Here is a 71270-nt window from a genome sequence, read left to right as displayed (position 1 = left end):
CACCACAAAACAACAGTAGAAACAATAAACTCCACAGATAAAGAGACAGCAGGAAAAACTGCCAGGCACTAAACACAATAGACTTCACAGCGAGTTAAGAGTGATCGTAAAGAACCGACGGAAACAATTAGTCTGTAAAACACTCGCTGGCGGTGTTTGTGTGGCGCCGACACCGTGAACACAAACAGACTTTACGCTTTTTACACGTTAAGAGCGGCCGTAAAGTGCCGCCAGTGGTTAAAGGTTTGCCGGAGAAATTAGGTCCGAAGGTAACATCCGTAAAAAACACAATACTTCTGCACGGCAAGGAAACAATAAACAACAAACAATCAAACAATGGGTAAATAAAGACCCTAAATAAAAAGTAAATGAATATGCAATAAAAAATGATACAGAACTAAATAATGAGAAAACTAAAAACAATAAAGAAAACGGCAATTAAAGATAATGTTTAAAGCGAACGTGCGATAATTCCTTAGTCAATTATTTATGAAGTGATGCTGAAAAAAAAGACAAACGAATAAAATAAAGAAAACAAATAAACATAAAATAAAAAATCAAACCGGGAATTTAGATGATGTTTAAAGGGAACACGTGTGGTAATACCTAAGACAATTATTTATGAAGTGATGAGTAAAAAAAAGTGATTAAGTAAATAAAAAGACAAACGTATATATTAGAGAAAACATTAAAAGAGCAAGGCTAATTCAGTACAATACGCTTTAAAAAGGTTATGAGAGTGGGCGTAACACAAGGTGATTTGCTTCTGCGTCTGCACCACACACACTCACCCAAAACACAGAGGAAAGAAAAAAAAGAAAGGAAAAAAATGTACACCGGGTTATTATAGTGTTAACATAGAGGGCTCTTTTTTTTTTTTTTAAGTGGCCTTTTTTTTTATTTCATGGGTCTTTTTTTTTTTTTTTTTGGTTTGTTTTCAGTGGGCTTTTTGTTTTCAGTGGGCTTTTTTTCAGTGGGCTTTTTTGTTTTCAGTGGGCTTTTTTGTTTACAGTGGGCTTTTTGTTTACAGTGGGCTTTTTTTCAGTGGTCTTTTTTTTTTTGAGTGGGCTTTTTTGTTTTCAGTGGGCTTTTTTGTTTTCATTTGGGCTTTTTTTTCAGTGGGCTTTTTTTTCAGTGGGCTTTTTTGTTTTCAGTGGGCTTTTTTGTTTTCATTTGGGCTTTTTTGTTTTCAGTGTGCTTTTTTTTCAGTGGTCTTGTTTTTTTCCAGTGGGCATTCTTGTTTCCAGTGGTCTTGTTTGTTTTCAGTGGGCTTATTTGTTTTCAGTGGGCTTTTTGTTTACAGTGGGCTTTTTGTTTACAGTGGGCTTTTTTTCAGTGGGCTTTTTTTCAGTGGGCTTTTTTTGTTTTCAGTGGGTTTTTTAGTTTACAGTGGGCTTTTTGTTTTCAGTGGGCTTTTTTGTGTTCAGTGGGCTTTTTTGTTTTCAGTGTTTTTTTTGTGTTCTGTGGGCTTTTTTGTTTTCAGTGGACTTTTTTTTTTCAGTGGGCTTTTTTGTTTTCAGTGGGCTTTTTTTATTTTCAGTGGGCTTTTTTTGTTTTCAGTGGGCTTTTTTTGTTTTCAGTGGTCTTTTTTGTGTTCAGTGGACTTTTTTGTGTTCAGTGGGCTTTTTTTGTTTTTAGTGGACTTTTTGGTTTCACGGGGCTTTCATTGTACTCAGTGGGCATTTTTTACGTGGGATTTTAGTTTTCAGTGGACTTTTTTGTTTTCATTTATTTTTTACCCTTGACTACCCTTGACTTACCATATACTATCACGGGTGGAACTGGCAGCAAATTAACAACCAAAGTAGGAGAGGAATCTTAGAAGTCAAGGCAGACAGCCGACCTATTTTGAGACCGGTGGCCTGCATCTACACAATGTGTGTGTGTGTGTGTGGGGGGGGGGGGGGGGGGAGGCGAGCGCGGTGAAAATTATTTTTTTTTTGGGGGAGTTGTTGAAAAGTAACGGAAGTAATTACGGCGCTAAGTGTGTGTCAGGAAAATAGCGCCAGAAAAATAAAAGTGAGTTGGTGAAAGTTTCAGAGACACAACATATAAAAAGCGATGCGCGTTTCCCTTTGTAGCATACAGATAAAAGACCAAGAATATAATGGAACGTTTTGGAAGACCTCACTACACCGAAAAAACAAACAAACCTATGAGCCCTATGAGAAAAAGTTTGAAGTTGACGAAGGTATATAAAAAAAAAGCATAAAAGTGATACGTTTCTTACTTGCCAAAAAAAAAAGAAGACAAAAATATATAATGGAACGCCTTGGAAAATTTCACCGAACCAACAAACAAACAAGGAAATCCATGAATCTTCGGAATAAAATTTGAAGTTGGTGGAGGTTTACGAAAGATAATCAAAGCAATACACTTTACTGTTGAATTTAAAAAAAAAAGACGAAAGAATATAATATAAAGTTTGGGACGACTTTTGTACACGAAGAGAAACAAACACACACCAACAGTGGGGAATAAAGATTGTGTTTGAAAAGGAAAGGTGATAATACCTTAGTCAATTAATAAGTAAGAAAAGAATAAAGAAGAACCGAAACAAGAAAGAAAAGAAGGAAGAAGTAAAGATAAAAAAAAAGAAAATTGCAGATAATAAATTACAAAGAGCAAAACAGCAATCAAACACTAGTTAGTAAGTTAGACAGGTAACCAAAATTTTTTTTTACAACAAAGGAGGCAGCTCAAGGGCACACAAAAAAGAAAACAATAATAAAAAAAAGCCCACTACTTGCTGCTCCTAAAAAAGAAACAAAAGAGGTGGCCGAAAGCAAGATCAAATACGGGAGGAGAGGTGTCCTGATACCCTCCTCTTGAAAGAGTTCAAGTCGTAGGCAGGAGGAAATACAGATGAAGGAAGATTGTTCCAGAGTTTACCAGCGTGAGGGATGAAAGAGTGAAGATGCTGGTTAACTCTTGCATAAGGGGTTTGGACAGTATAGGGATGAGCATGAGTAGAAAGTCGAGTGCAGCGGGGCCGGGGGAGGCATGCAGTTAGCAAGTTCAGAAGAGCAGTCAGCGTGGAAATATCGATAGAAGATAGAAAGAGAGGCAACACTGCGGCGGAATTTAAGAGGTAGAAGACTATCAGTATGAGGAGGAGAGCTGATGAGACGAAGAGCCTTAGCCTCCACTCTGTCCAGAAGAGCTGTGTGAGTGGAGCCCCCCCACACATGAGATGCATACTCCATACGAGGGCGGACAAGGCCCCTGTATATGGACAGCAACTGTGCAGGGGAGAAGAACTGGCGGAGACGGTACAGAACGCCCAGCCTCAAGGAAGCTGATTTAGTAAGAGATGAGATATGAAGTTTCCAGTTGAGATTTTGAGTTAAGGATAGACCGAGGATGTTTAGTGTTGAGGAAGGTGATAGCTGGGTGTTGTCAAAGAATAGGGGATAGTTGTTTGGAAGATTGTGTTGAGTGGGTAGGTGGAGAAACTGCGTTTTTGAGGCGTTGAAGGACACCAGGTTCTTCTTGCCCCAATCAGAAATAATAGTAAGGACTGAGGCTAAGCGTTCTGCAGCCTCCAGCCTCGAGTCGTTAAGTTCCTGTAGGGTGGGTCTTCTGTTAAAAGAAGTTGAGTAATGCAGAGTGGAATCATCGGTGTAGGAATGGATAGGATAGTTCGTTTTGGAAAGAAGATCATCAATGAACAACAGAAAAAGAGGGGAGATAGGACAGAACCCTGTGGGACACCACTGTTAATAGATTTAGGGGAAGAACAGTGACCGTCTACCACGGCAGAAATAGAACGGTCAGAAAGGAAACTGGAGATAAAGGTACAGAGAGAAGGATAGAAACCGTAGGAGGGTAGTTTGGAAAGCAAAGATTTGTGCCAGACCCTATCAAAAGCTTTTGATATGTCCAGCGCAATAGCAAAAGTTTCACCGAAACGGCTAAGAGAGGATGACCAAGAGTCAGTTAAGAAGGCTAGGAGATCACCAGTAGAATGCCCCTTGCGGAACCCATACTGGCGATCAGATAGAAGGTCAGAAGTGGAAAGGTGCTTTTGAATCTTCCGGTTAAGGATTGATTCAAAAGCTTTAGGTAGACAAGAAAGAAAAGCTATAGGACGGTATTTTGATGGGTTGGAGCGGTCACCCTTCTTAGGCACAGGCTGTATGAAGGCATACTTCCAGCAAGAAGGAAAGGTAGATGTTGACAGGCAGAGGCGAAAGAGTTTGACCAGGCAGGGTGACAGCACGGAGGCACAGTTTTTAAGGACAATAGGAGGCACTCCATCAGGTCCATAAGCCTTCTGAGGATTGAGGCCAGAGAGGGCATAGAAAACATCATTTTGAAGAATCTTTATAACAGGCATAAAGGAGTCAGAGGGGGGATGTGTAGGAGGAATATGCGCAGAATCGTCCAGAGAGGAGTTTTTGGAAAAAGTTTGAGAGAAGAGTTCAGCCTTAGAGATAGATGAGACGGCAGTGTTGCCGTCAGGACTGAGGAGTGGAGGGAAAGATGAAAAAGTTAAGTTGGAGGAGATGTTTTTGGCTAGATGCCAGAAGTCACGGGAAGAGTTAGAGAAAGCAAGGTTTTGGCATTTTCTATTAATGAAAGAATATTTGGGTAGTCGGAGAATAGATTTGCCACGATTTCGGGCAGAAATGTAAAGTTCATAAGTGGCACAAACGACGAGACAACAACTCCGTGACAGCTTCTACAATAAAAACTAAAAGTGCTTCGTTAGCACGGGAAACACACGAGCAAACAACTGTCGACGAGAGATATATATAAAAAGTTATCAGTGACCGGCTCGTAAAAAAAAGATGGCAAATGAAATTTAACGTTGACAAATGTAAAGTGTTGCACATCGGAAAAATAACAATCGCGTTCGGTACGTAATGAATGGCCAACAACTTTCTGCAGTAAGTAATGAAAAGGATCTTGGAATCACTATAACAAGCGATTTAAAGCCTGGTCAGCATTGTTCAGAGGTAGTTAAAACTGCAAGCAAATTGGTTGGCTTCATCGGACGAGTCTTTAATAATAAATCGGAAAAAGTAATATTAAAACTGTATAATTCGTTGGTTCGACCCCGTCTAGAGTACTATGTACAGTTTTGGTCTCCCTACTACAGAAAAGACATAGAAAAGTTGGAACGGGTCCAACGAAGAGTAACAAAGATGATTCCTAGGTTGATAAATTTATCATATGAACAAAGGCTTAAAGAAGTAAGTTTATTCAGTCTATCAAAACGAAGAATGCGAGGCAATATAATAGGGGTGTTTAAAATGTTTAAAGGATTCAGTGATATTAATGCGGAAGATTACTTTACAATTGATCGATCCAATAGAACAAGAAGAAATCACAATTTCAAGATAAGTGGTAAAAGACTCTCGTCGCACGAAGCTAAACACTTCTTCTTCAATCGAGTTGTTAATGTTTGGAACTCTCTACCCTGTGATGTCGTTGATAGTACAACAGTTACGGCCTTCAAGAACAGATTAGACAAGTGTTTTGAATCCAACCAGCAACTAAGATATTACTCATTGTCGTAATAACGTTAAGTTCTTTCGAATACTGGTGTCCTTGTCCGCTTTTATCGCCCGGTTAGTGGTAGCAGTAATGGTAGTTCTTTCCTCTTTCCTACATAATTTCCATCCAGTTTTTCCATGCTGCATGGTTCTTTTTCCTTTTCCTGCCAGCTTTGGCTGGAGGGATGGGGGGGGTGGTGAGGAGCCTTCGCCTTTGCTGTCCTTCATCTTCCACCTTTGATTAGATAGTTAGTGTAGCTTGTCATAAACTGCCTCATAAGGACCAGCAGGTCTGCTGTTGTTTGTTCTTTCTTTGTGTTCTTTGTGTTCCCCTTTCCTCCATCCCTTCTCCCATGCTCCTTCATCACCACTTCTTGCTACTTTCCTTTTTCACTCCTATTTTTTTTATTCATTACTTAATTATTATCTCTCCCTTACTTCCTTCCTCACTCCTTTTCACTCTTATTTCCTTCCTTCCTTCCTTCCTTCCTTCCTTCCTTCTATACTCGCCTCACACTTCCCTACTCCCTTTCTTTCTTACTTCCTTTTTTCCTCAGTGTCTCCTTTTCCTAGTTTCTTCCTCCCTTTTCCTTTTCCTCCATTTTCAGCTTGTATCTCTCTCCATTATTGCCGTTCTTTCTTATCCTTCTCAGTCCCCTTGTCCCCCTCTCTTATTATCCATCACTTAACGTTCACTTTCTCTCTCTTCCCGACACTTTTTTTCTCCCCCCAATCACACATTTTTTATTAACTTTCACAAAATTTTCTCTCTTTCTCTTCTTCCAATAACAGCCCTTTTCCCTTCCTTTCTTTCTCTTCCTCCTCGCATTTACACTTCCCTTGATCACCTTCCTTTCAGTTTCCTCCACTTCTTCTCTCCTTCCACTTCCAGCTTCACTTGTTTTTCCTTCCCTTTCCATTATCTCTTCCGCCGGTGACGTCACGGCCGTAACCTCGACAAATATCAGTGTTATTATTCATATATTTCGCACAATACTTAAGATGTTGGGAGTAAACAATTACGGAATGGAGAAAATGCTCACTTCTTACCCCAAAGCGCCATTATGTTAAACGTATCGGGCTGCCATTACGACTGTTTCCCAAGGCCGCGGAGAAGCTTGGCCAAGTTGTCACGGGTGACTTTACCATTCATGACGCTGAAGGCGTGTACAGCCATCACTAGGGTCACAAAACAGTCCGTGAATACGCCGGCAACTTCAACGAGAGGCTTTTCAAACAGGCGAACCGAGGCCAAGATTCTACCAAGCCAATCAGATCCCGCAGCTAACATCTCTTTCCTTCATCCAGCCAATCAGCTCCCATAGCTAACATTACCCTCCTTCCATCCAGTTAATCAGCTCCGTAGCTAACATCACCCTCCTTCCATCCAGCCAATCAGCTCCCGTAGCTAACATTACGCTCCTTCCATCCAGCCAATCAGTTCCCGTAGCTAACATCAACCTCCTTCCATCCAGCCAATCAGATCCCGAAGCTAACATTACCCTCCTTCCATCCAGCCAATCATTTCCGTAGCTAACATCACCCTCCTTCCATCCAGCCAATCAGATCCTGTAGCTAACATTACCCTCCTTCCATCCAGCCAATCAGATCCTGTAATATTACCTTCCTTCCATCCAGCCAATCAGCTCCCGTAGCTAACATTACCCTCCTTCCATCCAGCCAATCAGCTCCTGTAGCTAACATTACCCTCCTTCCATCCAGCCAATCAGATCCCGTAGCTAACATTACCCTCCTTCCATCCAGCCAATCAGATCCCGTAGCTAACATCACCCTCCCACCACCCAGCCACTCAGCTCCCGTAGCGATCTTCCCTACAAAAGGTGCAACTAGCTCTAGATTTCGCCCCATGCAATGTCAACTCCGAGCTCCCTAAAACGGCATATCTCAAACCGAGGTGATGTGGTAAATCTCGACCCTATGTGGGGTAAGAGAAAGGAAAAGGGTGACTCCATCTCAAGAAATCAAAATCCCGTGCCTGATCCCCCACCCACGCCCACCCCAATCCAAGAAACAGAAATTCCCGAGCATCAAGCACGGGCAGAACTCATCGCCCAAGAGGCTGTGCTGCAGCACGCTGGAAGGCCAGCACCAACACATGCACGCGCAGCACACCACTCTCGGGCACCACACCGTGACGCACGGCGCCTCGATGGCCACCACCAGACACTACCACGGCCTCCTGGGGCTGGCGCGCGGTGCCACGGAGAGGGCGATAAGGAGGCAGTGCCGGAGCCTCGCCCTCGCCGCCCACCCTGACAAGAACCCGCAGGACGTGGCGGCGGCCACGGCAATGCTCCAGCAGCTGCAGCTGGAGGTGCAGACTTTCTGCGACACCGACTCAAGGGCCACCACCACGACGGTGGCCCTCACCTACACGGACGTGGTGGCAAGGGCCAAGGAGGAACAAGGAGAAAAGAGCAAGGTGGAGGAAGGGAGGGAGGAGGAAGAGGGGGAACAGAAGGAGAGTGGAGGCTGCTTAGAAGTGGAAGAGGTATTAGCTGAGACAGACACGGAAAGGAGGGAGGAAGGAGGGGAAGAGAAAAAGGAAGAAGAAGCTGACGTGCAGCTGACGGGCACAGAGAGGGAGCCGCCCTATCCGCTGGGCTGGGAGGAGCCGGTGGCCCGGCTCAGGTGTGCTGAACACCTCGTCTACTTCAGCAACTGTGAGGAGTGCCTCGGCGGTATGACTGCCCAGGAGCGGCAAAGGCGCCTGCAGGAGCGGCGGGACCGTATCAGCGAGCGACGTGTCGAGCGGCGGGAACGACTGCAGCAGCTCAACGGCGATGGCAAGACGAAGAAGCGTAAGGGACGCAGGGCCCGGCGGCTACAGGCCAAGGCGGAGGAGGAGCTTTCTCGGCGGCCTCGCAAGATCAGGTTCAACCTGAAGGACGTCCCCAAACCCGTCATGTACTGTGAGTTCCTGTACCGCCTCTACCAGTCCAGGAAAGGCGGCATGGTGCAGCAGTGGCGCAACCGCCTCGCCGCCCTCAACAACAGCGAGGCGGCGTGGCGGCAGGAGTTGGAAGCCCTGGCGGCCAAGCGAGGCTGGCGGGCCGAGGGCCTCGAGTACACGGAGCGGAGTGTGCAGGAGGAGGAGTGGGGAGCAGAGGCCAAGGACGAACATGGAGAGAAGGGAGGGAGGGAGTGCTTGGAAGGAAAGGGTGAGGAGGGGGTGGAAGAAGGGAAGGAGGAGGACCAGGGTGACGAAGGGAGGTGGAGGAAGAGAGGTGGTGAAGGAACAGGGGGAAGGGAAGGTGACGGGAGTGATGAAGGGTAAGGAGGAACAGTGTGAGGAATGAAGGAGGAGAAAGAGAGGGACGAGAAGGAGGAGGGAGAGGAAGGGAAGGTGAAGGGAGTGATGAAGGGATAAGGAGGAAGAGGCAGAGGAGAGGAAGGTGAAGGGAGGGATAAAGGGATAAGGAGGAACAGGGAGAAGAGAGGAAGGTGAAGGGAGGGATGAAGGGTAAGAAGGAAGAGGCAGAGGAGAGGAAGGTGAAGGGAGGGATAAAGGGTAAGGAGGAAGAGGCAAAGGATTTGAAGGAGGAGGAAGAGAGGGAAGAAAAGGAAGAGAGGAAGGGAAGGTGAAGGAGAGAGGGAGGAAGTGGGGGCACCGTCGTCGTCTGGGCCCGGGCGATTTGAGGCCCGGGAGGTGAGTGTTTGTTTTCCAGCGACAGACGCAACACGAGCACCGGCAGCAGCAGCGGCGCGTCAGGGGGGCAGGCGGGGGCGCGGCGTGGGGCGGAGTTACGAGGCTTTTCTTTACTTTTCGTTTTGTCCTACAAATAAAAAAAAATCCACAAAAATCCGAAAACAAAAAAAATCTAAAAAAAAAAATCAACAACACCAAAACAAAACCAAAAAAAAATAGAAAAAAGTAAAAAAAAAAATACTAAAACAAAAAAATGAAAAAAATCAACAACACCAAAACAAAACAAAAAATTAAAAAAAAGAAAAAAATAAAAAAATAAAAAAACTGAAAAATAGCAAAAATAAAATAAAACTATAAAAAAAGGAAAAGAAGGCGGAGGAAGAGGAAGAGGAAAGGGAACGTGGAGGAACAGAGGGAGGAGCAGGAACAGGGAGAGGAAGGGAAGGAAGAGGAAGGAAGGAGAAGATAGAACAGGGAGAGGAAGGGAAGGCGGAGAAGGAGAGGGAGGAGGAGGAGGAGGAGGAGGAGGAGGAGGAGGAACAAGAGAGTGAAGGCTGTGTAGGAGGAAGAAGAGTGGAAAGAGGAAGAGGAGGGAAGAGGAGAGGAAGAGGAGGAGGAGGAGGAAGAAGATAGAGAAAGAGGAAAAGGAAGCGAATGACGAGGAGAGCGGAAAACGAAGAATCTTGTTTTATTTTGTTTTTCTGTCTGTGTTTCGTGTGTGCGCGCGCGTGTGTGTGTGTGTGTGTGTGTGTGTGTGTGTGTGTGTGTGTGTGTGTGTGTGTGTGTGTGTGTGAGGGAAGGGAGGATGCTGACCCTGGCTTAAATGTCAGAGTGGGATGCTGACCCTGGCTTAAATGTTAGGGTGGGATGCTGACCCTGGCTTAAATGATAGGGTGGGATGCTGACCCTTGCTTAGATGTTAGGGTGGGATGCTGACCCTGGCTTAAATGTTAGGGTGGGATGCTGACCCTTGCTTATATGTGAGGGTGGGATGCTGACCCTGCTTAGGAGTGCGGCGTGGGATGCTGACCTGGTTAGATGTTCGTGGTGTGCGCGCGCGTGTGTGTGTGTGTGTGTGTGTGTGTGTGTGTGTGTGTGTGTGTGTGTGTGTGTGTGTGTGTGTGTGTGTGAGGGAGTGGGATGCTGACCCTTGCTTAAATGTCAGAGTGGGATGCTGACCCTGGCTTAAATGTTAGGGTGGGATGCTGACCCTGGCTTAAATGATAGGGTGGGATGCTGACCTTGCCTTAGATGTTAGGGTGTGATGCTGACCCTGGCGTAGAGGTTAGGGGGATGCTGACCCTGGCTTAAATGTCAGGTGGGATGCTGACCCTGACTTAAATGTCAGGGTGGGATGCTGACCCTGGCTTAAATGTCAGTGTGGGATGCTGACCCTGGCTTAAATATTAGGTGGGATGCTGACCCTGCTTAGATGTTAGGGGATGCTGGCGGGAGTGCGGCGTGGGGCGGAGTTACGAGGCTTTTCTTTACTTTTCGTTTTATCCAAAAAAAAAAAATTCAAAATAAATCCGAAAACAAAAAATCTAAAAAAAATCAACGCCAAAACAAAACCAAAAAAACTAGAAAGAAGTAAAACAGAAAAAACACTAAAACAAAAAAATGAAAAAAAATCAACAACACCAAAAAACAAAACAGAAAATAGAAAACAGTAAACGAAAAAAAAAAAAACAGAAAAATGAAAAATAACAAAAATAAAATAAAACTATATAAAAAGGAAAAGAATGCGCAGGAAGAGGAAGAGGAAGGGCAAGGGAATGTGGAGGAACAGAGGGAGGAGCAGGGACAGGGAGAGGAAGGGAAGGTGAAGGAAGAGGAAGGAGAAGATAGAACAGGGAGAGGAAGGGAAGGCGGAGAAGGAGAGGGAGGAGGAGGAGGAGGAGGAACGGGAAGAGAGTGAAGGCTGTGTAGGAGTGGAAGAGGGAATAGCTGTGAAAGAGGAAGAGTGGAGGGAAGAGGGAGAGGAAGAGAAGGAGGAGGAGGAGGAAGAAGAGGTAGAGAAAGAGGAAAAGGAAGAGAATGAGGAGGAGAGAGGAAGCTTGTTTTCTTTTGTTTCTCTTTCTGTTATTCGCGTGTGTGTGTGTGTGTGTGTGTGTGTGTGTGTGTGTGTGTGTGTGTGTGAGGGAAGGGAGTGGGATGCTGACCCTGGCTTAAATGTCAGAGTGGGATGCTGACCCTGGCTTAAATGTTAGGGTGGGATGCTGACCCTGGCATAAATGATAGGGTGGGATGCTGACCCTGCCTTAGATGTTAGGTGTGATGCTGACCTGGCGTAAAGGTTAGGTGGGATGCTGACCCTGGCTTAAATGTCAGGGTGGGATGCTGACCCTGGCTTAAATGTCAGGGTGGGATGCTGACCCTGGCTTAAATGTCAGGGTGGGATGCTGACCCTGGCTTAAATGTTAGGGTGGGATGCTGACCCTTGATTAGATGTTAGGGTGGGATGCTGGCGGGAGTGCGGCGTGGGCGGAGTTATGAGGTTCCTTTACTTTTCGTTTTATCAAAAAAAAAAAAATCAAAATAAATCCGAAAACAAAAAATCTAAAAAAAAATCAACGCCAAAACAAAACCAAAAAAACTAGAAAGAAGTAAAACAGAAAAAACACTAAAACAAAAAAATGAAAAAAAATCAACAACACAAAAAAACAAAACCGAAAATAGAAAAAAGTAAAAGAAAACAAAACAAAAAACATAAAAATGAAAAAATAACAAAAATAAAATAAAACTATATAAAAAAGGAAAAAAATGCGCAGGAAGAGGAAGAGGAAGGGAAAGGGAACGTGGAGGAACAGAGGGAGGAGCAGGGACAGGGAGAGGAAGGGAAGGTGAAGGAAGAGGAAGGAGAAGATAGAACAGGGAGAGGAAGGGAAGGCGGAGAAGGAGAGGGAGGAGGAGGAGGAGGAGGAACGGGAAGAGAGTGAAGGCTGTGTAGGAGTGGAAGAGGGAATAGCTGTGAAAGAGGAAGAGTGGAGGGAAGAGGGAGAGGAAGAGAAGGAGGAGGAGGAGGAAGAAGAGGTAGAGAAAGAGGAAAAGGAAGAGAATGAGGAGGAGAAGGGAATCTTGTTTTCTTTTGTTTCTCTTTCTGTTATTCGTGTGTGTGTGTGTGTGTGTGTGTGTGTGTGTGTGTGTGTGTGTGTGTGTGTGTGTGTGTGTGTGTGTGTGTGAGGGGGTGGGATGCTGACCCTGGCTTAAATGTCAGAGTGGGATGCTGACCCTGGCTTAAATGTTAGGGTGGGATGCTGACCCTGGCATAAATGATAGGGTGGGATGCTGACCCTGCCTTAGATGTTAGGGTGTGATGCTGACCCTGGCGTAAAAGTTAGGGTGGGATGCTGACCCTGGCTTAAATGTCAGGGTGGGATGCTGACCCTGGCTTAAATGTCAGGGTGGGATGCTGACCCTGGCTTAAATGTCAGGGTGGGATGCTGACCCTGGCTTAAATGTTAGGGTGGGATGCTGACCCTTGCTTAGATGTTAGGGTGGGATGCTGACCCTGGCTTAAATGTTAGGGTGGGATGCTGACCCTTGCTTAGATGTTAGGGTGGGATGCTGGCGGGAGTGCGGCGTGGGGCGGAGTTACGAGGCTTTTCTTTACTTTTCGTTTTATCCAAAAAAAAAAATTCAAAATAAATCCGAAAACAAAAAATCTAAAAAATATCAACGCCAAAACAAAACCAAAAAAACTAGAAAAAAGTAAAACAGAAAAAACACTAAAACAAAAAAATGAAAAAAAATCAACAACACCAAACAACAAAACAAAAAATAGAAAAAAGTAAAACAAAACAAAACAAAACCGAAAAATGAAAAATAACAAAAATAAAATAAAACTATATAAAAAAGGAAAAGAATGCGCAGGAAGAGGAAGAGGAAGGGAAAGGGAACGTGGAGGAACAGAGGGAGGAGCAGGGACAGGGAGAGGAAGGGAAGGTGAAGGAAGAGGAAGGAGAAGATAGAACAGGGAGAGGAAGGGAAGGCGGAGAAGGAGAGGGAGGAGGAGGAGGAGGAGGAGGAGGAGGAGGAGGAGGAGGAGGAACGGGAAGAGAGTGAAGGCTGTGTAGGAGTGGAAGAGGGAATAGCTGTGAAAGAGGAAGAGTGGAGGGAAGAGGGAGAGGAAGAGAAGGAGGAGGAGGAGGAAGAAGAGGTAGAGAAAGAGGAAAAGGAAGAGAATGAGGAGGAGAGAGGAAAACGAAGAAGCTTGTTTTATTTTGTTTCTCTTTCTGTTATTCGTGTGTGCGCGCGCGCGTGCGCGTGTGTGTGTGTGTGTGTGTGTGTGTGTGTGTGTGTGTGTGTGTGTGTGTGAGGGAAGGGAGTGGGATGCTGACCCTGGCTTAAATGTCAGAGTGGGATGCTGACCCTGGCTTAAATGTTAGGGTGGGATGCTGACCCTGGCTTAAATGATAGGGTGGGATGCTGACCTTGCCTTAGATGTTAGGGTGTGATGCTGACCCTGGCTTAAATGTCAGGGTGGGATGCTGACCCTGGCTTAAATGTCAGGGTGGGATGCTGACCCTGGCTTAAATGTTAGGGTGGGATGCTGACCCTTGCTTAGATGTTAGGGTGGGATGCTGACCCTGGCTTAAATGTTAGGGTGGGATGCTGACCCTTGCTTAGATGTTAGGTGGGATGCTGGCGGGAGTGCGTGGGCGGAGTTACGAGGCTTTTCTTTACTTTTCGTTTTATCCAAAAAAAAAAAATTCAAAATAAATCCGAAAACAAAAAATCTAAAAAAAATCAACGCCAAAACAAAACCAAAAAAACTAGAATGAAGTAAAACAGAAAAAACACTAAAACAAAAAAATGAAAAAAAATCAACAACACCAAAAAACAAAACAAAAAATAGAAAAAAGTAAAACAAAACAAAACAAAAAACAGAAAAATGAAAAATAACAAAAATAAAATAAAACTATATAAAAAAGGAGAAGAATGCGCAGCAAGAGGAAGAGGAAGGGAAAGGGAACGTGGAGGAACAGAGGGAGGAGCAGGGACAGGGAGAGGAAGGGAAGGTGAAGGAAGAGGAAGGAGAAGATGGAACAGGGAGAGGAAGGGAAGGCGGAGAAGGAGAGGGAGGAGAAGGAGGAGGAGGAGGAGGAACGGGAAGAGAGTGAAGGCTGTGTAGGAGTGGAAGAGGGAATAGCTGTGAAAGAGGAAGAGTGGAGGGAAGAGGGAGAGGAAGAGAAGGAGGAGGAGGAGGAAGAAGAGGTAGAGAAAGAGGAAAAGGAAGAGAATGAGGAGGAGAGAGGAAGCTTGTTTTCTTTTGTTTCTCTTTCTGTTATTCGCGTGTGCGCGCGTGTGTGTGTGTGTGTGTGTGTGTGTGTGTGTGTGTGTGTGTGTGTGTGTGTGTGTGTGTGTATGTGTGTGTGAGTGTGTGAGGGAAGGGAGTGGGATGCTGACCCTGGCTTAAATGTCAGAGTGGGATGCTGACCCTGGCTTAAATGTTAGGGTGGGATGCTGACCCTGGCATAAATGATAGGGTGGGATGCTGACCCTGCCTTAGATGTTAGGGTGTGATGCTGACCCTGGCGTAAAGGTTAGGATGGGATGCTGACCCTGGCTTAAATGTCAGGGTGGGATGCTGACCCTGGCTTAAATGTCAGGGTGGGATGCTGACCCTGGCTTAAATGTCAGGGTGGGATGCTGACCCTGGCTTAAATGTTAGGGTGGGATGCTGACCCTTGCTTAGATGTTAGGGTGGGATGCTGACCCTGGCTTAAATGTTAGGGTGGGATGCTGACCCTTGCTTAGATGTTAGGGTGGGATGCTGGCGGGAGTGCGGCGTGGGGCGGAGTTACGAGGCTTTTCTTTACTTTTCGTTTTATCCAAAAAAAAAAAAATTCAAAATAAATCCGAAAACAAAAAATCTAAAAAAAATCAACGCCAAAACAAAACCAAAAAAACTAGAATGAAGTAAAACAGAAAAAACACTAAAACAAAAAAATGAAAAAAAATCAACAACACCAAAAAACAAAACAAAAAATAGAAAAAAGTTAAACAAAACAAAACAAAAAACGGAAAAATGAAAAATAACAAAAATAAAATAAAACTATATAAAAAAGGAAAAGAATGCGCAGGAAGAGGAAGAGGAAGGGAAAGGGAACGTGGAGGAACAGAGGGAGGAGCAGGGACAGGGAGAGGAAGGGAAGGTGAAGGAAGAGGAAGGAGAAAATAGAACAGGGAGAGGAAGGGAAGGCGGAGAAGGAGAGGGAGGAGGAGGAGGAGGAGGAGGAGGAGGAGGAACGGGAAGAGAGTGAAGGCTGTGTAGGAGTGGAAGAGGGAATAGCTGTGAAAGAGGAAGAGTGGAGGGAAGAGGGAGAGGAAGAGAAGGAGGAGGAGGAGGAAGAAGAGGTAGAGAAAGAGGAAAAGGAAGAGAATGAGGAGGAGAGAGGAAAACGAAGAAGCTTGTTTTCTTTTGTTTCTCTTTCTGTTATTCGTGTGTGCGCGCGCGCGTGTGTGTGTGTGTGTGTGTGTGTGTGTGTGTGTGTGTGTGTGTGTGTGTGTGTGTGTGTGTGTGTGAGGGAAGGGAGTGGGATGCTGACCCTGGCTTAAATGTCAGAGTGGGATGCTGACCCTGGCTTAAATGATAGGGTGGGATGCTGACCTTGCCTTAGATGTTAGGGTGTGATGCTGACCCTGGCGTAAAGGTTAGGGTGGGATGCTGACCCTGGCTTAAATGTCAGGGTGGGATGCTGACCCTGGCTTAAATGTCAGGGTGGGATGCTGACCAAGGCTTAAATGTTAGGGTGGGATGCTGACCAAGGCTTAGATGTTAGGGTGGGATGCTGACCCTGGCTTAAATGTTAGGGTGGGATACTGACACTTGCTTAGATGTTAGGGTGGGATGCTGGCGGGAGTGCGGCGTGGGGCGGAGTTACGAGGCTTTTCTTTACTTTTCGTTTTATCCAAAAAAAAAAAAAATAAATAAATCCGAAAACAAAAAATCAAAAAAAAATCAACGCCAAAACACAAACAAAAAAATGAAAAAAAATCAACAACACCAAAAAACAAAACAAAAAATAGAAAAAAGTAAAACAAAACAAAACAAAAAACAGAAAAATGAAAAATAACAAAAATAAAATAAAACTATATAAAAAAGGAAAGAATGCGCAGGAAGAGGAAGGAAGGAAAGGGAACGTGGAGGAACTGAGGGAGGAGCAGGGAGAGGGAGAGTACGGGAAGGTGAAGGCAGAGGAAGGAGAAGATAGAACAGGGAGAGGAAGGGAAAGCGGAAGGAGAGGGAGGAGGAGGAGGAGGAGGAGGAGGAGGAGGAGGAGGAGGAATGGAAGAGAGTGAAGGCTGTGTAGGAGTGGAAGAGGGAAGCTGTGAAAGAGGAAGAGTGGAGGGAAGAGGGAAGAGAAGGAGGAGGAGGAGGAAGAAGAGGTAGAGAAAGAGGAAAAGGAAGAGAATGAGGAGGAGAGAGGAAAACGAAGAAGCTTGTTTTCTTTTGTTTATCTTTCTGTTATTCGTGTGTGCGCGCGCGGGCGCGCGCGTGTGTGTGTGTGTGTGTGTGTGTGTGTGTGTGTGTGTGTGTGTGTGTGTGTGAGGGAAGGGAGTGGGATGCTGACCCTGGCTTAAATGTCAGAGTGGGATGCTGACCCTGGCTTAAATGTTAGGGTGGGATGCTGACCCTGGCTTAAATGATAGGGTGGGATGGTGACCTTGCCTTAGATGTTAGGGTGTGATGCTGACCCTGGCGTAAAGGTTAGGGTGTGATGCTGACCCTGGCTTAAATGTCAGGGTGGGATGCTGACCCTGGCTTAAATGTCAGGGTGGGATGCTGACCCTGGCTTAAATGTTAGGGTGGGATGCTGACCCTTGCTTAGATGTTAGGGTGGGATGCTGACCCTGGCTTAAATGTTAGGGTGGGATGCTGACCCTTGCTTAGATGTTAGGGTGGGATGCTGGCGGGAGAGCGGCGTGGGGCGGAGTTACGAGGCTTTTCTTTACTTTTCGTTTTATCCAAAAAAAAAAATTCAAAATAAATCCGAAAACAAAAAATTAAAAAAAAATCAACGCCAAAACAAAACCAAAAAAACTAGAAAAAAGTAAAACAGAAAAAACACTAAAACAAAAAAATGAAAAAAAATCAACACCAAAAAACAAAACAAAAAATAGAAAAAAGTAAAACAAAACAAAACAAAAAACAGAAAAATGAAAAATAACAAAAATAAAATAAAACTATATTAAAAAGGAAAAGAATGCGCAGGAAGAGGAAGAGGAAGGGAAAGGGAACGTGGAGGAAAAGAGGGAGGAACAGGGACAGGGAGAGGAAGGGAAGGTGAAGGAAGAGGAAGGAGAAGATAGAACAGGGAGAGGAAGGGAAGGCGGAGAAGGAGAGGGAGGAGGAGGAGGAGGAGGAGGAGGAGGAACGGGAAGAGAGTGAAGGCTGTGTAGGAGTGGAAGAGGGAATAGCTGTGAAAGAGGAAGAGTGGAGGGAAGAGGGAGAGGAAGAGAAGGAGGAGGAGGAGGAAGAAGAGGAAGAGAAAGAGGAAAAGGAAGAGAATGAGGAGGAGAGAGGAAAACGAAGAAGCTTGTTTTCTTTTGTTTTTCTTTCTGTTATTCGTGTGCGTGTGTGTGTGTGTGTGTGTGTGTGTGTGTGTGTGTGTGTGTGTGAGGGAAGCGAGGATTGAGGTGCCGGACGGAAACATTTTTTCTTTCTTTCTTTCTGTTATGAGAGAGAGAGAGAGAGAGAGAGAGAGAGAGAGAGAGAGAGAGAGAGAGAGAGAGAGAGAGAGAGAGAGAGAGAGAGAGAGAGAGAGAGAGAGAGAGAGAGAGAGAGAGAGAGAGAGAGAGAGAGCAATTGGGTGATCGGGCGTGCGGGCGGGCGAGCGAGCGAGCAAGCCAGCTAACGATCTAATGAACGAACGACCGAACGAACGACAAACGACCGAACGAACAAACGAACGAGCGACCGACCGACCACACGAACGAACGAACGAACGAGCAAGCGAACGACCAAAAGACCGACCGATCGAACGAACGAGCGACCAAACGAAAGAACCATCAAACCGAACGAACGAACGAACGAACGGCCGGCCGAACGAACAAACGACCGAACGACGAACCGAGCGAACGACCAACAGACCGAATGATGGAACACCCATCCGAATGATCCAATAACCGACCGACCGAACGACCGACCGATCGAACGAACGCTCGACCGGCCGACCGAACGAACGAAAGAAAGTCCAACCGACCGACCGGCCAAACGATGGACCAACCAAACGACCGAATGACCGACAGAACGACCGACCGAACAAACGACCGATAGAATGACCAAACGACCAACTGACCAACCAACCGACTGACCGACCGACCGCACGAATGAAGGAAGATTAGAGGGATGAGCAAGAGGAAGAAGAGGAGGAGAAGGTAGAGGAAGAGAGGAATTAAAAGGAACAGAGAGAGGAAGGGAAGATAGAGGAAGAGTGTGTGTGTGTGTGTGTGTGTGTGTGTGTGTGTGTGTGTGTGTGTGTGTGTGTGTGTGTGTGTGAGTTTGTGTGTGTGTGAGATGCTGACCCTGGCTTAAATGTCAGAGTGGGATGCTGACCCTGGCTTATATGTCAGAGTGGGATGCTGACCCTGGCTTAAAAGTCAGGTTGGGATGCTGTCCCTGGCTTAAATGTCAGGTTGGGATGCTGACCCTGGTTTAAATGTCATGGTGGGATGCTGACCCTGGCTTAAATGTCAGAGTGGGATGCTGAACCTGGCTTAAATGTCAGGTTGGGACGCTGACCCGGGCTTAAATGTCAGGGTGGGATGCTGACCCTGGCTTAAATGTCATGGTGGGATGCTGACCCTGGCTTAAATATCAGGGTGGGATGCTGACCCTGGCTTAAATGTTAGGGTGGGATGCTGACCCTGGCTTAAATGTCAGTGTGGGATGCTGACCCTGGCTTAAAGGTTAGGGTGGGATGCTGACCCTGGCTTAAATGTGAGGGTGGGATGCTGACCCTGGCTTAAATGTCAGGGTGGGATGCTGACCCTGGCTTAAATGTCAGGGTGGGATGCTGACCCTGGCTTAAATGTTAGGGTGGGATGCTGACCCTTGCTTAAATGTCAGGGTGGGATGCTGACCCTGGCTTAAATGTCAGGGAGGGATGCTGACCCTGGCTTAAATGTCAGGGTGGGATGCAGACCCTGCCTTAAATGTAAGGGTGGGATGCTGAACATGGCTTACATGTTAGGGTGGGATGCTGAACTTGGCTTGAATGGCAGGGAGGGATGCTGACCCTGGCTTAAATGTCAGGGTGGGATGCTGTCCCTGGCTTAAATGTTAGGGTGGGATCCTGACCCTGGCTTAAATGTCAGGGTGGGATGCTGACCCTGGCTTAAATGTAAGGGTGGGATGCTGACCCTGGCTTAAATGTCAGGGTGGGATGCTGACCTTGGCTTAAATGTTAGGGTGGGGTGATGACCCTGGCTTATATGTTAAGGTGGGATGCTGACCCTGGCTTATATGTAAGGGTGGGATGCTGACCCAGGCTTATATGTTAGGGTAGGATGCTGACCCTGGCTTATATGTAAAGGTGGGATGCTGACCCTTGCTTAAATGTTAGGGTAGGATGCTGACCCTGGCATAAATGTAAAGGTGGGATGCTGACCCTGGCTTAAATGTTAGGGTAGGACGCTGACCCTGGCTTAATTAAATGTTAGGGTGGGATGCTGACCCTGGCTTAAATGTTAGGGTGGGATGCTGACCCTGGCTTAAATGTCAAGGTTGGATGCTGACCCTGGCTTAAATGTAGGGGGGGGATGCTGACCCTGGCTTAAATATCTGGGTGGGATGTTGACCCTGGCTTAAATGTTAGGGTGGGATGCTGACCCAGGCTAAAATGTTAGGATGGGATCCTGACCATAGATTCAATGTTAGGGTGGGATGCTGACCCTGGCTTATGGGTTAGGGTGGGATGCTGACCCTGGCTTAAATGTTAGGGTGGGATGCTGACCATGGCTTCTATGTTAGGGCAGCGACGGAAGAAGAAGAAGCAGCGACGGAAGAAGAAGAAGAAGCAGCAACGGAAGAAGAAGAAGCAGCGACGGAAGAAGAAGAAGCAGCGACGGAAGAAGAAGAAGCAGCGACGGAAGAAGAAGAAACAGCGACGGAACAAGAAGAAGCAGCGACGGAACAAGAAGAAGCAGCGACGGAAGAAGAAGAAGCAGCGACGGAAGAAGAAGAAACAGCGACGGAAGAAGAAGAAACAGCGACGGAAGAAGAAGAAATAGTGACGGAAGAAGAAACAGCGACGGAAGAAGAAGAAGCAGCGACGGAAGAAGAAGAAGAAGCAGCGACGGAAGAAGAAGAAGCAGCGACGGAAGAAGAAGAAGCAGCGACGGAAGAAGAAGAAGCAGCGACGGAAGAAGAAGAAACAGCGACGAAAGAAGAAGAAGCAGCGACGGAAGAAGAAGAAGCAGCTACGGAAGAAGAAGAGGCAGCGACGGAAGAAGAAGCAGCGACGGAAGAAGAAGAAACAGCGACGGAAGAAGAAGAAACAGCGACGGAAGGAGAAGAAGCAGCGACGGAAGAAGAAGAAGCAGCGACGGAAGAAGAAGAAGAAGCAGCGACGGAAGAAGAAGAAGCAGCGAAGGAAGAAGAAGAAACAGCGACAGAAGAAGAAGAAGCAGCGACGGAAGAAGAAGAAACAGCAACGGAAGAAGAAGAAGCAGCGACGGAAGAAGAAGAAGCAGCGACTGAAGAAGAAGAAGCAGCGACGGAAGAAGAAGAAACAGCGACGGAAGAAGAAGAAGCAGCGACGGAAGAAGAAGAAGCAGCGACGGAAGAAGAAGAAGCAGCGACTGAAGAAGAAGAAGCAGCGACGGAAGAAGAAGAAACAGCGACGGAAGAAGAAGAAGAAGCAGCGACGGAAGAAGAAGAAGCAGCGACGGAAGAAGAAGAAGCAGCTACGGAAGAAGAAGAAACAGCAACGGAAGAAGAAGAAACAGCAACGGAAGAAGAAGAAACAGCAACGGAAGAAGAAGAAACAGCAACGGAAGAAGAAGAAGCAGCGACGGAAGAAGAAGAAGCAGCTACGGAAGAAGAAGAAGCAGCGACTGAAGAAGAAGAAGCAGCGACGGAAGAAGAAGAAACAGCGACGGAAGAAGAAGAAGAAGCAGCGACGGAAGAAGAAGAAGCAGCGACGGAAGAAGAAGAAACAGCGACAGAAGAAGAAGAAGCAGCGACGGAAGAAGAAGAAACAGCAACGGAAGAAGAAGAAGCAGCGACGGAAGAAGAAGAAGCAGCGACGGAAGAAGAAACAGCGACGGAAGAAGAAGAAGCAGCGACGAAAGAAGAAGAAGCAGCGACGGAAGAAGAAGAAGCAGCGACGGAAGAAGAAGAAGCAGCGACGGAAGAAGAAGAAGCAGCGACGTAAGAAGAAGAAACAGCGACGAAAGAAGAAGAAGCAGCGACGGAAGAAGAAGAAGCAGCTACGGAAGAAGAAGAAGCAGCGACGGAAGAAGAAGAAGCAGCGACGGAAGAAGAAGAAACAGCGACGGAAGAAGAAGAAACAGCGACGGAAGAAGAAGAAGCAGCGACGGAAGAAGAAGAAGCAGCGACGGAAGAAGAAGAAGAAGCAGCGACGGAAGAAGAAGAAGCAGCGAAGGAAGAAGAAGAAGCAGCGAAGGAAGAAGAAGAAGCAGCGAAGGAAGAAGAAGAAGCAGCGACGGAAGAAGTAGAAACAGCGACGGAAGAAGAAGAAGCAGCGACGGAAGAAGAAGAAGCAGCGACGGAAGAAGAAGAAGCAGCTACGGAAGAAGAAGAAGCGACTGAAGAAGAAGAAGCAGCGACGGAAGAAGAAGAAACAGCGACGGAAGAAGAAGAAGCAGCGACGGAAGAAGAAGAAGCAGCGACGGAAGAAGAAACAGCGACAGAAGAAGAAGAAGCAGCGACGGAAGAAGAAGAAACAGCAACGGAAGAAGAAGAAGCAGCGACGGAAGAAGAAGAAGCAGCGACGGAAGAAGAAGCAGCGACGGAAGAAGAAGAAGCAGTGACGGAAGAAGAAGAAGAAACAGCGACGGAAGAAGAAGAAACAGCGACGGAAGAAGAAGCAGCGACGGAAAAAGAAGCAGCGACGGAAGAAGACGAAGCAGCGACGGAAGAAGAAGAATTAGCGACGGAAGAAGAAGAAGAAGCAGCGACGGAAGAAAAAGAAGCAACGACGGAAGAAGAAGAAGAAGCAGCGACGGAAGAAGAAGAAACAGCGACGAAAGAAGAAGATGCAGCGACGGAAAAAGAAGAAACAGCGACGGAAGAAGAAGAAGCAGCGACCGAAGAAGAAGAAGCAGCGACGGAAGAAGAAGAAACAGCGACGGAAGAAGAAGAAGCAGCGACGGAAGAAGAAGAAGCAGCGACGGAAGAAGAAGAAACAGCGACGGAAGAAGAAGAAACAGCGACGGAAGAAGAAGAAACAGCGACGGAAGAAGAAGAAACAGTGACGGAAGAAGAAGAAACAGCGACGGAAGAAGAAGAAGCAGCGACGAAAGAAGAAGAAGCAGCGACGGAAGAAGAAGAGGCAGCGACGGAAGAAGAAGCAGCTACGAAAGAAGAAGAAGAAGCAGCGACGGAAGAAGAAGAAACAACGACGAAAGAAGAAGAAGCAGCGACGGAAGAAGAAGAAGCAGCGACGGAAGAAGAAGAGGCAGCGACGGAAGAAGAAGAAGCAGCGACGGAAGAAGAAGAAACAGCGACGGAAGAAGAAGAAGCAGCGACGGAAGAAAAAGAAGCAACGACGGAAGAAGAAGAAGAAGCAGCGACGGAAGAAGAAGAAACAGCGACGAAAGAAGAAGATGCAGCGACGGAAAAAGAAGAAACAGCGATGGAAGAAGAAGAAGCAGCGACGAAAGAAGAAACAGCGACGGAAGAAGAAGAAGCAGCGACGGAAGAAGAAGAAGCAGCGACGGAAGAAGAAGAAGCAGCGACGGAAGAAGAAGAAACAGCGACGGAAGAAGAAGAAACAGCGACGAGAGAAGAAGAAGCAGCGACGGAAGAAGAAGCAGCGACGGAAGAAGAAGAAGCAGCGACGGAAGAAGAAGCAGCAGCGACGGAAGAAGCAATGAAATCTCTATTTGAAGTGTCTAACCAAGATTCTGTGACTCCGATGATGTGATAATGATTTGTAGCTGCGAGGACTTCTAAGTCTTCAAATTTGTTACGTAGGCTACGAGCGTTGACATAGCAATCTTTAATGTGATTCGAGTCGGGGGTTTTGCGGGTTGAATACTCCCTTACGGTGGAGCTGCTGGTGTTCTCGCCTCCGCGTTTTTTGGCTTTCGAAGAGCCACTTGGTCACAGAGCAGCCTCCCGAAACGGGCTGCTCCAACAGGGTTTAAGTGGATGCCATCAGGAAGGAACAAGTCTGAATCGTAGTAAAAATTGTTACACAAGTTAGCGAACAGGACGTTTTCTTTTGAGCAAGTGACTGAAGTCTGTTGTTTGTGCTGTAGGCCTTACTGTAAAGGCTAGATTCGGCACCGACCCTCGGGAGGATTCCTGAGATTATGATGTTACTGGCATCCGTTTTACATTTATACTGCTTGATCATGCGGCGGTATTTCTCAAGCAGTTCCTCAGAATGGGTTGTCTTTACGTAATTTGCCCTTGCGTAAATGACAAAGGTGTTTCGGTCGGCATTTCTCGTTTGTTAAGTTGGTCCTGATGTTTGAGCCAAGTAACACAGGTAAACACATGCCAGCGCTTGGACCGGGTGAAGTAGTGAAGGTTTGTTAAGTTGGTCCTGATGTTTCAGCCAGGTAACACAGGTAAACACATGCCAGCGCTTGGACCGGATGAAATAGTGAAGGTTTTTAAAGTTGGTCCTGATGTTTGAGCCAGGTAACACAGGTAAACACATGCCAGCGCTGGGACCCCGGTGAAGTAATGAAGGTTTATTAGTTTCCTTCAACCTCCAGGAAATGTACGTCATGAATTTACCAGGAAGAGTTATTATGATACACTTTTCATGGCACAAAACTGAACTACACACACACACACACACACACACACACACACACACACACACACACACACACACACACACACAAACTTATTCAGTGATTTAGGGGGTAATTAGGCTCTAAGGACAAATGGAAAGCTGATCGATTGCTTGTGCCTGTTGTTAATTATTTCTCCTTGTATGCTGTGCCAAAAGGTCATTGGAAGAAAAAAAATGAATAAATAAATAAAGTTACGTAACGAACGTCACAAATTTCAAAATGAAGGGCTGAGCTAAATGAAAAGAAAAAATGGGACGGAAAACGAAATGCTTAATGAAAAGAAATGGTGCAAAACGAAAGTCCAAAAGCTAAATAAAACGAAAACAGGGATGCAAAGCGAAAGGCTAAGACCTAGATGAAAAGAAAAGAGGAATGCAAAAGAAAGGCTAAAAGCTAAAGGAAAAGAAAAGAAGAGGGGTGCAAAACGAAAGGCTAAAAATTAAATGAAAAAAAAATAACGAAAGGCCGAAAGCTATATGAAAAGAAAAGTCACCAGGACTGCAAAGTGAAAAGTTAAGAGAAATTAAATAAAAAGAGGGATGCCAACAGCAACTGTTGTTTCCAGGCGGTCACCCATCCAAGTACTACCCACATCCAACGTCGCTTAACGTCGCTGATCGGACGAGAAGCGGTGTTTTCAACGTGGTGTGGCCGTTGCTAGAAAGGGGAATTGGCTTTGATTTTTGAGGCAGATAACACAGGTAAACACATGCCAGCGCTTGGACCGGGTGAAGTAGTGAAGGTTTGTTAAGTTGGTCCTGATGTTTGAGCCAGGTGACACAGGTAAACACATGCCAGCGCTTTGACCGAGTAAAGTAGTGAAGGTTTGTTAAGTTGGTCCTGATGTTTGAAGCAGGTAACACAGGTAAACACATGCCAGCGCTTGGACCGGGTAAAGTAGTGAAGGTTTGTTAAGTTGGTCCTGATGTTTGAGCCAGGTAACACAGGTAAACACATGCCAGCGCTTGGACCGGGTAAAGTAGTGAAGGTTTGTTAAGTTGGTCCTGATGTTTCAGCCAGGTAACACAGGTAAACACATGCCAGCGCTTGGACCGGGTGAAGTAGTGAAGGTTTGTTAAGTATATCCTGATGTTTGAGCCAGGTAACACAGGTAAACACATGCCATCGCTGGGACCCCGGTGAAGTTATGAAAGTTTGTTAGTTTCCTTCAACCTCCAGGAAATGTACGTCATGAATTAACCAGGAAGAGTTATTATGATACACTTTTCATGGCACAAAACTGAACTACACACACACACACACAAAAAAAAAAATCAGTGATTTAGGGGGTAATTAGGCCATGGGACCACGCCCTCTAAGGACTAAGGAAACCTGATCGATTGCTTGTGCCTGTTGTTAATTGTTTCTCCTTGTATGCTGTGCCAAACGGTCATTGGAAGAAAAAATAAATAAATAAATAAATAAAGTTATGTAACAAGCGTCACAAATTTCAAAACGAAAGCCTGAGCAAAAGGAAAAAAAAAAAGGAAGGAAAACGAAATCCTTAATGAAAAGAAATGGTGCAAAACGAAAGTTCAAAAGCTAAATAAAACGAAAAGAGGGATGCAAAGCGAAAGGCTAAGACCTTGATGAAAAGAAAAGAGGAATGCAAAAGAAAGGCTAAAAGCTAAAGGAAAAGAAAAGAAGAGGGGTGCAAAACGACAGGCTAAAAATTAAATTGAAAAGAAAAAAATTAGAAAACATAACTAAAGGCCGAAAGCTATATGAAAAGAAAAGAGTCACCAGGACCGCAAAGTGAAAAGTTAAGAGAAATTAAATAAAAAGACAGATGCCAACAGCATCTGGTGTTCCCAGGCGGTCACCCATCCAAGTACTATTCAGATCCAACGTCGCTTAACTTCGCTGATCGGACGAGAAGCGGTGTTTTCAACGTGGTGTGGCCGTTGACGAGAAAGGTGAACTGGCTTTCATCTTTGAGGCAGGTAAAACAGGTAATCACATGCCAACGCTTGGACAGGCCAAGTAGTGAAGGTTTGTTAAGTTGGTCCTGATGTTTGAGCCAGGTGACATGTAAACGCCAGCGCTTGGACCGGGTGAAGTAGTGAAGGTTTGTTAAGTTGTTCCTTATGTTTGAGCTACGTAACACAGGTAAACACATGCCAGGGCTGGGACCCCGGTGAGGTAAAAATAAATAAATGAATTAATAAATAAATAAAGTTACGTAACCAGCGTCAACATTTTAAAAAACGAAAGGCTCAGCTAATGGGAAAGAAAAAAAAAAGGGACGGAAAACGAAATGCTTAATGAAAAGAAATGGTGCAAAACGAAAGTCCAAAAGCTAAATAAAACGAAAACAGGGATGCAAAGCGAAAGGCTAAGACCTAGGTGAAAAGAGGAATGCAAAAGAAAGGCTAAAAGCTACAGGAAAAGAAAAGAAGAGGGGTGCAAAACGAAAGAAAAAAAAACATAACGAAAGGCCGAAAGCTATATGAAAAGAAAAGTCACCAGGACCGCAAAGTGAAAAGTTAAGAGAAATTAAATAAAAAGACAGATGCCAATAGCATCTGGTGTTCCCAGGCGGTCACCCATCCAAGTACTATCCACATCCAACGTCGCTTAACTTCGCTGATCGGACGAGAAGCGGTGTTTTCAACGTGGTGTGGCCGTTGACGAAAATGACCTGGCTTTCATCTTTGAGGCAGGTAACACAGGTAATCACATGCCAGCGCTTCGACCGGGCGAAGTAGTGAAGGTTTGTTAAGTTGGTCCTGATGATTGAGCCAGGTGACACAAGTAAACGCCAGCGCTTGGACCGGGTGAAGTAGTGAAGGTTTGTTAAGTTGCTTCTTATGTTTGAGCCAGGTAACACAGGTAAACACATGCCAGCGCTGGGACCCCGGTGAAGTAAAAATAAACAAATGAATGAATAAATAAATAAAGTTACGTAACCAGCGTCAACATTTTTAAAACGAAAGGCTGAGCTAAATGAAAAGAAAAAAAAAGGACAGAAACGAAATGATTAAGGAAAAGAAATGGTGCAAAACGAAACTCCAAAAGCTAAATAAAACGAAAACAGGGATGCAAAGCGAAAGGCTAAGACCTAGATGAAAAGTAAAGAGGAATGCAAAAGAAAGACTAAAAGCTAAAGGAAAAGAAAAGAAGAGGCGTGCAAAACGAAAGAAAAAAAAAACATAACGAAAGGCCGAAAGCTATATGAAAAGAAAAGAGTCACCAGGATCGGAAAATGAAAAGTTAAGAGAAATTAAATAAAAAGAGAGATGCCAACAGCATCTGGTGTTCCCAGGCGGTCACCCAAAAAAGTACTATCCAGACCCAACGTGCAAAACGAAAGAAAAAAAATAGAAAAAAAACGAAAGGCCGAAAGCTATATGAAAAGAAAAGAGTCACCAGGACCGCAAAGTGAAAAGTTAAGAGAAATTAAATAAAGAGAGGGATGCCAACAGAATCTGGTGTTCCCAGGAGGTCACCCATCCAAGTACTTTCCAGACCCAACGTCGCTTAACTTCGCTGATCGGACGAGAAGCGGTGTTTTCAACGTGGTGTGGCCGTTGACGAAAATGACCTGGCTTTCATCTTTGAGGCAGGTAACACAGGTAATCACATGCCAGCGTTTCGACCGGGCGAAGTAGTGAAGGTTTGTTAAGTTGGTCCTGATGATTGAGCCAGGTGACACAAGTAAACGCCAGCGCTTGGACCGGGTGAAGTAGTGAAGGTTTGTTAAGTTGCTTCTTATGTTTGAGCCAGGTAACACAGGTAAACACATGCCAGCGCTGGGACCCCGGTGAAGTAAAAATAAACAAATGAATGAATAAATAAATAAAGTTACGTAACCAGCGTCAATATTTTTTAAACGAAAGGCTGAGCTAAATGAAAAGAAAAAAAAAGGACAGAAAACGAAATGATTAAGGAAAAGAAATGGTGCAAAACGAAACTCCAAAAGCTAAATAAAACGAAAACAGGGGTGCAAAGCGAAAGGCTAAGACCTAGATGAAAAGTAAAGAGGAATGCAAAAGAAAGACTAAAAGCTAAAGGAAAAGAAAAGAAGAGGGGTGCAAAACGAAAGAAAAAAAATAGAAAACATAACGAAAGGCCGAAAGCTATATGAAAAGAAAAGAGTCACCAGGACCGCAAAGTGAAAAGTTAAGAGAAATTAAATAAAGTGAGGGATGCCAACAGAAACTGGTGTTCCCAGGAGGTCACCCATCCAAGTACTTTCCAGACCCAACGTCGCTTAACTTTGCTGATCGGACGAGAAGCGGTGTTTTCAACGTGGTGTGGCCGTTGACGAAAATGACCTGGCTTTCATCTTTGAGGCAGGTAACACAGGTAATCACATGCCAGCGTTTCGACCGGGCGAAGTAGTGAAGGTTTGTTAAGTTGGTCCTGATGATTGAGCCAGGTGACACAAGTAAACGCCAGCGCTTGGACCGGGTGAAGTAGTGAAGGTTTGTTAAGTTGCTTTATGTTTGAGCCAGGTAACACAGGTAAACACATGCCAGCGCTGGGACCCCGGTGAAGTAAAATAAACAAATGAATGAATTAATAAATTAAGTTTCGTAACAAGCGTCAACTGGTTTATAACGAAAGGCTGACCTAATTGAAAAGAAAAAAAGGACAGAAAACGAAATGATTAAGGAAAAGAAATGGTGCAAAACGAAACTCCAAAAGCTAAATAAAACGAAAACAGGGATGCAAAGCGAAAGGCTAAGACCTAGATGAAAAGTAAAGAGGAATGCAAAAGAAAGACTAAAAGCTAAAGGAAAAGAAAAGAAGAGGGGTGCAAAACGAAAGAAAAAATAGAAAACATAACGAAAGGCCGAAAGCTATATGAAAAGAAAAGAGTCACCAGGACCGCAAAGTGAAAAGTTAAGAGAAATTAAATAAAGTGAGGGATGCCAACAGAAACTGGTGTTCCCAGGAGGTCACCCATCCAAGTACTTTCCAGACCCAACGTCGCTTAACTTTGCTGATCGGACGAGAAGCGGTGTTTTCAACGTGGTGGCTGCTGACGAAAATGACCTGGCTTTCATCTTTGAGGCAGGTAACACAGGTAATCACATGCCAGCGTTTCGACCGGGCGAAGTAGTGAAGGTTTGTTAAGTTGGTCCTGATGATTGAGCCAGGTGACACAAGTAAACGCCAGCGCTTGGACCGGGTGAAGTAGTGAAGGTTTGTTGTTGCTTCTTATGTTTGAGCCAGGTAACACAGGTAAACACATGCCAGCGCTGGGACCCCGGTGAAGTAAAATAAACAAATGAATGAATAAATAAATAAAGTTACGTAACCAGCGTCAACATGTTTAAAACGAAAGGCTGAGCTAAATGAAAAGAAAAAAAAGGACAGAAAACGAAATGATTAATGACAAGAAATGGTGCAAAACGAAACTCCAAAAGCTAAATAAAACGAAAACAGGGATGCAAAGCGAAAGGCTAAGACCTAGATGAAAAGTAAAGAGGAATGCAAAAGAAAGACTAAAAGCTAAAGGAAAAGAAAAGAAGAGGGGTGCAAAACGAAAGAAAAAAAATAGAAAACATAACGAAAGGCCGAAAGCTATATGAAAAGAAAAGAGTCACCAGGACCGCAAAGTGAAAAGTTAAGAGAAATTAAATAAAGTGAGGGATGCCAACAGAAACTGGTGTTCCCAGGAGGTCACCCATCCAAGTACTTTCCAGACCCAACGTCGCTTAACTTTGCTGATCGGACGAGAAGCGGTGTTTTCAACGTGGTGTGGCCGTTGACGAAAATGACCTGGCTTTCATCTTTGAGGCAGGTAACACAGGTAATCACATGCCAGCGTTTCGACCGGGCGAAGTAGTGAAGGTTTGTTAAGTTGGTCCTGATGATTGAGCCAGGTGACACAAGTAAACGCCAGCGCTTGGACCGGGTGAAGTAGTGAAGGTTTGTTAAGTTGCTTCTTATGTTTGAGCCAGGTAACACAGGTAAACACATGCCAGCGCTGGGACCCCGGTGAAGTAAAAATAAACAAATGAATGAATAAATAAATAAAGTTACGTAACCAGCGTCAACATGTTTAAAACGAAAGGCTGAGCTAAATGAAAAGAAAAAAAAAAGGACAGAAAACGAAATGATTAAGGAAAAGAAATGGTGCAAAACGAAACTCCAAAAGCTAAATAAAACGAAAACAGGGATGCAAAGCGAAAGGCTAAGACCTAGATGAAAAGTAAAGAGGAATGCAAAAGAAAGACTAAAAGCTAAAGGAAAAGAAAAGAAGAGGTTTGCAAAACGAAAGAAAAAAAATAGAAAACATAACGAAAGGCCGAAAGCTATATGAAAAGAAAAGAGTCACCAGGACCGCAAAGTGAAAAGTTAAGAGAAATTAAATAAAGTGAGGGATGCCAACAGAAACTGGTGTTCCCAGGAGGTCACCCATCCAAGTACTTTCCAGACCCAACGTCGCTTAACTTTGCTGATCGGACGAGAAGCGGTGTTTTCAACGTGGTGTGGCCGTTGACGAAAATGACCTGGCTTTCATCTTTGAGGCAGGTAACACAGGTAATCACATGCCAGCGTTTCGACCGGGCGAAGTAGTGAAGGTTTGTTAAGTTGGTCCTGATGATTGAGCCAGGTGACACAAGTAAACGCCAGCGCTTGGACCGGGTGAAGTAGTGAAGGTTTGTTGTTGCTTCTTATGTTTGAGCCAGGTAACACAGGTAAACACATGCCAGCGCTGGGACCCCGGTGAAGTAAAAATAAACAAATGAATGAATAAATAAATAAAGTTACGTAACCAGCGTCAACATGTTTAAAACGAAAGGCTGAGCTAAATGAAAAGAAAAAAAAAGGACAGAAAACGAAATGATTAAGGAAAAGAAATGGTGCAAAACGAAACTCCAAAAGCTAAATAAAACGAAAACAGGGATGCAAAGCGAAAGGCTAAGACCTAGATGAAAAGTAAAGAGGAATGCAAAAGAAAGACTAAAAGCTAAAGGAAAAGAAAAGAAGAGGGGTGCAAAACGAAAGAAAAAAAATAGAAAACATAACGAAAGGCCGAAAGCTATATGAAAAGAAAAGTCACCAGGACCGCAAAGTGAAAAGTTAAGAGAAATTAATTAAAAAGAGGGATGCCAACAGCATCTGGTGTTCCCAGGCGGTCACCCATCCAAGTACTATCCAAACCCAACGCCGCTTAACGTCGCTGATTGGACGAAGCGGTGTTTTCAACGTGGTGTGGCTGTTGACGAAAATGACCTGGCTTTCATCTTTGAGGCAGGTAACACAGGTAATCACATGCCAGCGCTTCGACCGGGCGAAGTAGTGAAGGTTTGTTGTTGGTCCTTATGTTTGAGTCAGGTGACACAGGTAAACGCCAGGGCTTGGACCGGGTGAAGTTGTGAAGGTTTGTTAAGTTGCTCCTTATGTTTGAGGCAGCTGGGATCCCGGTGAAGTAAAAATAAATAAATGAATGAATAAATAAATAAAGTTACGTAACCAACGTCAACATTTTCATAAACGAAAGGCTCAGCTAAATGGAAAGAAAAAAAAAGGGACGGAAAACGAAATGCTTAATGAAAATAAATGGTGCAAAACGAAAGTCCAAAAGCTAAATAAAACGAAAACAGGGATGCAAAGCGAAAGGCTAAGACCTAGATGAAAAGAAAAGAGGAATGCAAAAGAAAGGCTAAAAGCTAAAGGAAAAGAAAAGAAGAGGGGTGCAAAACGAAAGGTTTATTAAGTTGGTCCTGATGTTTGAGCCAGGTGACACAGGTAAACGCCAGCGCTTGGACCGGGTGAACTAGTAAAGGTTTGTTAAGTTCCTCCTTATGTTTGAGCCAGGTAACACAGGTAAACACATGCCAGCGCTGGGATGAAGCATGCCTTGTTGATGGGAGCTCGCAACGGGGAGTTGAGGCGAGAGCTTATCACCATGGACGCCTCCCGCACGCTTCAAGAGACAGTGACGAAATGACGGTAGTATGAGGCCACCGATGTGACGTACTCTGAAATAGAGACCCCGTCCACTGCCGTGAGAGGCGTCTCACAGTACAAGAAGGGTAAGAAGGCGGCCCACGCGGAGAAAGCTGGTGCCAAAACATCCACGCCCCCCTCCAGCACAGCCTGCGGCAGCTGTGGCACGCAGAACGGCTCCAAGCCGTGTCCAGCCGCCGCGGCACCCTGTCACGGTTGTGGCCGCGAGCGGCACAGGATGTACACCGTTAGGTGTTCCGCCAAAGGGGTTCAATGCGGCGTGTGCCTTTCCGTGGGGCACTTCGACCGATTCTGCAGCCTCAAGAAGCCCAAAAAACCCAAACTGAGGAAGGGTCCTTCCCCTGGCGTGGTTCGGACGCAGCCACCTGACACGGCCCCGCGCCACTCCGAGGAGCGTGCGGGCCACGTCCGGCGAGTGCACTCCAACACGCGCCCCAGGGCCCAACCTTCCCCCACCATCCGCGTCGCTGTCACCCAGGGCGACACGTCTGGCCGGATTGACGTGATACCCGACACCGGCGCTGATGTTACGGTGATTCGCCTTCAGCACCTCAAGAACTTATGCCTCCACCAACGCGACTTGCAACCGCCCCCCGCCATCAACTATTACAACGCGGACGACTCACAGATGCAAGCCGCGGTGGGCTCCTTCCAAGTAGAGCTCACGTACGGCGATAGGTCGTGTGAAGGCTGGATAGACGTGCAGTCCTCTCTTACCACGCCTCTGCTCTCGTGGGAGCACTGCAAGGCGCTGGGTGTGGTTCCCGCCGACTTCCCGAGGCAGATACCAGCCGCCCGGCCCGCCGCGGCCGCCGCCCGGGTAAGCGAGGCGCGGGGCATGCAGCAGCGCACCGCGAGCCGCCAACCAAGGCCACGCAGCGGCCTCCGCACCTCACCCGAGCCAGCACACGCAGCCACCACCCGCCCTCCATATCCACACGTCCCCGTCGGAAGCTAAGGAGTATTTCCTGAAGGAGTACTCGGACGTGCTGGTGACGAAGGAGGCCTTAAGGACCGAGCCATTGAAGGCGATGGCGGGTCCCCCGATCAGAATCCACCTGCGGGAGGACGCGCAGCCGTTCGCCATACACACTCCCAGGGTCATCCCTCTCGCCTTCAGGAATGCAGCCAACCAAGAACTGGATTCTATGGTGACTCAAGGCGTCATTGCCCCCGCGGGCGACGACCCATCCCCTTGGTGTCACCCCTTAGTGGCTGTGGCCAAGCCTAACGGTGGCGTCCGCATCACCACCGACTTGTCGAAGCTAAAGAGCCAGGTGTTCCGTCCAGCCCACCCTTCGCCCACGCCCTTCACAGCAATACGGAGCGTGGACCCGGAGGCGCGGTTCTTCACGACGGTCGACGCCCTTTGTGGTTACTGGCAGATTCCGCTGGCAGAGGAAGATCAGCCACTCACCACTTTCATCACGCCTTACGGACGTTTTCGCTACTGTCGAGGCCCCATGGGTTTCGCCGCCACGGGCGACGCCTTCTGTTTACGCGGCGACACGGCACTCCAAGGCGTGACCAACTGTGTGAAGGTAGTGGACGAAGTGCTACTCTCCGACAAAGACTACTTCACGCACCTCCGCAGCATCGATAAGGTACTATCTCGGTGCAGGACGCACGGCATCACTCTCAACGCCGAGAAGTTTGTCGTGGCTGCTCCGACTGTGTCCTTCTGCGGTTACCGGCTCTCAGGGGATGGTATTGCGGCCGACCCAGAGAAAGTGCGAGCTATAGCAGACTTCGCCACGCCTGCCAATCTGACGGATCTCAGGTCCTTCATGGGATTGGTGAACCAGCTGGCAGAATTCTCTCCCGACATCACCGCCGCCGCCTTACCTCTTCGTCCCCTGATGAGCCCGAAAAGGACGTTCACGTGGACACCTGACCATGACCAGGCCTTCAAAAGGTGAAGGAGGCCCTGTCAAGTCCTCCGGTCCTTGCCACGTTCAACCCAGCCCTCCCCACCACCCTGCAGACAGACGCCTCGCGCCTGTACGGCGTAGGTTACGCCCTCCTGCAGGACCACGGAGGAGGAAAGTTCCGCCTGGTCCAGTGTGGCTCGCGATTCCTCACCGATACTGAGACTCGCTACGCCACCATCGAACTGGAGCTACTGACAGTGGTATGGACCATGTCGAAGTGCAAGTTTTACCTGATTGGCCTACAACACTTCGACCTCATCACCGACCACAGGCCCTTGGTCCCGATCCTGAATAGCTACACGCTGGACGCCGTCGAGAATCCCGCCTCCAGCGGCTGAAGGAGAAAATCTCGGCGTTCATCTTCACAGCGGTGTGGCGTGCGGGCAAAGACCTCTGCATCCCCGATGCCCTTTCCCGCTTTCCCGTCAGCCGCCCGACGCCGGAAGACGAGATGCTCGGCACGAATGCCAGCCTCTCCGTCAGCAGCGGCGTCACTCTGCAGGCCGTACACTCCCTCGCTCGCCCCCAGCCTTCGTCAGCTCCTGACGAGGATCTGGCACTCGAGGAGTTGCGGAAGGCGGCCCGCGACGACCCCTCCTACACCAAGCTCCTGGAGAAGGTACGGACCGGGTTTCCTCGCGACCGCTTTGACCTCCACAACGCCCTCCGCCCGTACTGGAAGTTCCGGGAGGACCTCTACGCAGATGAGGACCTCGTCTTGTATGGTGCTCGTGTGGTCGTCCCTGCAGCCCTTCGTCGCCGTGTCCTGTCCCGCCTCCATGATGGTCATCGCGGGGCCGAGGCCACCAAGCGCCGCGCTCGTCAGGCCGTGTATTGGCCCGGCATAGACGCGGACATCGTCAGCACTGTCCGCGCCTGTGAGCCGTGCAAGGTATGCTACCTAGCCAGCAGCAGGAGCACTTGTGCGACGACAACCCCACCAGGCCCTTTGAGTCAATGTCGGCCGACTTCTTCACCGCGGCTGGGAAACACTTCCTAGTCGTCGTCGACCGACTCTCTGGCTGGCCTGTGGTGGTCACCTGCGGCTCCGACACGACGTCTGCCGCCACCATCCGCTACTTCCGGCACCTCTTCCGTGATCTGGGTGTTCCTGTGCGTCTGCGGACGGATGGAGGCCCTCAGTTCACCAGCCGGGAGCTCGCGGAATTCCTGGAGCGTTGGGGGGTCCGCCACAACGTGTCATCGCCCAACAACCCACAGTCGAACGGACACGCCGAGGCTGCAGTGAAAGCAGTTAAACACCTCATCCTGAAGGTGGCCCCGTCCGGTAACATCGACTGTGAGGCGTTCGACAAAGGCCTTCTGGAGCTGCGTAACTCACCGAATTCCACGCGCCACTCCCCGGCCCAGGTCTTGTACGGCTGTTCTCTCCGTTCCTGTGTCCCTGCCCATGCCAAAGCCTTCGCGAAGGAGTGGCAGGCCAGAGCCGAGAGCTGTGACCGCCGCGCCGCTACCCGTGCCCGAGATGCCAAGGCCCGGTATGACGCCCATGCCCGCCCGCTTCAGCCGCTGAAGATAGGTGCTCTCGTGCGCATCCAGGACCCAACCACGCAGCGTTGGGACAAGGTGGGCACGGTAATGGGCGCCGGCCGGTCTAGGGCCTATCACGTCCGGATGCCGAGCGGCCGCATCTTGTGGAGGAACCGCCGTTTTCTTCCGCCGGTTCCGCCCCTGCAGTCGACACCCCGGCCGCGGACGAGTCTCCTCCACGCCCGGACTCACCTCACCTTCCTGTGCCCCGTCGCTCGGAGCGGCTCAGAGCCAAGGCACCCGCTCAAGACTAGGACTATGAGCGTGAAGGGGGGAGGGAGATGTGGGTAATGTTAGTTCTGAATATAGGCACCTTGCCTGGGGCAACACTAATCCCGCGGTGTCAGCGGTTTTGACCGTTGTCGCCCCTCAGAGGCTGGCAGTGCCTCAGGGGCCAGTTCACCCCGTCTCTGTATCGCGTACGCACGTACTAGTTCTCTCTCTGTTACTTTCCATAGAATATACGAACTTAAGTTTATTCAGTGTTTGTCTATCCAATGCTTACAAGTGTCGACAAGTACCTGACCAACAGGATTGGATGGATGTAGTTGACGAGGATGATAGAGTGAAACAGAGAAGTGACGAAAGACCTATAGATGGTAAGAAGACGGACGGAAGAAAGGAAGTTGAGGGAAAGGGAAATAAAGGAGATGGAGTAGGAAGAGAAGAAGCGGAAGAGAGAAGGAAATAAATAAAACTAGAGAGAAAAGAAATAAAAGAAAGAAAGCTTGCAAAACAGATGGAAGGAAGAAGGAAAGAAGTTGGAGGGGAAGGAAAAACATTCAACAAGAGAGGAAAGATGAAAAAAGGAAACTGAATAAGAGAGAGAAATGTGGATACAGCGTGCCAGATGGAGGGAAAGAAGGAAGTAAGAAGGAAAGATTTGAAGGGAAAAGCAGGTAGAGGGAGGGAGAGGGGAAGGGAAAGGGAAGGGAAAGGGAAAACGTCGTCCTGAGTTCATTCAACCGAAGCATTGACCACCACCACTACAAACACTGCCGCCACCGCCACCACCACCATATGCAGGAAGGGAAAACACGTGGTGGTGGTGGTCGAGAGAGAGAGAGAGAGAGAGAGAGAGAGAGAGAGAGAGAGAGAGAGAGAGAGAGATTCTTTTGGTTACCGTCATTCATGTGTGTGTTGTTTTCCCTTTTCCCTCTCGTCCTTTGCCTCCCTAACAATATTTTCGTGTGTCTCCTATTCCTCCATTCCCTTTCCCCTTTCCGAGCGGTGCCACAGGGCCGGGAACAGACGAAGATTAAAAGATAGGCGTCCCATGTCGCGCCACCTCAGTCTGGCAACGCTGTAAGGCAGGGCTCGCGGCCCACCACCTGCCTGTGCTGGGTGCTGCTGCTCCCTATCCTTCATAACGCAACGGGACCACGGCTTGTCATTCTCGTGTGATGACAGATATTGCTGCATGGATTATAGACAGTACTTTGGTCTTTCAGCAATGTGTCAGATAGTCAGATTTTTTAGCCCAAAGCTGGGCTAACAAAAATTGCCTTGGCCGACTATATTTCAAGTCGCCCAGGCGGGGTATTGGGAAAAGTTTTCAACTAGCAATAATCGCACCTCGGATGAACCTCATTGGTTACGATACTGCCACTGCGCAAAGCTAACATTTCTGATTTTTTTTTGTTTTTTTTTTTGTAGAGGTTTATTGTGCAACTATACAATATTTGTGATGCCCGTGATTTGCATCCATTACACGCACATGCTCGGATACATAATAAATACACGGAAACAATATTATATAATAATATTATAAAATAATGACGCCAAAAACATACAACATGAATCATAATAATGCGAAGAAAATGGAACTTAATCCACAATGATAATGCTCGCCAAGAAAATTTTTTCGCAGCATTAGTTACGTTACGAAGAGGGCATTAGGCTAACCGATGATGCTGACGATGATGATGATGATGAAAACAAAACAGAAGGAAATGAGGAGAAAAATGATAACGACTAAAACATGACAACACAGAAACAATACAGAAATTACACTAATACTAATACTCATAACACTGATAATACATAAACAAGAAACAAGACAAATAAAGGGAAAAAAGAACTAGTAGACATGATAAAATAGAAAAAAATACAAAAATGATAATGATACAAATAACACTAACACGTAACCACCACGATATATATAGAAAAAAATACGCACAAACAGACGGACGAGGACACACACACACACACACACACACACACACACACACACACACACACACGCATAAAAAGACAAGTAGATACAGACCGGCAGACAGACACAAAGGCAAAAATAAAAGAAAGACACACACACGAAGCAGGAGAAACCCAAACAGACAGACAGACAGACAGACAGACACGAAAAAACAAATACACAGACACACACAGACACACACAAAGGAATACAGGCTGAGACAAGGAAGTCACCATGACGCAATAGTCTCGAGATGGCCTCTCTCTCTCTCTCTCTCTCTCTCTCTCTCTTACCTAATCTTCTGAACGAGGAGAATCGAAGAAACATTTGAATCAGAAAAAGAGGACTGAACGCGATGTGAAGAAAGATCAGAAGGAGGAAGAGGAGGAGAAAGAGTGAGGCAGGAAGAAGAGAAGGAAGAGTGGAATGGATAACAGTTCCGATGCCGGCTATTGACTTCCACTGCCTCCTCTTTGTCCGTCGTTTAAGGGATTGGAGGAATATGTTGAAAGATTTAAGAGGATTGCAAAAGTTCTGATACATTAACTCTAGAACTGTAACGCTGGGTCCGGGCGGACCCACGCTGTCTCTACGCTTTGATATTTGAGCTCTTTTTCCAAAGTGGTGGCTGTATGCGAGTTGTGGTTCTGGCTGAATCCATTTGACACTCAGAGCTTGATGATGGGTTATGCCATCTACACTATGCACGCCCCTGATACGAGGTAGGAGGTAGTGTGGGTCTGGTCGGACCCACAAATTCCAGCCATGTGATTCTTACTCATGACACTTCATACAGAAAAAAAATATTATTATAGTGCTTGTGTACATACAAGTACGAGACATAGAGGCACGCTGACTCAAGGCAAGTATAGAGAGGTATTGTCACTCTCATAGAACGTGAAGAACCAAATTTTGAAATGAGCTTTTTTATTAGGACCTCTCGGATGTTTTTTATGTTATAAACTACTACAATAAAATAAAATAAGATGTAGATTTTTTGTTATATACCCTATCAAGCAATTGTCGGTGAATAAAAAATATATATAGAAATGTTCACGGCATCTCATCCTGGACGATGATTGGCTGGCATCTCGATAAGCTCCGCCCCTTCCTCGAGCCTAATTAAGCCCCGCCCCATCCTCATTGTCTGCCCAAACCGACGGCTTCACACACCTCACTTTCACCCTGTTTCCTGACCCCAACATTAATTTTACGAAAACCTGAGACTCGCCGCTCACCTCACTTGAGCGGCGAGTCTGACTTGAGTAAACAAATGCCGAGGCGAAAGAACTCCGTCACGGCGTGGCATATGTTCGGAGGTGATTTTGACCCTATGCATATTTTTACCTCCGGACGTACCACACACCATCAAAAGCAGAAAAGCATGCAGATTTAGGATCTGGGCTTATAAAAGTGATGCGACGAAAACCAGCTGAGTACTAAGGAGTTGAAGGGAAATAATTGCAAGAAAATATTTATTCCCTACTTCATTTAACTCTGATTATCGTATGTGTAATTTTACCTTATGGTTACAATTTTATGCTAGTGTGATGCAGAATCTTCTCAGGAAGATGATGGTGGTCTCAGGTTTTCGCAAAAAAATAATGTTGGGGTCAGGAAACAGGGTGGGAATGAAGTGTGTGAAGTCGTTGGTTTGGGCAGACAACGAGGATGGAGCGGGGCCTAGCGTGAAGGCAATAGAAGTTGCCAACGAGTGATTTCCTCCCGCCTGTATGACGATACCTTCTCTATACTTGCCTTGCGCTGACTTACTCCCTCACTACAAACAATAACCGCCGTGGTGTACTGGCCCAGTGACGCGTAGTAACAACAAAGAATAACCAACATACAAGCAGTGATACATCTTCGTCTGTACCTGTCAATTACTATGTTCGGTACAGCGCCTGGTTTTCCTCGCCTCCTCCTCCTCCTTTTCTTGTTTGACCTCCACCTCCTTTTCTTCCTCATTGTATTTCCTGTATTTATTGTCTCTGCCCTTCTTTTCTTTTCTTCCTCCTCCTCTTTCTCCTTCTTCTACTCCTAAATCGTGCCTATCTCAATCTACACATCCATTTCCACTTAGCTCCTCTCTGCCCTCTTCACTTCTTCCTTTCTCTCATCCCTTCCCTCCTTCTACATCTCTCAAAAGTTTAATTACGACATTTTTTTTACAGCAAGGTAGGCAGCTCAGGGACAAATATCAATACAACAGCAAGACAAAATCTCGCTCGGCGCTGCCCAAGCAAAATAAAAGAGATTGAGACGCCAGCGGAGAGGTCGATAGCTTCAGATGGAGAGGTGTCTTGATATTCCCTCCTCTTCAAAGCGTTCAGGTCGTAATTATAACTATAACTATAACTATATATATATATATATAACTATATAACTATATATATATATATATATATATATATATATATATATATATATATATATATATATATATATATATATATATATATATATATATATATATATATATATATATATATATATATATATATATATATATATATATATATATATATATATATATATATATATATATATATATATATATATATATATATATATATATATATATATATATATATATATATATATATATATATATATATATATATATATATATATATATATATATATATATATATATATATATATATATATATATATATATATATATATATATATATATATATATATAATAATAATAATAATAATAATAATAATAATAATAATAATAATAATAATAATAATAATAATAATAATAATAATAATGATAATAATAAAGATTAACGATAATAACATTCCAACCTTCCTCCTCTTACTCGCTCTAGTGACCACAATAAGACAGAGGAGAGAAAGCAACAACAGCCTAACCAACACACACCGGACAACAAAAACACCCTACCCTGTGACCTCTCTCTCTCTCTCTCTCTCTCTCTCTCTATGACATCGTAAAACACAAATGAAAGACAAACAAAAGGTCACCCACGTGTTTGCATGGTGTGTGTGTGTGTGTGTGTGTGTGTGTGTGTGTGTGTGTGTGTAATTAGCCTGCTTCATCCGGTAGAAAAGAAGCAAAAGTTAACTATTCTTGCTGATCAAACACCTACTCTCTCTCTCTCTCATAACACACACACACACACACACACACACACAGACACACACACACACACACACACACACACACACACACACACACACACACACACACACACACACACACACGGGTACACATACAATCACAGATATGTATACATAAACCCACATTCTGCTGTCGACACACATACTCATACATATAAACCTACACACACACACACACACACACAGACACACACTCATTCACCGCTATCGCCGCTTGTGCCGTCACGCTTGTAATGCCGTGGCCGTATTTCACTGTTTGGGGGAGCTGATCCCCCCTCACCCCCTCTCTCCACATCGCCTGCCCCCTCCTCCCTTCCCATCCCCCACCACACCTTCCCCTCTTACCCCTTCCCTCTCTTCCTCTTCTCCTACACAATTCTTCCCCCTACCACACGTCTCCCTCTCCCCCTGTCCCCTCTTTCCTTCCCCTTCCCCCTTACTCTTACCCCTCTCTCTTATACTCTCCTCCATGATCTCTTTTCTCTCTCTCCCTTCCCTCTTATCTCTCCCTTCATCACCTCCCACCATTGCCCTACTTTCCTACCTCTTCCCATTCCCCTATTTTCAACTCCCCCTCGCCCCGCCCCTCCCATTCCCATATCCCCATCACCACAAATCACAGTCGCCTGATGTTCATGTACTCCCCATCGCCCCATCCATCCTCCCTCTCCTATATCTGACGTCACAATAGCCCCTTCCCTGCCCCTTCCCTTGTCCCTTCCCTAACCCTTCCTCGTCTCCCTTTATTCACAGTCAATTTCCCTTCCCCTTCCCTCCATCCCCCCTTCGTCTTGTGCTCTCTCTTATTTGCCCTTTACCTTTTATATATATTTTTTTTTCTTGTTCCCTCTCAGTCGTTTCTTTCCTCATACATTACACGCTCCATGCTTTTCCCTTCTATTTCTCCTTGTCTTCTTTGCTCTCCAACACTCCCCAGTTTTCAGAAGTCTGTTTGAAGGGAGGCAAAGACTGTTACGTAAAGGTGGCACATGTCATCCTCATACACTTTACAAACCGCACCTGTCTTATTAATTTCCAACTTTTTCCTTTCTTTTTTTCGGGTGGTGGCTGGGACGGTCACTCCACACACAGACATTCACTAATCTATGTTTTCTTTTTATTCTCCTTCTTTCAGGGTGTAGGAAGGCGGCAGGTAATCGGTGATATAAAGAGCAAAGAAAGAAGAAATGAGGGAAAGGAAAAGAATAAAAAAGAAAGCGGAGTAGAGGAAAAGAGGAAATTAATCTGGGAGAGCTGGAGGAAAAGATGACTTAATCGATCACACATACAGTTTCCAAGACTCCTCCTTTCGGGCAGTGAGAGGGGGAGGGGGTGGGGGTGGGGGTGGGGTGCTACACATACAAAGAGTCACATACATAACGGACGCACATACACATTTCAATCCTTCTTCTTTCGGTCAGTGAGAGAGCGAGGAGGCGGGTACTCCTTATGCAAAAGATCACATATGTATATTTTTTCTTTCACAAAGCCTTGATCCGCAGAAAGGCAACAGTAATGGCGGCCCATACGTCGACTTCCAGCACTTGGCGTCTGGCTCGGGCCGCGGCCTGCACTGAATCCGAAATATCATCCTCTTGCCTAGCCATTCATGCAGGGAGATGGTGGTGGGGATTAAGGGAGAAGGAAGGGGGAGGGAGGAAGGGGAAGGGAGGAAGGGAGAGCGGAAGAGGGTGAAGGAAGGGGGAGGGAGGAAGGGGAGGGAGGAAGAGAGAGCAAGGAGGAGGAGGAAGAGAGTGATGCGGAAGTAGAAAGAGTAAAAGATGCAGAAAGAGATGAGAGGGAGAGGAGAAGGAGGAAGAGGAAGGGGGGAGAAGGGCAGAGGGAAGGGGAGAGGTGGAAAGGGTGAGGCAGGAAGTGTTGAAGATGTGGAGGAAGAGAAAGCAAAAGGAGAAGCAAGGGAGTGATGCGAAAGAAGAAAGAGTAAGAGATGCTGACGGAGAGTAAGAGGAGGAAGAGGATGGAGTGTGCGAGTAATGAGAGAGAGGGGAAGGGAGGGGGAGGAATGGAGGGAGAGTGTGTTGAGATGGGGAGGAGGAGGGAGCAGGAGCGAGGAAGGGGAGAGATGGAGGTAGAAAGAGTGGATGATGGGGAGGGAGAAAGTAAGGGGATGGAGTGTGAGGGAGAGGAAGACGGGGAGGGAAAGGATACATATCTAAGATCTAGTAGAAGGTTAGCTCTGCCCATGCAGCGTACTGACAGGTACAGAAAGTCATTTGTACCTAAAAGCATTCTTCTCTTTAACCACCTATCATCACTATAACTTTTAGGTGTAAGTAGTCATAATAACTGTATATGATAGTTTGTGATAAAGGTAGAAATAACTTATTACTGCATGTATACGATTTTTACATGAATAGCCCAAGTAATGTTTTTAGTAATGCTTTTAATGTTTTTAAATGCTTTTTTGGCTTCATGGATTTTATTTATTTTTAATGTACAAATAACTACTAGGGAGCTCTTAAGCCAAAATGAATTTCATTTTGTATACAAAATTTAATGTATCACAATTTGACGAATAAAGTAGCTATCTATCTATCTATCTATATGAAGAAAAATAGAGGAGGAGGAGGAGGGAAGGGAGAGGGAAAGTTAGAAGGAATTATAGAGGGAGAAGAAAGGGGAGATAGAGAGGCAAGGGAAAGGTAGCAGGCAGGAGGTAGGAGAGGATTGAAAAATGAAACTGAAAACAGAACAAAATATAGGGAAGGAGCATGGAAGGAAGATATGGGAGGGATGGTGAGTAGTGGAGTAGGATGAAAGAAAATGTGAGAAGGGAAACAGGAAAGGATGGATGGAAAAGATATGGCGGCAAGGAGATATGGAGGAAAAAAGGGAGAATATAAGAAACAGCAAAAAAAAAAAAAAAAAAAAAGACATTGAAAAGAACAAAAAAAACAATAGCAAACTCACCAAAATAAAGGAAAAGAATCAATAAAGGAAATAAAAAAGATATAAAAGGAGAACAACGAAAATGTAAGAGAGGGATAGAAAAGCAGATAGGAAGTAGGCATATTTAAAGAAGGAGAAATAAAAGGCAGGAAGACAAATAGAAGCAAAGCAATGAGAGAAGGAAACAAGGAGATAAAGAGGCTGCCGGAAGATGAATTACGAACTGTTAAAGAGACAAAAGGACGGAACGATTTATAAATAAGTGAAAGGAGAAGAGAGAGACAATGACAAATGGAGACAGGAAGAGGAAGAGAGAGACAGGAAGAGGAAGAAAGAAACAGGAAGAGGAAGAAAGAGACAGGAAGAAAAAAAGAAAGAAAACAAACAAAATATATATAAACAGAAGACACACAGAATGCCAAGACACGAGAGAAAACGACGTAATGGGAGTGAAAGTGTTGCAGAAAACTGAAGAGAAAAAAACAAAAAGAAGCAAACGTGAATGTAGTGGAAAAAGAGAAGATAGAAAAGTTTGCAAGGAAAGAAAAATCTGGAAAAATGGAAACGAATAAACACGAGTGAAGAGGAGAAAAGATGGGGAGGGGGGCAAGAAAGACACAGTGGGAAGAAGAATAAAAAAAATAAAAAAAAGTTAGGAGAAAGAGAGAGAGAGAGAGAGAGAGAGAGAGAGAGAGAGAGAGAGAGAGAGAGAGAGAGAGAGAGAGAGAGAGAGAGAGAGAGAGAGAGAGAGAGAGAGAGAGAGAGAGAGAGAGAGAGAGAGAGAGAGAGAGAGAGAGACGGGAGGGGGGGGGAGAGTGAGACAGAGGGTTGAGGCTGTGAAAAGAGAGCAATGAGGAAGTGTGAAGTGTTAACAAAATAGGCCAAGATTTGTTCCTCGAGTTATTTGTTTCCTCCTGACGCGGGAAGGAAGGAAGGGAGAGAGGAAGGAAGGGAGAGAGGAAGGAAGGAAGGACGGGAGAGAGGAAGGATGGGAGAGAGGAAGGAAGGGAGGAGGGTAAGAAGAGAGGAAAGTCAGATCCAGTTATCTGTATCACTTGCTCTTTCTTTTTGTATCCGTGTGTGTGTGTGTGTGTGTGTGTGTGTGTGTGTGTGTGTGTGTGTGTGTGTGTGTGTGTCACTTTGGTAGTCATCCAGCGCTCATCTCTTTTCTTTCAGGTATTTTTCAGTTCGTTTAATTTTTTCTGCTCCGTTTTAAAACATTTTCGTGTCTGTTCGTTGTTTCGTTAGTCTCTTAGTCAAGCAATAAGTCGGTTAGTCGTCCAGTTTGTCTGTCTGAATTTGTTTGTCTGTCTATATGAAGCTAGTTAATGACTCTCCCGATTTTTTCTGCTTATCTGTCACCGTGTCTGTCTGTCTGCCTGTCTGTCTGTCTGTCTGTCTATTTGTGTATTTATCTGCATTTGTCTTTGTTTGTTTCTGTTTGTCTGTCTGTATGTCTATCTATCTGTACTTGCCCCCCCCCCCCTCTCTCTCTCTCTCTCTCTCTCTCTCTCTCTCTCTCTCTCTCTCTGTGCCAGCGGGATCGTGTACGGCAGGAAACGTTTCGTGCTTCGCTAAACTACAACTTTGACTCGCGAGGCTCAGGGCGGAGAAATGAAAGAGAAAATAAGAAAGAAACTGCATCGAAAGAAAAAAATATACATCACTTAGGAGAAAAAAAAGCCAAAGCAATGAGATAACGCACATAGAAAGGAGAGACGCTTGCACACCTTTGTTCTAATTTTTATTTTTTTTTACAACAAAGGAGGCAGCTCAAGGGCACACAAAAAAATAAAACAATAAAAAAGAAGCCCGCTACTCCCTGCTCCTAAAGTAAAACAAAAGAGGTGGCCGAAAGGAAGATCAAATACAGGAGGAGAGGTGTCCTGATACCCTCCTCTTGAAAGAGTTCAAGTCGTAGGCAGGAGGAAATACAGATGAAGGAAGATTGTTCCAGAGTTTACCAGCGTGAGGGATGAAAGAGTGAAGATGCTGGTTAACTCTTGCATAAGGGGTTTGGACAGTATAGGGATGAGCATGAGTAGAAAGTCGAGTGCAGCGGGGCCGCGGGAGGGGGGGAGGCATGCAGTTAGCAAGTTCAGAAGAGCAGTCAGCGTGGAAATATCGATAGAAGATAGAAAGAGAGGCAACACTGCGGCGGAATTTAAGAGGTAGAAGACTATCAGTATGAGGAGGAGTGCTGATGAGACGAAGAGCCTTAGCCTCCACTCTGTCCAGAAGAGCTGTGTGAGTGGAGCCCCCCCACACATGAGATGCATACTCCATACGAGGGCGGACAAGGCCCCTGTATATGGACAGGAACTGTGCAGGGGAGAAGAACTGGCGGAGACGGTACAGAACGCCCAGCCTCGAGGAAGCTGATTTAGTAAGAGATGAGATATGAGGTTTCCAGTTGAGATTTTGAGTTAAGGATAGACCGAGGATGTTTAGTGTTGAGGAACGTGATAGCTGGGTGTTGTCAAAGAATAGGGGATAGTTGTTTGGAAGATTGTGTCGAGTGGATAGGTGGAGAAACTGTGTTTTTGAGGCGTTGAAGGACACCAGGTTCTTCTTGCCCCAATCGGAAATAAATAATAGTAAGGTCTGAGGCTAAGCGTTCTGCAGCCTCCAGCCTTGAGTCGTTAAGTTCCTGAAGAGTGGGTCTTCTATTAAAAAAAGTTGAGTAATGCAGAGTGGAATCATCGGCGTAGGAATGGATAGGACAGTTCGTTTTGGAAAGAAGATCATCAATGAACAACAGAAAAAGAGTGGGAGATAGGACAGAACCCTGTGGGACACCACTGTTAATAGATTTAGGGGAAGAACAGTGACCGTCTACCACGGCAGAAATAGAACGGTCAGAAAGGAAACTGGAGATAAAGGTACAGAGAGAAGGATAGAAACCGTAGGAGGGTAGTTTAGAAAGCAAAGATTTGTGCCAGACCCTATCAAAAGCTTTTGATATGTCCAGCGCAATAGCAAAAGTTTCACCGAAACGGCTAAGAGATGAGGATTGAGGCCAGAGAGGGCATAGAAAACATCATTTTGAAGAATCTTTATAACAGGCATAAAGGAGTCAGAGGGGGGATGAGTAGGAGGAATATGCCCAGAATCGTCCAGAGTGGAGTTTTTAGAAAAAGTTTGAGAGAAGAGTTCAGCCTTAGAGATAGATGAGACGGCAGTGTTGCCGTCAAGACTAAGGAGTGGAGGGAAAGATGAAGAAGTGAAGTTGGAGGAGATGCTTTTGGCTAGATGCCAGAAGTCACGGGAAGAGTTAGAGAAAGCAAGGTTTTGACATTTTCTATTAATGAAAGAATTTTTGGTTAGTCGGAGAATCGATTTGGCACGAATTCGGGCAGAAATGTAAAGTTCATAATTAGCATTAGTTTGAAGGCTCTGGTACCTTTTGTGAGCTACCTCTCTCTCATTGACAGCACGAGAACAAGCGTGATTAAACCAAGGCTTTTTTGCGTGAGGAGTAGAGAAAGAACGAGGAATGTATGCCTCCATTCCAGAGACAATCACCTCTGTGATGCGCTGAGCACACACAGAGGGGTCTCTATCCTGGAAGCAATAATCATTCCACGGGAAATCGGAACAGTACATCCTCAGGTCGTCCCACCGAGCTGAAGCAAAATGCCAGAAGCATCGCCTCTTCGGTGGGTCCAGAGGGTGTACAGGAGCGATAGGACAGGATGCAGAAATAAGATTGTGATCGGAGGAGCCCAACGGAGAGAACAGTTTGACAGAATAAGCAGAAGGGTTTGAGGTAAGGAAGAGGTCTAGAATGTTGGGCCGATCTCCAAGACGGTCGGGAATACGTGTAGGGTGCTGGACCAACTGCTCTAGGTCGTTGAGGATAGCAAAGTTGTAGGCTTGCTTACCAGGATGGCCATTGAAAGAGGATGAAAGCCAAAGCTGGTGGTGAACATTGAAATCTCCTAGGATGGAGATTTCAGCGAAGGGAGAGTGGGTCAAGATGTGCTCCACTTTAGAATTCAAATAGTCAAAGAATTTTACATAGTTGGTAGAGTTAGGTGAGAGATAAACAGCACAGATGTATTTAGTAATAGAATGACAATGAAGTCTTAGCCAGATGGTGGAAAATTCAGAAGAGTCAAGGTTGTGGGCACGAGAGCAAGTGATGTCGTTGCGCACGTAGGCGCAACATCCAGCTTTGGATTGAAATTTAGGATAGAGATAGTAGAAGGGAACAGAGTAGAGATTGCTGTCAGTAGCCTCAGAAACCTGTGTTTCGGTAAGGAAGAGAAGGTGAGGTTTAGAGGAGGAGAGATGATGTTCCACAGAATGATAATGAATATAATGATTAGCAAACAGAAAAATAAATGTCATGATACTTATAGATGAGAAAGGAAGAAGACAAAGTTCATACGAAAATAAAATACAAAGAATATGAAACAAATGCAAATCTTCACCTTCCTCCTCCACTCCTCCCTAAAAATAAGAAAAAAAGAAAATTAATTGCAAATAAAGAATAAAACTGTCAGCAATGTCATGGCAACAGGTGGAAAATATAAAGGTTAAAACAAAAAGAACGAAAAAAAAAAGAAAACCTGTGCGCACCTTCACCCCTCAAATAAATAAAAGAAAAAATAATGAATTGCTCGGAAAGGAAAACAATGACAACGTTAAAATGAAAAAGAAGAAAAATTTGAGAATTCAAATTGCATTCACCGGACACCTGATGCAACAGACCAACAAAGAAAAAATGAGAAGCTAAAAAAAATCAACAAATAACTCAACCTCCATCAACCAAACACTAAACATTAAAAAAAAAAAACTTATACACAAGAGAAAAAAAGAAAATATAACAGTGATACAAAAAGGGATGAAACAGAATCCAATAGTGACTTTAATTCAGAATAAAAATAAGAAAACTGTTATTGAAAAGAAGACAAGTGAGAATACTAATGGAAACAGTTTACTGGAAGACAAAAAAAATGAGAAAGAAAAAAAAAATCGAAAAAAAGAAAGAAAAAAAAAATCTTATAGAATAAACAAATGGAAGTTATTACCAAGGAACGATTAGTGATCGAATATAAAAACAACGCGAAAAATCAAAAGTGAATAAATATGAAACAAATTGAAATAGTTTAGTTAGACACCAATGGGAAATCAGAGAGCAGCCTTCAACGCATTCACTCACACAAAACATAACGAACATTCATCAAAGAAAAAACACATTGAAAAACTAATACAACAAATGGTTTAGTGGACGGCCATAAATACCAAAGACACCCCCGTTAAGTTTATCGAGTGGAAAATGGAAAAAGAGAGTGAGTGGGATTAGATGCACAGAGGGAAAAGGGAGATAGGGAGGGAGGAAGAGAAGGAGGGAGAGAGGGACTTGAAGGCAGGCAGGTGGAGGGAAAGGAAGATGTATAGATAGGTGAAAGGAACACAGGAGAGAGAAGTAGGGAGAGGTGGAGGGAGAAAGCGAGGGATATTTGTAGGAAGGCAGAGAAAGGGAGAAAGAAAAGAGGGAAGAGAGGAAGGATGGAGGTGAAAGAGAGGTAGAGAAATTCGTAAGAAAGAAGAGAGGAAGCAGATAATTAGAAAGATAGGTGAACAGAGAGGGAGAATATTGAAAGTAGGCAGAGAGACGAAACACGGAAGGCAGAGAAGTAGAGATAGGGCTGGATAGTTAGTTTACTGACCACACAGTTCGGTTGGCATACAGTATAATCTTAAATGATACCAACTCTTGACTTGAACTCTATCAAGAGGAGGGTATCAGGACACCTTTCCTCCCGAAATTGACCTCTGATTTTGAACACTCCTTTAACCTCTGTTCTGGAGCAGTAAGTAGCGGGCTTTTTTTATTTTTTTTCATTACGCCCTTGAACTGTCTCCGTAGCTGTAAAAAAAAAAATAATAATAATAATAATATAACACAACAAACGTAGTATTGTACATAAAACATTAATGGTCCATAATTTTCTGCCAACCATAAAAACTGATGGATGCAATTACAAACCTAAAGGATAAGAGGAAACACAATAAACTGAAAGAACGCGCAAAACAACCGTCAAGAAGAGAGGGAAGCTGTCCACTACTATAAACTCGAACCCAGACAGAGATAAAGATACAGAGAGAGGAAGATATTCAAGGAGATTAAACAGAAGGAACAGACGAATGGAGCGAGTTTTTGACACACGGAAGGGAGGGATGGAGGTAAATAGAGACTGAAACGATGGACGAGAGGGAGGCAGAGGAAGTTGGGTGTAACTGAACATTAATTTTGTGGAGGGAGCAGCGTGGGTAGACACACAAATACAACATAATATAAATAGAAGAGGAAGGGGAAGCGGGGTGGGGAAGCTATAGCGAGGGTGCCGTAACAAGGGAGGAAAGAAAGAAGGATTTACAAGTCAAACAGGAAAACAACACTCAGCGCCTCACGTCACAACACAAAGCTTGGCGTGGGTGGTCTGAGCGGCTTACTGAAGCTTACGCCCATACTCCGAGCTTTCCCTCCAGCGGCCATTCCCTCGACATCAGTTGCAACAATATCATTACGCCAGACTCACAACGTGCTGTCTATGAACCTTTATTACGGGTTAATGGCCACGCCCAACAGTTTATACCGTACTTCCCTTTCAGTATTATTATGGCGCATAGAAGTCCAGAAAAAAGGAATTGGAAGTGAAAGATGAGGAATTCAGATCAAACGAGAAAGAGTTTAGAAGCTGACACAGGTTGAGAACGATAAATAAACAATGTAAATATAAACAATAAACTCATATATAAATGTAAACTCTTAGGTCACTTATGTCACTATTCCGATTCAGTGTAGAAAAAGATTGCAGGACATCCTGTGGAATGAACTTTGATGCCATTTTGAGAACACGGACAAGAGCTGAGGAAGAGAGGAAGAAAAGTAGAGATAACGTGTGTGTGTGTGTGTGTGTGTGTGTGTGTGTGTGTGTGTGTGTGTGTGTGTGTGTGTGTGTCACCTGCAAGACACTCACCGACGCGAGCATGATCAGGAAGTGTAAGCAAAGGCTTGGCCCTTAATCCAGGCGGAGAGGAAGACATCCCCCCCCCCCCCCCCCCCTCTCTCTCTCTCTCTCTCTCTCTCTCTCTCTCTCTTAACTTAACTACCTCACATTAAGGCATGTTAAAGAGTGCTTGCTATGCTTTCACCCTATCCTTCTCCTTCCCCCTTTCCCTCCCTTCTCTACTGCTACTACTACTGCTACTACTACTGCTGCTACTACCACTGCTACTACTACTACTACTACTACTACTACTATTAGAATATGTAATAGTAATGTTCAGGATCAGTATCACTATTATAATTTTATTATCACTATTATTAATATTATTATTATTATTATTATTATTATTATTATTATTATTATTATTATTATTATTATGCGTTACTACTGTCACTATTATCATGTCTATCATTATTATCATGTCTATCATTATTATGTCTATCATTATTATCATGTCTCATTATTATCATGTCTCATTATTATCATGTCTGTCATTATTATTATTTTTTTTATTTTTATTGTTATTATCATTATTATTAGTAATATTGTTATGAAACTGTTATTGCTGTTAGTAGTATTTTTGTTGCTATTGTTATTGTTATTATTAGTATTAGTATTATCACTTTGTTCTATTAATCAGGAACAAAAGCCTATTTTCATTAATTTTGTATTGAGGTGCACATGTATATAGTATGCATTCTGAGTTAGCCATACTTAATTTTTTTGCAATCTTTAATATATTTTTGAGAGACCTTGTCGCACCTGTTATGCTCACTTATATATAAATATATATAACATGTAGTCCATAAGAGAGCTACGGCTCAATGGACTAGTGGCTTTTAAAGACAATGTGTAAAATAATCTATGTAACTACCTTGAGGCCAATAAAATCAATCAATCAATCAATCAATCAATCTCTCTCTCTCTCTCTCTCTCTCTCTCTCTCTCTCTCTCTCTCTCTCTCTCTCTCTCTCCACCCCGCCCAGCATGGCACACAGGACGCACCGGGCCTCGGCAAGTGTATCATTATGCAGATTAAACCAAACGGACGCGAGCATGTAATAGGAAAGAACTTGAGACGGAGATTAAACAGCGGCCGGGCATCCACTCCAAGGCAGTGCCTCACTTAAAGAAAACGAGGAATGAAGACGTGGATACGGAAACACGAGGCCAGGAGGAGCAAAGCTTAATAATAATAACGATAAATATGATAGTAATTATAGTAATGGAGTTGGGGATGTTTCATTAAGGTATCAAAGGATTAATATGAGGCTGGCTTGAGGGCAAGCAGGTGAGGGAAGGAGAAGAGGAGGGAAAAGGGGGGCGATGTGGAGGTGGGTAAAGGGTGAAGGAGGGAAGGTACAGGGAAGAATAGGAAGGAGGAAATAGAGTAAAAAGAAGAGTAGGGTGAAATAGAAGAATGGGAAGGAGAAAATAAAGAGAAAAGAAAGAGAATAGTGGGGAGAGATAGTTATGTGGAGAAAGGATAAAAAGGGAATTATGAAAGAAGGGGATGCTGCTGAGGGGACAAAGGGTGATAGGGGTTATGAGGGGAAGGAAAGGTGAACAGGGAGGTGCAAGAAGGAGAAAACGAATGAAAGGGCAAAGAAAAAAAAGTTCAGAATTGTGTTTGGATATGACTGAGGCTGAATAAGGGAATAAGGGAGAGGTAATACAAATGAATGGGTAAAAGGTTGGCTGGGTAGGAAGGAGGAAAATAAAAGCGAAAAGGCAAGAGCAGGAAGGAAGAAAAGAAGGAGCAAAGAGGGAGAGTAAGTTTTGTCATGATTTTTTTCAGTTACTTCGCTTGTTTCTCCTCATTTTACTTAACTTTTATTTCGTTGATTCACAGCCGAGGAAACATTTGGCGGCGAAAGACGATTTTTTTGTGTGACATAACAGGAAGTGAAAATTACGAAAAGCTTCACGTTTTGTTTCAAGTAATGATTTTTTGTCCAGATTTTTCTGGGGAAACCGAAAGTTATTATAGAAACCATTACTACTTCATTATTACGACGGAGACTGTGTGTGTTTGATGGACACACACACACACACACACACACACACACACACACACACACACATCATTAGCTGATCAGTCGCGTCCGCAAACTCTGATATGAAAAAAATATCAATCTCTACTAAAACGTCCAACTCTACACCGTCCAATACATCGTTCTGATCCACGCATCCACCTGTGTACACCTGCCTGGCCATCCACCCGTCCCCCACACCTGTTCATCCACCAGTCCCTGCAAGTTTACCTACCAATCCACTATTACCACCCAATCCACCCTCACAAATCAATCCACCATCACGGGTCACCGTCAAACGTATATCATGATTAAGGGAGACAGGTTTGTTGCTGCAGTAATAAACATGAAGCTCAGGTGAGTCGTGTTACCTGGCCGCCAGCTCGGTAATTTGTGGCTGCAGCTGAGCGCCGGACAGGTGTACGGGCGGCCAGCAGGTCAGGTGGCGCTGATTGCTGCGCTGTCTGTCTGTCTTGCTGTCATAATTATCGATCTGTTTGTATTTTAGTTCATTTTTTAAAATCTGTCTCTGAGCTTGTTTCTCCTTTGTCCGTTTCCTTTCCACTTAACTCACCTCTCCCCATTCACTCTCTCCTTACCCAGCCTCATGGAGGTACCCAGCCTCTCCCCGATCCCACAAACCTCCCCACAAAGTCTTCCCCCTCACAGATGTCACCCAACCCTTTCCTCTACCCCAGTCCCTATCATCCCCACTCCCCCCACCACTCCCTCCTCCTTCCACCACCATCACACTGCTGCCTCCCACACCAAACTAACACCACTACCCCCCTTCCTCCTCCTCTTCCCCCTCCTCCTCTCCCTCCATCACACCGCTGCCTCCCACACCAAACTAACACCACTTCCTCCCCCTCTTCCCCCTCGTCCTCCCCCTCCATCACACCGCTGCCTCCCACACCAAACTGACACCACTACCCCCCTTCCTTCTCCTCTTCCCCCTCCTCCACCCCCACCAACACACCCCTGCCACCCCCACCAAACTAACACCACTACCCCCTTCCTTCTCCTCTTCCTCCTCCCCCTCCATCACACCGCTGCCTCCCACACCAAACTAACACCACTACCCCCTTCCTTCTCCCCCTCCTCCTCCCCCTCCATCACACCGCTGCTTCCCACACCAAACTAGCACCACAACCCCCCTTCCTCCACCTATTCCCCCTCCTCCTCCCCCTCCATCACACCGCTGCCACCCACACCAAACTAACCCCCTCCCCCCCTCTCCCTCCGCAGGTGCCGCCCACAGAACCCTGGAGGCGGATCAGCTGTGTCCCACCTGTCCTTACTTCCTGCCCACGTCCGTCGAGGTCACCACACCTGTGGGCATCCCGGCCAACCTCACCTGCGGCGTCAGGGAGCTCGGGGACAAGAAGGTGAGAGGGAGGAGAGGATATATATATATATATATCTATATATATAGATATATATATATATATATATATATATATATATATATATATATATATATATATATATATATTATGAGATTAGGATAGCCAACGAGGCCAAGAGATATCCCAAGGGCTTTTTCAAATTGTACAGAACGAAAACAAGGGACAGAATTGGACCGTTGAAAACAAACACAGGTGAGCTCGTTGAGAATGGAGAACATATGAGTCAAATGATGAATGACTATTTCCTTTCAGTTTTCACGCAGGAAAATCTAACAACCATTCCGGAGAGAGTTCAGGTATATGAGGGCGAAGAGAACGATAAGTTGAGGGATGTGATCATCACTAGGCAAGTAGTCCAGGATGAGATTAGTAGGTTGAAGAAAAACAAATCGCTGGGCCCGGACGGAGTATTTCTACGGATTCTGAAAGAGTGCAAGGAGGTCCTCAGTGGCCCAATTACCGATATTTTTAAGAGGTCGGTAAATTCAGGGTATGTGCCCAATCAATGGAAAGTAGCTAATGTGACGCCGATTTTCAAAAAGGGAGACAAGTCATCCACCACAAATTATCCCCCAATTAGTTTAACATCAGTTGTAGGAAAGATGTTGGAGTCAATTATAGCCGGGAGCATTCGGGACCATCTAAAAAAGCATAGTTTAATTCATGACTCAGAGCATGGGTTCACAAAGGGTAGGTCTTGCCTTACTAATCTGTTGTCCTTCTACACTAAAGTGATCGAGGCGGTTGACAGATATGAAAACTATGACATAATTATATTTAGATTTCTGTAAAGCTTTCGACAAAGTTCCTCATCACCGGCTATTAATAAAATTACAGGCTCACGGCGTAGATGGGAGAGTTTTGAACTGGATCAGGGCGTGACTTAGTGGTAGGAAGCAGAGAGTGCAAATCAATGATAAAAAATCTGAATGGGGCAGTGTTACGAGTGGAGTCCCACAAGGGTCGGTGCTGGGTCCTCTGCTTTTTATTATTTCCATCAATGACTTGGACACAGGAATTAGTAGTGATGTCAGTAAGTTCGCAGATGATACCAAGATCGGTAGAGTAATCCAATCAGACAGGGACGCTAGCGTTCTCCAGGATGAGGTTGAGAGACTATATGATTGGGCGGGGAAGTGGCAGATGGAATTCAATGTCGGGAACTGTAGCATTCTGAGTGTAGGTAGGAATAATCCCACACACAATTACTCCTTAAATGACACTCCTCTAAGCAAGTCTGGGCGTGAGAGAGACTTAGGAGTCCTAGTGAGCGCTGACCTCCGTCTTAGGGCTCAATGCATTCAGGCTAAAAATCGGGCAAACAGAGTACTTGGTTTCATCTCAAGGAGCGTGAGCAATAGGAGCGCTGAAGTCATCCTCAAACTTTACTTAGCACTAGTTCGACCTCATCTCGATTATGCAGTTCAGTTCTGGTCCCCCTACTATAGAATGGATATCAAGAAATTAGAATCTGTACAGAGGAGGATGACAAAGATGATTCAGGGGGTGAGAAATTTGCCTTATGAAGACAGGCTGAAGCATTTAAATCAACACTCTCAAGAAAGGAGAAGGTTGCGAGGAGACTTGATCGAAGTCTATAAGTGGATGAAGGGCTTTAATAGAGGGGATGTCAATAAGATTTTGATAGTAATATAGCCAGGTAGGACGCGTAGCAATGGTTTTAAGTTAGACAAATACAGATTCAACAAAGACATAGGCAAGAATTGATCCACCAATAGAGTGGTAGATGAATGGAACATGCTTGGGAGTCATGTTGTGGGTGCTAATACCATAGATACATCCAAGAAAAGGTTAGATAAAGCCATGGATGGTGAGGTAAGGTGGGGTTGAGTGTACAGGAGCTGCCTTGTATAGGCCAACCGGCCTCTTGCAGACTCCTTACGTTCTTATGTTCTTATATATATATATATATATATATATATATATATATATATATATATATATATATATATATATATATATATATATATATATATATATATATGCGGTTGCAAATGCGGATGCGGATATCAAAATATGACATCCTCGCGGATGCGGATGCGGATGCGGATGTTTTTACGTCAAACGTTCTCACCAAGAGGACCCCCCCAAAAAAGCCTGTTTCAGTTCCATGCAGACAGGAGAAGTAACAAATAAGGTGGGAGAACCAAAATACTGCCAAATGAGTTCGAATGGTGTCTTAATAGTTGATACTTCTCTCTTTGAAAGTATTTAAGTCATAGGAAGACGTAAATACAGACGCAGGAAGGGAGTTCCTGAGTATACTAGTGGAAGTAAAGTGGAAGTACTTTTTGTTACAATAAAGTTTTATGACGAGTTTCAGCCACACATTTTGTGCGTTACCAGGATGCGGGACGTGGACCCAACTCGTCGTGCATCCCACCGAACACTTTCCCCAACCTCCACCCTTTTGAAAGTGGTTAACTATAAATCTATAACCAACTGATTGAACTGATACTATAAACACATATTTATTACTTAATATTTAAAGTTCAAGATGGGCAAGTTTCGTTTCAAAAACAGTAGCTTATCTACCTTTTCTGGCAAAAGCCGATTGCGCTTAACGTCATAATAATCAAGCCAGCACTACTAAACAGCTGCTCACTAGCAACGCTACTTGGTGGACAGGAGAGATACTGGCAAGCTACCTTTGCCAAATCAGGGTAGACTGTCTTCATTGTCTTCCACCATTGCAAACTATCTTGACTTGTTCCACTTATTCTTTTCTCTCTGTGATATTTCTCAATATCTTTCATGAGTAAAGTTACTACAGATGAGTTTTCTGCTTCATCATCACTGCTGGAGCCAAGAATAGAGGTCATTGCTTCATCTAATGTTCCACAGGTGGTAGGTGTTTCACTCATATCATCTCTTCTTCGTTTCCTTCTTGGTTCTCCATCTTCCTCTTCTAGAATAGTCGTCTGACGAAGCTCCTCACATACTCTGGCAAGTGATGATTTTACTTGATCAGTGACGTGAGATGAAGAAAAAAATTTACTCTTGTATCTTGGGTTAATATATGTTGCAATTCTGTAAAGATCTTCATTTTCAATCCAAGAAAATCTTTTCTCAACATCAGCTTGCATTGCTTCTTTCATGAAGTTTACTGCCTGTGTTGCTTGTCTGTCTTCATTTAACTCAATCACTGATCCTGAGCCTGGTTCATCTTCAGAGCTTGTATCTGAAGTATGAGTTTCTTCAACAGGGTTAGAAACTACTGATGTGGTATGCTGAAGAGTGTGTTTTAAGGACTTTACAAGTGGAATCACTTCAGCTGCTGTGGATGTGGAGTCACTAAGTTTTTTTGTGATATCTTCATAAGGTTGTAAGGCTTGTACACATTTATGCATAATCAACCACTCAGTATTGCTGAGCTGTTTGATTTTGGAGTTGGTAGCAACATACACACACACAGATTCCTTTATTTCTAGTGTTCTTCTTAGCATGTGTAAGGTGCTATTCCATCTTGTGGGTGTATCATGCATAACACAGAGTTTAGGTACTTGCAGCCTGTCCTGAATCTTTTTAAGTTCATCTTGTGCCATAGTTGAGTGATGAAAGTGCGTAGCAATACTACGAGTTTTTTTTATCATGTTTTCTATATCACAATGTGATGATAACCCAGTTTTAGCAATCAGCTGTATTTTATGCACAGTACAATCCAAATTATTTACACCTGAGAGAAACAGAGCTTTTTTCATATTTGCTCCAGCATCACGCAGAACACAGTGCACATTTGTACGAGATATGTCCCACTTCATCAGCATATCATCCAACATTTTGGAAATATACTCTCCTGTATGTCGTTCTTCCAGTGGTTCAGCACCTAGCACAAAGTTTGTTCTTTCAAATTCCTTATTTATGGTATGTGCAGTTAAACTCAGCAATGAGACACCTGCTGAGGTATCTGACCACACATCAGTTGTGAAGGAAAGTTTGTTGTCTTGCTTCACTTCATCAATTATTTCTTTTATTTTCTTGAAAACAGACTCATACATATCACTACATATCATTGATGAATAGAAATTTCGCTGCTTTAGACTGTATAGTGGAGCAGCTTCAGTCATCAGTCTCATGAATCCTATGTCCTCAACATGACTGAAAGGCAAATCATCCATGACTAACATTTCTGCAATGCATTTATCCAGTTTCTTTGCCTTAGGGTTAGAAGCATCCCATAATTTTGCACTCTGAAAATACTCAGCAACATTCCTTTGCTTAGCATCTGTCTTTGCTTTTTGCAAAGGTGTTTTTTCTATATTTATTTTTTCTTCCAACTTCTTTGTCTCTTTTGCCATTAACTCTTCAAACTGTTCTTTATGCAGTGATTTCAAGTGGTTTTTCAAAGATGTAGTTCCACGTCCCTTTCGTGAATAATCTTTCTTGCACAACAGACACTGTGCTAGGTCACTTGACTTGCTCATAAAATATTTCCACACTTCACTGCTATGTGACGCCATTTTTCAGTTGCTGTAGCAGTCAGCACAGAACAAAAAGGCTTTGTAAACTTGATTATAATATCCTTTTAAACCATCACTGGCAAACTGTATTATCAGCGAGGAGCAAAGCAAGGAAGGAGCAGTACTTCTTCCTTCGAAGGCAAACTCTTACCAAACTGATGACCTAGCTGCCAGTGTACTGTGTAGGACTTATGCTCAGAATGCCAGTTTACAACTTATGGATCAGTATTATAAATTTTCGAGATGCTTAGCAAATGTGAAAAGAAAATTACTTTATTCTAATGCTTCATTGCATTAAATTCTAGTAAGAAATACATCGAAAAGCCCTCTATAACAGTAATAATGATAATAATAATAAAACAATAGCTAATATTACCCTTTCTCTGTGAAAATCTTTTCATCGGCAACTCACTGTATCAGGGGAAACAGGCGACAACAGGAAAACTCGTGCGATAAGAAGAGCTCAGCGCTGCCGGTTCATATTTTTTTAATATTATTATTTGTATAATTATGGAAACATTCGCATTAAAAGTATTTAAGGAAGAAGCACTGAATTCTACCGTGTGAAGTGGGAATATAGTCTAAGACTGCAATGTACGACATTACTCAGCCACACGACACACACACATTACAATCTCTCTCTCTCTCTCTCTCTCCAGCAGTAAGGCATCGGGGTGAAGGTGACAAGCAAGGGTGATAAGCCTCGTCTCTATCTCCCTCTTCACCCTCCTCACACACACACACACACACACACACACACACACACACACAGTGACTCACTCATCTGTCGTTACTAAGTATCTAACATTCCACCATTCACAGTTTGCAGTTTATTTACTAAGTATTTTTACTTCATAGTCACTAAGTAAAATTCGCCCCCTCCTCCTGACCTTCCCCTAAATTCTAGACACATTACGTTGTGTAAGTTTGAAAGGAAATGAATCCGTGATATTATTTGCTTTAGTTTTACTAGATAATTAATTCATTAGACACACATCAATAAATTTACTCCACATTTCTAAGCTCTGTCTGAACTCTAAGTCTGTAAGCACCAGGCAGTACTCTACTACTCTGCTAGTCTGTAACTGCGTGTCTATATATTACTCTATAGGTTGTGCACATAAAACACATCCGCATCCACACATCCTCTGTAGAGTGCGGATGCGGATGCGGATGCGGATGTATATTTCACCACAAATGCGGATGCGGAGGCGGAGGCGGATGTTCAGTTTATCACAACTACGGATGCGGATGCGGACGCGGATGTGAAAAAATATGCGGATGTTCCGCGGATGATGATGGATATCGATATATATATATATATATATATATATATATATATATATATATATATATATATATATATATATATATATATATATATATATATATATATATATATATATATATATATATATATATATATATATATATATATATATATATATATATATATATATATATATATATATATATATATATATATATATATATATATATATATATATATATATATATATATATATATATATATATATATATATATATATATATATATGTGTGTGTGTGTGTGTGTGTGTGTGTAGGAGTAGATAGGAAGACACCTACCGAACGGGCGTGAGCTACTCCCGGTGAGGATATATGGGAAGCGACGAGGGTGCTGAAGCCCTTCAAAGACCCTTCCCATGTCCTCACTAACCGTTTCCCTTTTGTCTCATCAACACTAGAGAGCAGTTCAGCATGCTCTCTAAAGACAGTTCCTCTCTCTTTCTACACCACACTACATTCACAAAACACACACACCTTTTCCCAAAATTCAAAATTTAACATGGCGAAAAAAATAACTGCCTCGGAGTCCCCGCCTGGGGGGGGGGACCATAAATTTCCCCAGGGAGGACTCCCCTTCTGAATTTTCCACCATCTGGCTAAGACTTCATTGTCATTCTGTTACTAAATACATCTGTGCTGTTTATCTCTCACCTAGCTCTCCTAACTATGTAAAACTCTTTGACTATTTGAACCCTAAAGTGGAGCGCAGCTTGACCCACTCTCCCTTCGCTGAAATCTCCATCTCGGGAAATTTCAATGTTCACCACCAGCTTTGGCTTTCATCCTCTTTCACTGACCACCCTGGTGAACAAGCCTACAACTTTGCTCTCCTCAACGACCTAGAGCAGTTGGTTCAGCACCCTACTCGTATTCCCGACCGTCATGGAGACAGGCCCAACATTCTAGATCTCTTCCTTACCTCTAATCCTTCTGCTTACTCTGTCAAACTGTTCTCTCCGTTGGGTTCCTCCGATCATAACCTTATTTCTGTATCCTGTCCTATCGCTCCTGTACATCCTCTGGACCCACCAAGGAGGCGATGCTTCTGGCATTTTGCTTCAGCTCGGTGGGACGACCTGAGGATGTACTTTTCCGAGTTCCCGTGGAATGATTACTGCTTCCAGGAGAGAGACCCCTCTATGTGTGCTCTGCGCATCACAGAGGTGATTGTCTCTGGAATGGAGGCATACATTCCACGTACTTTCTCTACTCCTCATGCTAAAAAGCCTTGGTTTAATCACGCTTGTTCTCGTGCTATTAAAGATAGAGAGGCAGCTCACAAAAGGTTCCAGAGCCTTTGAACTCCCACTAACTTTGATCTATACATTTCAGCCCGGAATCGTGCCAAATATATTCTCCGACTTACCAAAACTTCTTTTATAAATAGAAAATGCCAACACCTTGCTTCTTCTAATTCTTCCCGTGACTTCAGGCATCTAGCCAAAAATATCTCCTCCAATTTCACTCCTTCCTCTTTCCCTCCTCTCCTTAACCCTGACGGCAGCACTGCCGTCTCATCTGTCTCTAAGGCTGAACTCTTCGCTCAAACTTTCTGTAAGAACTCGACCTTGGACGACTCTGGGCATATTCATCCTATTCATCCCCCCTCTGATTCCTTTATGCCTGTTATTAAGATTCTTCCTAATGACGTTTTCTATGCCCTCTCTGGCCTCAACTCTCAGAAGGCTTATGGACCTGATGGAGTGCCTCCTATTGTCCTTAAAAACTGTGCTTCTGTGCTGACACCCTGCCTGGTCAAACTCTTTCGTCTCTGCCTATCAACATCTATCTTTCCTTCCTGCTGGAAGTATGCCTTTGTAGAGCCTGTGCCTAAGAAGGGTGACCGCTCCAATCCCTCAAACTACCACCCAATAGGTTTACTCTCATGTATATCTAAAGCTTTTGAATCAATCCTTAACCGGACGATTCAAAAGCACCTTTCCACTTCTAATCTTCTATCTGATCGCCAGTATGCATTCCGCAAGGGGCGTTCTACTGGCGATCTTCTTGCTCTCTTAACTGACTCTTGGTCATCCTCTCTTAGCAGTTTCGGTGAAACTTTCTCTGTTGCGCTAGACATATCGAAAGCCTTCGATAGAGTCTGGCACCAGTCTTTGCTTTCTAAACTGCCCTCTTTCGGATTCTATCCCTCTCTCTGTTCCTTTATCTCCAGTTTCCTTTCCAGCCGTTCTATCTCTGCGGTGGTAGACGGTCACTGCTCTTCCCCTAAACCTATCAACAGTGGCCTTCCACAGGGCTCTGTCCGATCACCCATTCTCCTCCTGTTATTCATCAATGATCTTCTTTCCATAGCAAACTGTCCTGTCCACTTGTACGCCGACGACTCCACTCTGAATTATTCAACTTCTTTCAATAGAAGACCATCAAAACAGGAAGTACACAACTCCAGACTGGAGGCTGCAGAACGCTTAACCTCAGACCTTGCTATCATTTCCGATTGGGGCAGAAGGAACCTTGTGTCCTTCAATGCCTCAAAAACTCAATTTCTCCACCTATCAACTCGCCACAATCTTTCAAACACCTATCCTTTGTTCTTCGACAACACTCAGCTGTCACCTTCTTCAACACTAAACATCCTCGGTCTATCCATAACTCAAAATCTCAACTGGAAACTTCATATCTCCTCTCTCGCTAAATCAGCTTCCTCGAGGTTGGGCGTTCTGTATCGTCTCCGCCAGTTCTTCTCCCCCGCGCTGTTGCTATCCATATACAGGGGCCTTGTCCGCCCTCGTATGGAGTATGCATCTCACGTGTGGGGGTGTTCCACCCACACAGCTCTTCTGGACAGAGTGGAAGCTAAGGCTCTTTGTCTCATCAGCTCTCCTCCTCCTACTGATAGTCTTCTACCTCTTAAATTCCGCCGCGATGTTGCCCCTCTTTCTATCTTCTATCGATATTTCCACGCTGACTGCTCTTCTGAACTTGATTACTGCATGCCCCCCTCCCGCGGCCCTGCACACGACTTTCTACTCATGCTCATCCCTATACTGCCCAAACCCCTTATGCAAGAGTTAACCAGCATCTTCACTCTTTCATCCCTCACGCTGGTAAACTCTGGAACAATCTTCCCTCATCTGTATTTCCTCCTGCCTACGACTTGAACTCTTTCAAGAAGAGGGTACCAGGACACCTCTCCTCCCGAGTTTGACCTTGCTTTTGGCCACCTCTTCTGATTCTTTTATGGGAGCAGCGATTAGCGGGCTTTTTTTTATTATTGTTTTTTTTGTGCCCTTGAGCTGCCTCCTTTGTTGTAAAAAAAAAATTATATATATATATATATATATATATATATATATATATATATATATATATATATATATATATATATATATATATATATATATATATATATATATATATATATATATATATATATATATATATATATATATATATATATATATATATATTTTCTGTGGAATGATAACTCTCTCTCTCTCGCTAAAGTAACTGCATCCACGCTTAATTATGAAGAACTAAATGAAGAGGAATAGCTCCCACTATTACAGCCCCCCCCTCCACCTCACCCCCCTGACCCCCAACAACCTATATCCCATACCTGTCTTTTTTCACCCATCAACTCGTTTCCTCACCCGCCTACCCCTCCCCGCCTTCCCACTAACCTTACCCATCTCACTCACAAACTAGTCATCCACCTCCAAAGCACTTGCATCCTACTACGTCTCTTCGCCATCCACTTCATACCTACTTGTCATCCACCTTCTCACCCATCTGATGCACCTCGTCACCCGTCTCTCCGCTTGGTGACTGCGTGGCGAGTGTGTGCCGGATGAGGAGGTGGAAGAAAGAGGGAGGAAGAATGGTGGTGGAGGAAGTGGAGAAAGAAATGAAGGTGGAAAGATAGATGGATGTGATAATGGAAGTGGAAGAAAAGAGATAAAGGTGCTGTGGTGGTGGTTGAAGTGGAGGAAAAGGTGGAGGTGGTGGAATAGGTGGTGGAAGAGGTGACGGTATTCGAAGGGTGGTGGTGGAGGAAGTGGAGGTAGTGGAAAAAGTGGAAGGAGAGATGAATGTGGCGGATGGTGGAAGGGTTGTGGTGGCGGAGAGGTGGAGGAAGAGACGGAGGTGGCGGTTGGGTGATGGTGATGGTGGTGGTGAAGGAGAGAAAGAAAGAGGAAAAGGAGGTGGATATGTGGTGTCAAGCGCGCGCGCACACACACACACACACACACACACACACACACACACACACACACACACACACACACACTTCAACACTTACATGACGCGGCGACATGAAGACACAAAACCCACCTTTCTCCTGTAAATGAAAATATGCAATTAAATCTTTGGTGGAGAACTGTCTGAATATTTAATGTTATCTCGCCAACACACGCTTGCTTTAATGTTGTACTTTTGTAATGATAAGACTCAAGTTGACGAAAAAGTACCCACGATAAAATCTTGCACAATTGCGGTGGTTTTGGTTCCTTGTTAAGAAAAAAAAATACAGAGGGGGACAACACCAAAAAACAGAGAGAAACACAAATAAACACAAAAAAGACATCAGTATATACACAAAACAAACAAAAAGAAACAGTTCTAGTTAACAGCACAGACCCACGAAAATACAACAAATATGCAAACAGAAAACACATGATAGCGATATATGAACACACACACACACGCACACACACACACACACAAAGAAAAACACGACAACGCACCTAAACTCGTCCCGGCCACAACATATTCCGGTAAAGTCTAAAAATTAAACGCACACGCAGACTTATTAGCGGAACAAGTTGAGACAAACCAAACAAAGCAGCACGAGTCACACACGAGGAAAACACCGGCACTCGGCGCTGCACGGAGGAAGAAAAAAAAAAAAAAAAAAAAAACGGAACTGAGCGAACGCTACGGACAAAAATAAAAATGGTGCGAAAGTCAGGAAAAAATATATGCTGACCTTGGGCGTGAGGAAGAAGTAATTAGAGCACGAAGTCTGCCTGTATTGTACTCCTCAGGTAACCGAGGCCGAGCAGGTAAGGTGTAGAAAAAGGAATAAAAGGGATAAAATGTAAAAGAGTATGAACAGAAGAGCTAAATGTAAAAAGTATGAATAAAAGCGGTGAAACAGAAGTCCGGACAAAAGGTGAAAATGTAAAGAGTGTGATTAAAAGGTGGAAAACAAAAATGTATGAATAAACGGTGCAACATGTAAAAAAAACTAACGTGAGCGTCCTAGTAATAAAAAAAGTACAGAACATGCACAATGAATATACAACGAAAGAGCTTAATACGTAGAATATTATAACATGTGTTATCTCAGGCAAGAATTAAAAAAGTGCTAAAACATGCAAAGAAATGGGAAAAAGACGCATTATTCCCGGAAGCCGAGTAAAGAGAGAGAGAGAGAGAGAGAGAGAGAGAGAGAGAGAGAGAGAGAGAGAGAGAGAGAGAGAGAGAGAGAGAGAGAGAGAGAGAGAGAGAGAGAGAGAGAGAGAGAGAGAGAGAGAGAGAGAGAGAGAGAGAGAGAGAGAGAGAGAGAGAGAGAGAGAGAGAGAGAGAGAGAGAAATACAAACAGGCAAATTCATACATGTAAACACACATCCATATATACAGACAGACACACACACACAGAGTGACACACATACATACACACACACACACACATAAATGCGTATGTGTACATACAGAGGCAGTTCGGCAACGTTAGAGCCTCCTCCACAACACATTGCCTCATTAGTTTCCTTGATTTCATTCTAAAAAACCTGGAAACCAGAAAAACTTCCTCTGCCCTCGCCTTTATTGACTTTCGGAAAGCCTTCGACATGGTTGACCACACCACTGCCATCACCAAGGCCATAAACATCGGCCTGCCCTCCCACCTGACATCCTGGCTGGCGGACTTCCTGACGCACCGGCACCAAGCTGTGCGTCATCAGGGCTGCACCTCCACCCTCCAGCCCCTCTCTGCTGGGGTGCCACAAGGGACGCGCATGGGGCCTCTTTGCTTCCTTATTCTAATCAACAATGCACTGTTAGACGCCCCTCATCGCTGGAAGTACGTGGATGATTCTACAGTGGGCATCTCCATCAGCAACACAGCCCCTGACTACACGCCCCTACAACACATTCTGGACCGACAGCAGAGCTGGACACAAGACAACCACGTCACCATCAACACCAACAAGACGGTGGTGATGCATTTCCACACCTCCACCACTGCCATCCCACCGCCAGCCCTGAAGGTTGAATCCACCAAACTATTTGGAGTCACCCTGGACTGCAAGCTGAGCTGGGGCAAGCACGTCACCACCATCAGCAGGGCGACTTCCTACAAACTTTTCATGCTGAGGCGCATGAAAGCACTGGGAGCCCCCCAAAGGTCGCTCAAGGACCTGTACACCACCTTCATCCTTCCCAGACTCCTCTACGCCTCTCCTGCGTGGGCTTCCTCCATCAATAAGACCCAGCAACGCCAATTAGAGAGAGTGCAAAGGCGTGCATGCAGACAGATTCTGGGCAATTTACACCAACTACGAGCATACACTCACCCAGCTGAATATGCCCACCCTACAGGACCGATACCTGACAAACCTGATCAAATTGGCAAGTCCCTCCTCCACAACCCCTGTCATAGAGATCTACTTCCACTGCCCTCCCTCCCCACACAAGTCCCACAAGACACCACAATATTCTCGTGCCGGTCAAAACTCGCACGGACAGGTATCGACTTAGTGCGATAACGACACTTGTGAGAGTCATTAACACCTCCATGATTACATGACCCCTCCACTCCTACACACACACACACACACACACACACACACACACATCACCCTTCCCCACTTCCCCCATTACTCACCACATTACTCATTGTATGGTATTTTTGTGTATTTTCAGCCTTATGGCTGCCTACAAATGAATAAACCATTTATTATTATTAATAATATTATTATTATTATTATCATTATTATTATTATTATAACACGAAGTGGAAAAGGGAGGGGACGGGACCTGAGGGTGTAGGATGTTATGGGAAGGTAGAGAGAAGGGGAGAGGAGGAAAGGATAAAGAATTGGGTCTAAAAAGAGAGCGGCATGTAGGGAAGGGAAGGGGGGGAGAAGTGCAAGGGAGGTAACTATAAAGAATGGGGTGGAAAAAAGGGAGGGGAAGGGACCTGAGGGTGTAGGTAGCTATAGAAAGGGAGAGAGAAGGGGTAGGGAGGAAAGTTAAAAGACGGGATAGGAGAAAGATGGGGAAGGGAGTAGCTTCATAAGGATAGGGAAGGGGATATAAGGATGGGGAAGGAGGTGAGGGGAGGAAGGGAGGCAGAGGTAGGTCAGTAGGAGGAAGAGGGAAAAGATATAAATATAGAAGGGAAGGGAAGGGGAGGAGAGGGGGTCACTACGTAAGGATGGAAAGGTGGGAGAGGGGGAAGGGGATGAAGGAACAGCCAGACCAGAAAGAGGAGGAAGTGGAAGGGAGGAAGGGGTTACAAGTAGATCAGTTTAGGGAAAAGGAGAAAGGGGACAGGTAAGAAGAGAAAGGAGGAAGGGAAGGAAAGGGAAGGATGGGAGGGGAGGGGAACAGGTAGGGAAGGAAAGGAACGGAACATAATGAAATAGAATGGAAGGGAAGGGAGGGGAAGGGAAGGGAAAGGATATTAAGGGAAGGGAAGAGAGGGGAGGGGAAGGGAAGGGAAGGGAGGGGAAGGGAAGGGAAGGGAAGGGAAGGGAAGGGAATGGAGGGGAAGGGAAGGGGAGAACAGAGGAGTGGGGGCCACCAGGTGAGGATGGGAAGGGAAGGGAAGGAAAGGGAAGGGAAGGAAAGCGAAAGGAAGGGAAGGGACGTGAGGGGTCAGGCAGGTAAGCATGGGAGAGGGGCGGATGGGGCTCAAAAGAAGCTCACCTGGCGTAATTAGTAGCAACATTAGTCTTAAGAAATGGGAGAGTGAATGCGTGAGGAATGAATGGGAGGATTATGCAAGGGGGAAGAGAGGGGGGAAGGGGGGAAGAAGACGGGAAGAGAGGTATGTTCATCTTGGGTGTGGAGGAGGAGGAGGAAGAGGAAGGAGAAAGGAGAGGAAAGGAGGAGAGGTCAAGGATTCAGAGGGAAGAAGGAGGGAGAAGGAATGAGAGGGAAAGAGGGAGAGGTTCTGTTGAAGGGAGAGTTGGAGAGAAACGGAGAAATATAGGAAGGACGAAAGGGAGAATATGTAAAGTGGAGAAAAAGGGGAAGGGAAGGAGGGAGAAAAAAGGAGGGAAGAAAGGGAGAGTTGTAGGGAAAATAAAGGTTGAGATGAACAGAGGGAGGGGCGTACAGAAAGTGAAGAAAAGGGAGAGGGGAGAGAAGAAGAGGAAATGAAGAAGGAAATCACGTAATGGAAAAGTTGCAGGGAAATGAAGGATGAAAAGAAGTGAGAAAGGCGAAGTATCAAAAGTAAGAGAGGACAGAGGAGGAGGAAGAGGAAAGCAGGGTGAGTGAGGAGGAGATAGTGTCGGTGCCAGGCCACGAAAAATGGAGAGAAAAACAGCTATATTGGAGAGGGATGGAGGAAAGCAGGGAGGGACGATAGAAACACGTGTGTGGAGGAGAGAGTAAGGAGGAAAAATTACTGAAGATATATTGTGATGAGAGGAAAAAAGATAAGCCTGTAATAAGATAGATAGATAGATAGATTGATATGTAGATAGACAGATAGATAGATACAAAGATAGATATATAAATATAAAGAAATATATAGTGATAATTTATGCAAATAACTGAAAAAAATATATTAGATAAAGAAGAGGTAGAAAAAAAGAATGCAAAGAAATCCAAGGAAGGAAGGAAGGAAGGAGGGATGGAAGGAAGAAAGTGAGGAGGGTGAGAGGTAGGAGAGGGTTAAGTTAAATACTGGAAGAGAGGGAGGGAGAGAAGGAAGAGAGGGAAACATGCAAAGACCGAAAAGGAAAGTGCGAAAACTGAGAAAAGGAAAGATGATCGCTGAGGAGAAATGGAGGGAAGAGAAATGATTCATAGAGAAAAATGGAAAAGAAAACTGAATGATAATGGCAAGAAAATGTGAAAGGATGAAAAAAGAAAAAAAGGTTGAGGAGGAGGAAAAGGAGAGGAAGCGAAGAAGAAATGATAAACGAAAGGCTGGAAAGGAGAAAAACTAATTACAGAGGAATACAAAATGAAGAAAAAGTAAAAAAAAAAAAAGCAAGCGAGGAAAAGTGGAAAAGAACGAGCCAGCTAAAATAAATTTTTTAAAATGGCGGAAAGAAACCCAAGAAAAACAAGAAGAAAAAAAAAAGAGAAAAAAGAAATGAAGGAACGAAAAAGGCGCGTGGAGAGAAAAAGAAGTAAAAAAAAAGATGAAAAAAATTGAGAACAAGACGAAATGAAGAAAAAAAAAACGAAAACGAAGTGAAAGAATAAGGAAGGAAAGGAAATCGAATGAAAAAAGGAAACGAAATGAATGAAAAAGCAATGACGAAGAGAAAAGGGTGAAGAGAAGGAGGGCGGGGAGAAGAGAAGGAAAGAAGGAGAACGAAGTAATATGAGCGGTCATTCGAGATATCCTGCAGGAGTTTCAGAACCCCAACAGGAATCCTGCAACAAAAGTGGAGTCCTGGAATACCCGCAGGAATATTTGAGCTACGGGAACAGGGCGGGAACTCACGTGTCAGGGTGGCACACCGAAAGAACCACTGAAATGAGAGAAAGCGGAAGAAATGAAAGAGAAAGAGAAATACAGATGGACACAGAAAAGTAAGAGAAAGAAGGAAAGAAAAGGAAAAAATAAGAAAAGTTCAAATATTGGAAAAAAATAGATTACTGAAGCAGAAAATAATGAGGGGATTAAAAATATATCAATCACTGAAGACTTTGGTGGAAAAGAGAACAAAAACGCGGAAATGATGAAAAAAACTTACTTTGAAAACTGGATAAAAATCTGGAATACTCGAAACAAAAGAACAGCACGAGATCCAAAGGAAAAAAAACTCATTACGAAATAAAACTACAAAAGCAAAACACAATAAAAGATGATGAAGGAAGATAAAACGTGTACTTGACATAAGACTGAAATACTAAACGAAAAAAAAAAACTCAACTAAGCACTGATATTTCTAAAGAATGCACAAAAAAAAATGACAGTAAAGATTCATTTTAATGACGTTACTAATTTCGAAATGCTGACTGCTTATTTTTGGACAAAATATAATGCTGTTTATCATGGAGGCAGTATTTTTCTACGGAAATTACTAAAAGATTGACTTGCCTTTTGTGGGCCCGCCGCCGCAGCCGCAAAATAGCTCGCAGTGAGGTTCAACTTGGGGGACCCGTGAAAAATCGGGGTTTTTGGGTGCGGGAGCATATTTAAACTACTGCAACCGCACTTACGACCTGACATCCATCGGGGGGGCTTAGCCCCCATCGCCCCCCTTCTAACCCGGGGGGGCCCCCCTCGACCCCCCCCCCCCCCAGATATGCGACTTATTTCTGCAAGCAGGTATTTCTCCCAACACTGCTGGACCGCCGCGGCCGCCGCCAGAGGAGGCTACGCTTTCGTGAATATTATCCCCTATTTTCAGCAATAAAAAAAAAATAGTTCTTGAAGTGGATTTTGAAAGCGTTTCCATGATTGTTGAACGTTTGTAGAAAAGATATATGAAGAGCTAGTGATGTTTCATAAGATAGGTAATGAAATACTGGCACGTTTCTAAAACGAATCTTAAACCAAAAGACCAAAAATTACTTATGCAAAAATGTATCAAAACACGAACGAAACAAGAAAGAAACCAGAATCAAACAAAAAGCAAACCAGAAACAAACACGAAACAAACAACAAACAAACCAGAGAGAAACGAGAAACAAACAAGAAACATACCAGAAACAAAGAAGAAACAAACTAAAAGCAAACAAAAAAAACAACAAAAAAACGAAGAAACAATACTCAATAACACTCAAGAACGTCTCTAACACCACCACCACCACCACTACCTCTACTTTTTAATTAGTTTTTGGTTGACGGTAATTTTTTTCTGTGGAGGAGAGGGTCCAAACCCTTCCCCCAGCCAGCCCAGATCAGGGGCTGGCCTGACTGCTCGCCATAGGGCAGGGACGCAGGGCCCCTGGGGGGAATTAATCCCCCTGTTACCCAAAGAAAGAAGCATGGA

The 71270-nt window shown here is 44.7% G+C and overlaps 7 non-coding genes and 3 pseudogenes across 7 annotated transcripts; all 10 read right to left on the bottom strand.

The window, feature by feature from the left end:
• Positions 1–24714: 24714 nt before the first annotated feature.
• Positions 24715–24833, bottom strand: LOC126997571 (5S ribosomal RNA; annotated as a pseudogene).
• A 1131-nt stretch (positions 24834–25964) lies between these two features.
• Positions 25965–26083, bottom strand: LOC126997305 (5S ribosomal RNA). Its single transcript, XR_007751999.1, has one exon. It is a non-coding gene; the product is annotated as a 5S ribosomal RNA (ribosomal RNA).
• Positions 26084–26687: 604 nt separating this feature from the next.
• Positions 26688–26806, bottom strand: LOC126997454 (5S ribosomal RNA). Its single transcript, XR_007752131.1, has one exon. It is a non-coding gene; the product is annotated as a 5S ribosomal RNA (ribosomal RNA).
• A 784-nt stretch (positions 26807–27590) lies between these two features.
• On the bottom strand, positions 27591–27709 carry LOC126997381 (5S ribosomal RNA). The gene has a single exon (XR_007752066.1). It is a non-coding gene; the product is annotated as a 5S ribosomal RNA (ribosomal RNA).
• A 614-nt stretch (positions 27710–28323) lies between these two features.
• LOC126997478 (5S ribosomal RNA) lies at positions 28324–28442 on the bottom strand. The gene has a single exon (XR_007752147.1). It is a non-coding gene; the product is annotated as a 5S ribosomal RNA (ribosomal RNA).
• Positions 28443–29049: 607 nt separating this feature from the next.
• Positions 29050–29166, bottom strand: LOC126997544 (5S ribosomal RNA; annotated as a pseudogene).
• Positions 29167–29776: 610 nt separating this feature from the next.
• On the bottom strand, positions 29777–29895 carry LOC126997471 (5S ribosomal RNA). Its single transcript, XR_007752143.1, has one exon. It is a non-coding gene; the product is annotated as a 5S ribosomal RNA (ribosomal RNA).
• Positions 29896–30510: 615 nt separating this feature from the next.
• On the bottom strand, positions 30511–30629 carry LOC126997468 (5S ribosomal RNA). Its single transcript, XR_007752141.1, has one exon. It is a non-coding gene; the product is annotated as a 5S ribosomal RNA (ribosomal RNA).
• A 610-nt stretch (positions 30630–31239) lies between these two features.
• Positions 31240–31356, bottom strand: LOC126997541 (5S ribosomal RNA; annotated as a pseudogene).
• Positions 31357–37064: 5708 nt separating this feature from the next.
• Positions 37065–37205, bottom strand: LOC126997610 (U4 spliceosomal RNA). Its single transcript, XR_007752217.1, has one exon. It is a non-coding gene; the product is annotated as a U4 spliceosomal RNA (small nuclear RNA).
• Between the last annotated feature and the right edge of the window lie 34065 nt (positions 37206–71270).

The sequence above is a fragment of the Eriocheir sinensis genome, chromosome 1 (assembly GCF_024679095.1).
Source record: "Eriocheir sinensis breed Jianghai 21 chromosome 1, ASM2467909v1, whole genome shotgun sequence".
Classification (NCBI taxonomy): domain Eukaryota; kingdom Metazoa; phylum Arthropoda; class Malacostraca; order Decapoda; family Varunidae; genus Eriocheir; species Eriocheir sinensis.
This window is presented reverse-complemented; position numbering and strand designations above follow the sequence as displayed.